This window comes from Belonocnema kinseyi, chromosome 1 (assembly GCF_010883055.1).
Source record: "Belonocnema kinseyi isolate 2016_QV_RU_SX_M_011 chromosome 1, B_treatae_v1, whole genome shotgun sequence".
NCBI lineage: Eukaryota > Metazoa > Arthropoda > Insecta > Hymenoptera > Cynipidae > Belonocnema > Belonocnema kinseyi.
In genome coordinates this window covers 128,952,767-129,010,165 of record NC_046657.1, presented here as the reverse complement: position 1 = coordinate 129,010,165, position 57,399 = coordinate 128,952,767, and the positions used below count along the sequence as shown (strand labels likewise).

The 57,399-nt window shown below is 30.2% G+C and overlaps 1 protein-coding gene across 1 annotated transcript; it reads right to left on the bottom strand.

The window, feature by feature from the left end:
- Positions 1-14,319: 14,319 nt before the first annotated feature.
- Positions 14,320-38,380, bottom strand: LOC117170359 (epidermal growth factor receptor-like). The gene is made up of 10 exons (XM_033357102.1): positions 38,292-38,380; positions 36,913-36,957; positions 33,490-33,825; positions 30,110-30,494; positions 27,985-28,661; positions 27,609-27,738; positions 22,740-23,050; positions 20,911-21,212; positions 19,602-20,832; positions 14,320-14,765 (listed from the first exon to the last, which is right to left on the bottom strand). Exons 1-10 carry the CDS (start codon positions 38,356-38,358, stop codon positions 14,626-14,628), a joined length of 3,624 nt encoding a protein of 1,207 aa, XP_033212993.1. The 5' UTR covers positions 38,359-38,380; the 3' UTR covers positions 14,320-14,625.
- Between the last annotated feature and the right edge of the window lie 19,019 nt (positions 38,381-57,399).

Genomic DNA, 57,399 nt, shown 5'->3' with positions numbered 1-57,399 from the left:
CTAACATGTATAATTCTTCACGCTGCCTACTGAAATGCATATAAAATGCAATCAAAACGCACGCCCGCTAAACTCATTACTCGCCACCCCGCGCGCTAACATTGTTTCATCTATCCCCTCCAAACGGCGGCTCACGGCGAATACGCGATCATTACAAAATCGTATGGCTGGCGCGAATCAAGCGCAGTTCAAAAAGTTCCAAAAATTGGGAGCACTGATTCACATACAAGAAAATTTTCGTCGTAAGTCATTAGTCGATAAACGAATTCTTTATGCTCACATTTATCAATAAGTCATTATCAATAATATTCAATTATTAAAAAGGGAATCTTGCATTAGTCCTTTTGAATATCTTTCTTTATTTCAAGAAAATACCCTAAGTATATTTTCAACTTTATAAAGTAAGGGTACCTTTTTACGGAAGTCGAATTTGAATAAACTGATTAATTAATTTGAAACATCGAGTTCGTTTCTAGGTTCTCAGTCAATCAAATTTTCCATAAGTCAACAAAACAGCTAGAAATGAATCCTATGAAAAATATTGATTCCACGATTAATTCAAAACAAATATATTGTTAGGAGTAACGTAGGGTTGTTGCAAAAATGAATGCAAAAATGAATGTTTCTGAAGCCTAACTACTTTTATTTAATTTAAAACAACTAAAGGTCATTGTAAAATTTGAAAATATTAATAACGGCTAATTGGCTGAGCTGTTCTTAATAGCGCTTGGTGAAGACTATTCTTCTAAAAGATTCACTTGATAATAATTAATTACAAAAGTTTATTAATTTTACATCAAAAATTTTTTCAATAAAATTATGTGAATAATTTTTAAGATTTTTAATAACTTTTAAGAGTAGGTTAAAATGGGTTAGGTAAATAATAAATTTTCACTGACAATCAATAAAATTGCATTATATTTACAATTATAAATTGACCAATGATTTTAAATCATAATAATTTAAAGATGGTGTATATTTAATCCAATTTTGCATTAAAATTTCTAAAATAAGTGTACCTTAACAAGTAAGAAGAGAAATGAATAAATATCAATATCGTTTTGTGTTTGCTTTACCAACATATTCTCTAGATCTCTAACTTACCAGCCCGACTTTGCAAGCGGTTGGATTATGAATGGTCCTTGAAGCTGTTCTTTTCAAGTGCGCTCTAAACGAACCCATTTGGGTATCTATAGGTATCTATTGGAGCTCAAGTTCCAAATGACACCAACTTTCATTTGAGCCGTAACATGAGTGAACCCCTAGTTTTTTCTGTGTAATTGAATCATTATTCAATATTGTAAACCTATGCAACGCAATGTTTTCAAGTTTTCCCGGCATAATCGGCGGTAAAATAGTTTTCGCTATCATAATATGTGAAGAGGTTCGAGCACCATGAATTTCCGTAGTTTTTAGATGAGCGCAAGTGCGCGATCATCACAATCTTGCGTGCACGGTGCAGGCACGCCGTGCATATTTTCACGCACGAGTTGCGTTCAGATCAACAAGCAGATGTATCGTCCATGGGGGCGCATATACCAGGCATGCCGTGTAACGGTTCCCCTTCCGTAATTCGTTCAGTTACCCTATTAAATATGTCATAATTTTCTATTTCTAAAATAAAACTTTTAAATTAAATCTTTTTCGTATTTTATTTGATTAAAAATAAACAATTTTAAGACCCTCTTCCCACGCGCCGAGGATACTAACCTATTTAATATTCTCTTGTCAAATGCAAGAACAATATAAATCTCCGTCCAGTCGAAACTTGATAACGAGAGCGATTGGAATGAGTACAGCGCTAGCGAAACAATTCAAATACGATTAAAGTGTAGTCAAAGAAGGGAGTAAACGAAACGGAATTGATCAGAATTGTTTTGTGTGCAAAATATGTATCTATCTATATATATATATATACACTGTACATAATATATTGTGGTAAATATCTCAACATATAATGTAAAGACGGCTCTATACATATTTTGTTAATAAATTATTCAAGACAAATTATAATTTTATTTAATTATTATTTTATTATAATTCTAACAATTATTTTTAAAAATCTGCAACAAACATGGTTTTTAAGTAGAATATATACAGCTCGAATTGTAACCGCCAACGTTTCACTCATCAGAACGTTTTAAATTGTCATCAAATTTTGATACGATTCAATATCATTGGTTTTATGAACGTAATACTTCTACAAAAACAATTCAATTGACATAATTTACCGAATGTTATGTGCGCAATTAATTACTATTCATCTGCTCGAAAATTATAGTCGGCAGATAGAATTCAAATGACTGCAAATTCCGAGGTCAGTTGTTGCAATTCAATGGCATTGCTTTGTTCCCAATCTTCACTTGCTGGAGAGATTTAAATTGTCTCCAATGTTCGCGTTTGCCTCACAACACTATTAAGTTGACTTCAATGTTAATCGTCCAAATCATAATTAAAATCTATACACTTTTTAGTTGAAATTTTGATCAAATTAAATAGAATTGAAATGGGACACAATCCTTTCCCGATAAAAGGTATTAAAACGCATATTTAAAATATGCGATTGATTATACATTAAAAACTGTTCAAATTCTACGACATGTTTATACATATTTATTCAAATCAATTCATTCCTTCTTCCCGGGTATTGCCTATACCAGCGTTTTATAAACTGGGCAGAGCATCCTTCCGTACCGATTAACGTATCTCTTTTGGCTAAAGATTAATCGTTTAATAATAACATTTATATTTCCTGACGGTCTAGTAAATTAGAATCCTTTAACTTGGATATAAGATGCTTTTGTTTATTAAATCGAAAGATAACTACCCTCAGCTAGAGTTTCGTAAAGGGGATCCTGGTAAAGAGTGGCATCCCTCTATCTAACTTTAAAATTATCCTCTCCCTTCCCTTTTACTATTGTGCCCACTTCTGTGGATTTCCCCCGCTACCTAATTAACAACCTATCATAGTTCAAAAACACTTTATGAAGCTGTTCAGACACGTTTTCAATCCACCACATTTTATCCGTTCCTTTTGATACCTAATTTGCGTCCATGTTTGTCCGTTTATCAGTTCCTCTGCATCTCTAAACAAAATAAGTGCAATGTCTCGAAATATGTTAAAACCGGCCGTAAGAATGTGATTATTGGATTGAAGCTACAGGCCGATGTAAATTTTGAACCTATTGTCAAAATTGTTACTAGTAAACAACAAGGATTCACTTTCGGGTTGCCAACATGGGCGAAATTCATGCAACAGATCTTTTGAAGAAAATGCGATTCTTTTCGACTGTATACCTAGACCTGTTGCAGAATTTGAAAACAATTAAAATAATTGTGAAGCAAAGAAGCAAAAAGTGTATGCACCCGCTGTTACAATAAATAAAAAAAAACACTTATTGGTTTGAAGAATGTTCTTTTGTATGCAGACGAGTATGTTAGTATGCTGAAAGCCTTGTGTGGCTTAATCGAAAAATGCGTGATTGAAATTGTAACGTTACTAACTGATCATTGCATTTCCGAAAAGTTACCCGAACCATCTGAGCAATTTATGTTTAACGTCATGAACAAAGAGAAAAATAATGATTGAAAAGTTGTTATTTATGCACAACTGTCATCGAAATTTTAAGACTATTTTCTCGACATTGTATATCATGAAATTTGTGGCGTTTTATTAACTCACTTGAGTTCTCGTTATAATCATTTTCCTTTGAAATTTTTCTTCGTATTGTTACGTCTCAGATGAGATCCACTTACCTTGCTATAAAATAATTATAGCTAAACTTAGGCTACTTCCTCTTTTTTTTATTATAATTGTGTTTAAAATTAGAAAGCATGGATTGAGGAACAAGCAAAGCGAAAGGTTGATATAATCAACCTTATTAAACTTATCTTAACCCTTCAAGACGTGGGTATATATAGGCAGAAATCTAATCATTGGAGGAAAAATAATCCCTTGGTGAACCCTTTTCTGGCATTGATTTATGGCATGATGACACAGATCTTGGAATATTGCGTAGGTGGGAGGCTACGCCCGTTGCGGCACCGCAAGCAAGCGCCGCGCCGCAAGTCACCGAGAGCGAAAAGTTGATTCAACTTAACTTTTCGCGCCGCAACTATCTCGCGTGTTCTCGCGTCGAATGTCAGAGGACCAATCAGAACGTTTCATCACATAACCTAGTACAATCACACGTTTGTGGCATCGTCGACACTGAGTTCGAGTGATTTCGTTTTGCATATGTCTGGAATTTTTTTGGTGGTGTAGTGTATTATGTAAGAAACATTTAAAAGCATTTAAAATTAAAGAAAAAAACTGCAAAAGAGCAAATTGCGGGTGAGAGGGATCCATTGTAGAGGCGAAAAATATTGGACTGTCAAATCACGACGAGAAAACAGTTGATTTGTTAGTAAGCTTTGATTGGCTGCCGCAACAGCGCTACTCGCGACCACTGTAGACGGCTATTCCTTGCGCTACGATGCCGCATCGCATCGCCGAGTCTTGCGGCGCCGCAACGAGCTATTTGCGGTGATTGTAGAACAGGCTTTATAACGCCAATGACCGCGCATTCACATGATTCACATTGGTATTAATTGATATTTCTTAGATTCTGACATAGAATGTATAATATGATTCAGAATGAAAATATTAAATGTTTATGACACTAATAATTAATAATGATTGATCATGGTGATTAATAATAAAATATCAATTTATGAATAACTGAGTCTTCGGATATATAATATAAAATGGTTTATGTATCTATGGTCAGTATGGTAGGATGTTTCGGATAACCCTTTACTAATCGATAAGTGTTCCTTATAGAATATGTTCGAAGAATACTTTTATGGTAACGATAATTTATAGGTTCTGAGTATTTTATATAATTGATATTGACAATTGATTATTATTATAAATAAGTAAATATTATGTATATATAACGGTCACAGGCCGTTACATTATAATAAATATGTCTATTTAATCGTATTTCAACATGTGTCTACTCATTATCCTTCGCTTACTAAATATGCAGTAGCCTTAAGATAGTTATATATTTTTGAAAAAAGTATAACTTCGTAGGTAAGGAAACCTACCATTACTGCGACAGTTACGAAAAACTAACCCACATGAACACAAATTTAAAATGGTGAATTGGAATTTTTTGTACAAAAGCCGTTCTAATAAGTGGCCAATACATTATTTAGTCAATTGGAATATAAAATACATTATTAATTTTATAATTAATTAATATAAATGGATGTGTTTGAAGCTAGACCGATCGCCCATTTATGTGGGACACAAAAGAAGCTAATACTGGGACAAGAAAATCCAATGGGAATGTCTTTACGACATCCTATGTCCATGTCGTTAAGGTGTCTTTACGATATCGCAAATAAATCGTATGATCTGACGATGTCTTTACGATATTGCAGAAACTGAAATGACATGGACATAGGATGTCGTAAAGATGTAGTAAAGATGTCGTAACGATGTCGTAAAGACGTCGCCAAATTTTGTGCCCACGGGGTTATCTTTATTGGTTACAAGTCGAAATGTTTGGGTAAAAATTCGTTTGATTTTTTAATGAGCAGCTCAATTAATTTTTAGAAAACAACAACGAATATTTTTAAAAAACTTTTGAAGCCTCAATCTAAACAGTTTAATTTTCAACTACCCAGTTGCATTTCTGTTTAAGAAAGATGAAATTTATAATTTTCTACAAAACAGTTGCATTTTTTACAGAACGGGATGACTTTTTAACAAAACTATTTAATTTTCAAACAAATAATTATTTTTTCAAAGATAATAAATAAATTTTTAACCTAATAATTAAATTGTTGATAAAAAATTATCGTATTTGTCTTAGCACTTTCTCCAATTTATGTATTAATTTTAATTAAGATGAATTTTCAATTAAAAATATAACAGTAGACTTTTAAACCAAAAATAATGAATTTTCATGCCAAAAAGACGAGTTTTCTTCAAAGCAGTTATATTTAAAATTTTTAATTGATATTCATAATAATAATATTAATCTACAATATTAAATTCTAATGCATACTTACTAATTTTTATTTAAAAATTAAATTCATAGGTTACTATTAAATTATTTACCGATTGCGATCTGAAATACTTGAATACGCCACCTGGTGACAGAATCGGAATGCCCAGAGCGTAGGTAAATTTTGACGGCAAGTATAGGCGAATGTACGAAAATAATTTTTCTAAATGTTTACAGTGTTTTTACAGTGAAAACAGGATAAAAATAAAAAGTGATAAATAAAAAGTTACAAATAAAATAAATCAAATTTTATCAATGGAGTTTTCGCCACGAAAATCGAAGAGCAAAGTGTTTTGTTGTCTGTTTGGATGCTCTTTTACACTGCTGGAAAGCAAGAAACTGTTCGGTTTTTCTGAAATGTAAATAAACTTCTATATAAAAAAAATATATGAAAAATCTTAAAGTACATTTACAGCATTTACTGATAGTATGGCTCAAGAAATAAAACAGAATAAAGTAAAAAATGCACGAAATTCAAACTGATTTTCACGCTTGATCCACTGTAAATAAAAAAGTTATAATCATCGTCAAGTATTTATCGTTTTTATTCTTCAATGATTTTTCAGCATTCCGAGTGAAAATAATCAAAGCAGGTTCTAAATAAAAATATTATTTTATGTACAAATATATCAACATAACCTCAATTCTGAAAAAAGTTACTGCTGATTTGTCATTTCAAGTTGATATGAATTAAATTTTGCATGGAAATGTCGATAGTTAATATTACATTTTAAATGTTTACGCGGGGAAACAATTGAAGAATTTATTATTCAGACAACAAGAGTTTTTAAATTCGAAGTTTGCAAACAAAATGGAATAATAGAAACTGAAGTTGCATTTTCCACCTCTTTTCCGCAAAATAAAAGGTGTTCTGCATGTAAAATTCTTTCTCCTTCTACGAAGTTTCTACATGCCGGTGTATATTTTGTGAAATCACAAATTTGAGATATTGTTACTTTCATTTTTAAGGTTTGAGACTAATTTTCAATGTTTTTAGATGAGTCTTATGAGAAGTCAACCTACTGTCGCCGACCATATTGCTTTTGCCGCTAGTGGTGCCCTCAAGATTTCAGATCCCAATACCTAAGCGGCAGTTGGCAAAATTTGAGGTTAGAATTGGAGGCTGCAATAATGTACTTTGAATAACTTTTCTAGAATAAATAATCAATTGAAGGGCAAGGGTGGAGCTTAAAAACAATAATAATATGCTACTAACACAATACTGCGAAATTTAATTTAAAACACAACGAAAGTTACCTTCTCAGTAGTAATTGGAAACGCACGTTGAAGTGTCCGAAACACAATTGGGCAAATGCGGAGCATTAAAATATTAATAACCTATTGAATAAAATCGCTACAAAAGTTATGAATTTTATTCTTAAATGTATCAAAAATCTGCAAAAACATTACTTTTCCATTAGTGTACGAAATTTCATTAATACAAGGCTATACAGGTTATGCGGAAAGTTTTAAAATACAAAAAAATAGCGAGTTTCGCAGCGGTTCATTCACAGACTTTGAGGAGTATTTTTTATTATTTTTTACTAAATGTATAACTTGTCAGAACAAAAATAAATAGTAGTAATAAATTGATAAGAACTTCAAAAATAGTAGAAAATTTTTACTTTTGTTATTTATGGTCGGTTTACCCTAACAAAAAATCTTCTATACTCTATTCCCCGAGAGAATAATCAACAGGCGGATCAACTTACGTCAACTTTGCGCAGCCATGGAAGCTTTCTTAAATAAACTTTATACGCATGCTCCCTGAACTTCATCAAAAATTGAGTGCCTGCTTCAATATTGGTCACTTTACCCATGCAACTCTTTCGTTGACAGTATCCCCGCCCAAATACGTGAAGATGCGCGTCTGCAGATTATTCTCCCAGGGAATAGAGTATGTCGATCTGTTTCAGCTTCAGGATGCAATCAATTTTGCACGCCTCTAAGAAAAACTTATTTCTGACAGAAGGTTGAGTCAAAAAGGACTTCTAAACGCTTTCCAGGGACTTATTTAATTGACATCTATTCCGCTTCCCAGTCAGTTGCGTAGACATTTCACCAGCGATTCAACAAAAATAGCAAAGGCAGGGCTGTTGCGTTATAACCCTCATAAATCACCCTTGAAACAAGTGTTCGAGAATAGCGAAAGTAGGATTTAGATTGCACACCCTTAAGACATCTGTAAACAAGTGTTCGAGAGGGGTGAGTGTGGTGCCCACCACCATGGCGAGGGTTACGGCGTCATAGTGCGGCGAGGGGGCAAAGTAAAAGTGGAGGGGGTAGTCTGTCCATAGTGGCCCTATACTACTAGCAGTCTACTTTTCTGCATAACTGCACGGAGAGAAATTTCGAGAGCTTATTTCACGGAACTGCTCCTTGATTTTATTACGCTTTGGCGCGAGAACTAAGATCTTGGAACCATTGCTTTTAAAGCAACGGTCTTTTCTTTAAAAGCAAGGGTTCCGAGACTTTAGTTCTCGCGCTAAAGCGTGGTAAAATCAAGGAGCAGTTACGTGAATTACTCTCGAAATTTCTCTCCGTGTACACAGAGTATATTTTCTTTAATTGGTTACAAATTTATACTAGACTATGAACGCGAATAACTGTACAGAAACTAAATCTACGACTATGGAAGTAGAATCATTTGAAAGATTATTAAATTTCGCATTGATTCAGCATACCTTGAAATTTTTCAATGAACGAGTCAACATCTTAAGCTCAACTCTATGCCAACATTATAGGACTGTTCATAAAAATTTGGGAAATCGTAAAATCAAGACTCAATCGTGATCATTAAATCTAAATCAAGAGCACGATTAAATATTATGTAATTGCTGACTTCATAACAAATATTTACTCCGTACTCGTGCAATATTAAATAACAAATAACAAAATATTGAATTGCACTTTTTTATTTAGAAGAGAAATAATTTCTTTGTTAAGTGTAAGCCGATATTTTATAAAAGTATCTTCTGTGGGTTTAAATACTCGACACTTTCATTCAGGCAAATCGTTCTTCGACAATATCTTCGCCCAAGGCCGTAGCCAAAAAAATTTCGGGCAGGGGGGGATACACAACCTTTTCTTCGCCCAAATACGTTAAGATGATCGATCGTAGGTTATCTCTCGGGGAATAGAGTATAAAAGTTAAATTTTCTAATAGAATCGAAAAATTTTCCGGACTTAAAATGAGATGCTCAGTTCGACTAAACGGTAAAAAACGTTCTAGAAAATTCTCATTGATCTGATTTTAAGAAAGAAATTGAATAATTTGATTAAGATTAAAATATACAGTAATGTGAAATTGCAGCTTATTAAAAATAATACTTTTTTTGGTAAAGATGGTGGTAAATAAGTACCGAACAAGCCTACCATTAATTTTTTATACTCTTTTTGCGATTCCAGAAATATCGTTGATAGAAAATCAGTATAGAAATAAAATACGGTTGAAATAGAGTTAAAATCGGACATAGCGCGCCCGGATACAGTCATTTCGAGGATTGACGCGCTGCAGTAAGGCATCAACAGGGGCGTTGCGGTAAGGCGCCGTACGCTAACAGCCTACCATGAATTTCTTATGATCTTTTGGCTGTTCAAGAAAAATCATTGTAATAAAATCAGTATAGAAGTAAAATACTATTAAGGTATAGAATGAATTGATAAAAAAAATGGAGAAACTGCAAACGAATGATTGCAAATTATTTCAAGGAATTTTCGAGGATTCCACACATTTTCAGGAATTTTATTGGATTCTACAAGTCTTTAATGATTTCATTCAAATAAATCGACGGACCTCAAAAATCTCCTAATTTTAAAGCTTTTGACAAAATTTTAAAGGATTTCTATACAGAGAATGAAATTTTAAGGAATTTCACGAGACGAAAGAATTTGATTGAATCTCCACTTATTTAAAAGATTTCTCGTGATTTGAGCCTTGTTTTTGAGATAACTTTAATAAATAAATAAGATTTAGTTTACATTTTAAGGGATTTTCAATGGTTTCTAACAGCGGTCCCTAACGCAACGTTGGCCTCCCTCTCACGCACGTATGCGGCGATCCTAATTGGCCGAGATTAATCAGTTCATAACTCAAAAACTAATACTTACATACATTTTTGCCAAAGGAAGATTCCGTTTATTTTTTGTTTGTTTATGCAGCCATGCAAGTCCGGACACTTCGTTTTGGGACACCCTGTTTTGAAATATTTCGTTATAAAAAAAAGATTTTATTTTGAATTTAACTGGCACTATGAGTAAATAATACCCCAACCATTTTTTGAGCTCTAATTAACCGTAATAAATTCGAGAAAATGTACGACGAATCGACTTTTACCAGTTATGGAGATCATTAAATGAAGGTAAAGTGGGTGAGTATAGAGCGGCAAACGTCACTATACGTTAAGCACCCGCTCAAAGTTAGACCTTGTAAAACTGTGGGGTATTTATTACCCGCTGTGCCGTCGGTGAGAAAAAAGTGATTTTCAACCAAAATTTGTGCCATTGATATTAGTTATTTTCGTTCAATTTCCAAAGTAAATCATCTAAAGTGAAATAATTTTTTTTTCATTATTTTGAACGCTTACAATCGAATAAATACCCGTGAGAAAATAAAAGGTTTTTACGAATGTGTCTGTCTGTATGTCTGTCCGTCTGTATGTATGTCTGTCTGTGAACACGATAACTTTTGAAAAAATGAAGCTATCAGATTGCCCTTTGGTACACTCGTTTAGTGTCCTAAACTAAAGGTCAAGTTCGTAAGCCAGCCATTTTGGATAAAAATTCAAAGAGTGGGCACATTTTGAATATTTTTGAAACCACTTTTTTCAAAATTCAAAAATTCTCTGTACGGTTATTCATAGTATTAAAAAATTCGAACAATTTATCCTGATGACTTTTTTCAAAAAATCAAAAATTACCAGAGTTATAGCATTTACAAAATTTCAAAAAACACGAAAATGAACATTTATGCCAAATAACGCGCGATATGAAAAAAAGTCAAGAGAAGAAAAATGTTGCTTTTTGAATGCCCTATAAGATTATCATAATAACTCTTTGAATTTTCTTCAAAAATCAAAAATTGAAATTTTTACAGCATACAAAATAATGAAAAATCCAAAAATGACATTTTTCCGCCAAACTATGCAAAATACGGTAAAAGATAAATAAATCAAAATTGTGCGTTTGAAAAAGATCTACAAATTTCTTATCAAACATTTTTTTATAGGATGCGTAGTTTTGCCTTTAATCACGAAAAACGTCATTAACAGTAAGAAAATGTGCCCGCTGCGTGGGCACTCTCTTACCACAACGTTTGTCTTTTAATTTCTTTTTCGTCTCGTGTGCGGGGTTTCAACAAATTTAACTTTCCATGTTTTTGATGCTATTTTTTTATGATTTAAACTAAAAACAGCTCTATCAAAAAATTATTCGTGTTCGTTAAAGCCAAAGAAGCTTTAACAAAAGAGAATTCACTATCACCAAATTACTATTGTCGATTCTTTTAACTTTAGTTTCAAAAAGTTTGTGCAGAAAGATCGAGCGCGTAACGCGAGGTAAATTCATTATCGAGCGCGAGAACCAACAGTCGCGCGCCCTAGACGCGCTCTAATTTGCGAGCCGCGCGCGCAGCGCGCGATGATTATATACCCGCGAGGCGGGCAGATTTTTTATTAACTATTTTTTTGCATTCAAATAAAAATAAATTGATTTGAACATGGAAAAATATGGTGTTTTATCTGACAATTAAATTGAGTATTCATTTTGCAAAATAAATACCTTTCTTGGAAGCATCAATAATGCATTAATTTTTGCTAAAAGTATGGCATCTCAAGAGTATAAAAATACATTATTAGGTAAAAATACTAAAGATTACGTGAGTAATGAATTTTTAAGTAAACAAAACTCACTTTTCGTCGTTTTTTTCAAATTTTTTTTACACTAATTTAAATTAAACTAATGACATGTACGAACACGTGGGGTCATTAACACCCGTTGTGCCATTTACGTAATATAAAGGAGTCGTGCCATTTAAGTCTTAAATATAAAAGAAGGTCTTAAAAGAATAACTTCATCTAGAATCTATTTTTATATTTACCGAAATGAATAAAATTGAATTAAAGAAAATATAAGAGATAAAAGTTCTCGATGCCAATCAGGAGCAATAGCCTAAATTAATAAATGAATTACACAAATATTCTATTAAAAATAATCGTCTCGCTCTAAGATAGCGACTTTTTGGTTCCAACTAGTAAACGACACGGGGTGTCGTTGACTAATTCTAACATGGATATAATTATCAATGAACGACACAGTAAAATCTCGCAAAATAGCATATTTAAATTAATTTGGACCTTGAATTACAATAATTTATGATCTCACGATAATAAATATTCATACTTAACTTCCACATTTATTTAATATATATTTTTAAAACTTACTTTTCGGTGCGTATCTCCTTACAAATTTAGTAAAAATGTTCAGCCCATCATGGCGCTCTGCAGGTGGCGGAAAGAATGATTTATTTAACCCTTCGAATACACACTGGGTCATATTGACCCTGTAACCGACTTTGACGAAACATAGAGCTCAGGCATTTGAATCAATTCTGCCTTATAAGTATATAGTCCGATTACCCGACTACAGTTTTATACAGTTTCTGTAACGTGTTGAGTAATCAGTCGTCATTGAGAAGCGATTGCAATTGAAGCTTAATTAGTATTTGATGTAACTTGGAGATATTAAAGATGAAATAAAAAATCATGAATATAGAAAACTTTAAATAATTTGTTTGTTATAAAAAAGAGAACAAAATTGCTGATTATATTTTCCTTGGAGTAAACACTTTTCATTAATTTTTTTAATACGGATAAAAATATTAATTATGAAATCACCTTTCAGTTGAAAAAAATATGGATACTCTTCTGGTTCATGGGATATTGCCATTTTCGTAAAACAATGTGCGATTTATTAATATATTTAAATGTTTCCTTTGAAATGAAACCATTTTTTTATTCAATAGCAAAAAGTGAAAATTTTTTCTTTGAAAGTACCATTTTTGAGAAATACTTGTATTTATTCCGAAATACCTAGAATCCATGAAGTATAAAAAATTCATTGAAATTGTCAAAAACAAATAAAAATTATTCAGGGTGATTGACCGTGATTCGTCAATTGGTTCTCATTGAGCTTTAACAATTTGCACAAACCAATTTTTAATTTTAATTCATGGAAGATAATAAATAACTTGTTATTTTAGACAATTTTTGTAAAAAAATTATCCACAGCAGGTATTTATGATAAAATAAATGAAGTTTTTTCTACTGAATCTTCCAAAAATTCTACAAAAATGTCACTGACCAGATTAAGTCATCCAATTACAATTAATAATTGTAAAAAAAATTAATTAACTTTCAGAGGATAAAACTTAGTTTTATTTCTAAAGTAATGTAATGTTTTATATAAATTTCGATTACCTTAGGTATTTTGAAGAAATAATTTTCTATATATCTATTAGTTAACAAATGCAAATTTCGACTATTTCTGAAGACAAAAACTTTTTTTACGTAACCAAGTGTTAATAACAAATTTGTAAATCTTTTTCTTTTAGTAACTTCGATAACGATCCATTATTGTCATTGTCATTAACAATTTTATAGACAATAGTTTTTGAAGTGAAACTTTTTTGGACGGGAGTAAATTAAACAAAAATAGTCGAACACTGGAACCTCGATTTTTGGAATTCAGCTGCCACAACTCGGACCAGTGGCTGCTCTCATCACAAAACTGCGGAGGCTATCAGCTCTGAGAACAAACAAAAACAGTTCGAAAAAAATCGAGGTTCCAGTGTAATAATTATTTTCACAGTAAAGGAATCAATAAGTCTTATAAATAAAGAAAGTAATATGATGGGTAAAAAAGGTCAGAAATAAATCTTCAAAAACTAAAATTTTCATGGAAAATAAGTTTATTCTTAAAAATTCTTTTATCTTAAACCTTAAATCAAACACCCTTTCTGAAAGGAGTTTTTTCAAAATATCATTTTTTGATACAATAATTACAATAATTACAATAACTTATGTACATAAAATTTTAGTTCAAGTTTTGTTACAATGCCTGCCATACTTTGGCCTTTTTTTAAATTTAATTATTTAATGCCCTGAAATACAAAATAAAAAAAGCAATTATATTTTCTAAGCTCTATTATTGCATTGCAATACACACACAATCAATATTTGAGCTTTTATAAAATACCGGCTTACATTTAAACAAAAAAATTGTCACCATTATTTAAAATGAGGATCATTAAACACACTTATTTTAAGTCATGGCGTTTATACATTTGCTTTACTTATCACTGTAAAGTATAATGTAAATGATATAATTAACATTCATATTTTAAAATTGTGGCATTATCAATAAAATCATCTTCCTGTAATAAAAAAGATTACATCTTTTATGGCAGGATATCAGTAAACGTTTGCGTTTCCTTTGAGGTACATTTTACAATACTGAATTCTCGAATTTGCTCGACACTGCACATGCTACAAATCACCACCACGCTTTTTCAACAGTAAGTAGAGACCAGTGGTAGTGGAAAATTGTCATCTAACAAATAATCAATTTCGACGAAATTTCCTCTATCGGGCCAGGCATAGTATTCTGGATTATCCAGTGAATTCTCGCTTAATCGGTTTGGTTCTGGTTCTGGAAGAAACAAAAATATGGATTGTGAAGTTTCATCATTGATTCTTGGCATAAATTTACATGTACACTACCGAAAGGAAATTTGGGTACATTTTCTTTGACTGTTTGAAAATTCTGACTTACTTTCAAAGAACAAAATCTATGCAAAAACTAAATCTACTACTCTGAGAAAACATTTTTACATGTTTTAACATTATATTACGCATAATTGTGCAATTTATAACGTAGGAATTTAAGTTTATTGCGCTATCACATTGTATTTCTACTGGTGTGATTTCGCGAGGGTTCGAGTAGTGAACAAACGATCACAGGAAAATTGAAAGATAAAGTTTGCATCGATTCCAGGTGAAAGATTCATCGGAACAAAAATTAACCTTGTCAGATGAACTTCACATGAATCGAAGATAATTTCCGATTTGTAACCTTGCCTGGATAATCTTTCATCGTATAATCGCTTCGTTTTTATTCGAGGTGTAGAATTGCGACGCCAGCGCTATCCAGCGTCGTTTAACTTCATTAAATTTGAGAGAAATGGGGATTCCAGTCTGTCAGTTACATTTTGCGTCGACGAGCTCAGAATTATTTTCCTAACCTGAGTTGCAGGTCTTACCTGCAGCAATTTTTTACTTTTTTCTGTGATTGTTTTAACTCATGCTCTGCCTTTTTCCCATTGCTGCTAAAGGCGCCGTATGTCAGACGACAGCAACAAAATTTAACTGCATTTTTTCTGTGATATTAATGCATTATAATATCGTACAAAGCTCCAGGACCTGATTGTACGTTATCATATTGTGCATTCTTGCAATATAGAGGTTTTGCGATATCATTATGCGATATATTTTTCTCCGCGTACTTTGTAAGTAGAATTTTTAGATTTTAGATTTGAAAAATTATAACATTTTATGTCGATTCAGCCTGAATTGAAATTATTTTAATTAAGGAATAAATAGTTATTTGTGATACGAGGACCTTCTGTAGCACTTTTTTTCTTTTTGGCCGATTAATGAAATTCACAGGAGGAAAAGTGCCACTCAGGGGCCGAGTGTCGCACAATATTTTGTGTCACACCAGTCGATCATAAGTGCAAATACGTTCCATAGAGTTCTAATCTAAAAATCCGAGAGAGAATTCAATCCTTCAGAATCCACTCTAATCTGCTTTCAATAAAATTCATTCCAACCTACTCCAATCCATTCCAGTGCAATTCATTTCAATCCATCCAACTAATTCCAATCCAATTGAATCCACTCCAATTCAATAAAATGAATTTCAATCTACTCCTGTCCATTCCAATACAATCCATTCCAGTGCAGTTCATTCCAATCCACTTCAATCTAATCCACTCCATCCAATTATTTCCCATTAAATCCAATCCAATACAATACAATTAATTCTAACCCAATCCAATCCAATTTATTCCAATCCACTTCAATCCATCCAATGCATTCTAAGCCAATCGAATACAATTAATTCCAATCCAATTAATTCTAATCCAATCCCATTAATTCCAACCCAATACAATCCATTCCAATTCACTGTAATCCACTTCAGTCCAATCTACTTCAATACAATTCATATTAATCTAATCAATTATAATTCATTCCAATTCACTCCACCCCAATCCAATCCACTGTAATCGAAACCTATCCACTTTGAACCAATCCACTCCGATCAATTTTTATCCATTCATTTTAATCCAATTCAATCCAATTAATTCCAACCCAATCCTGTCCATTTCAATTCGATTCATTCCAATCCAATCAGCTTAAAACTATTTCAAGCCATCCAATTCATTCAAATACAAAACAATCCAATTCATTCAAATACAATCCATTCCAATCCAATAAAATCTAATCCAATTAAATTAATTCTAATCTAATCCAATTAATTCTAATTTGCCCTAAAACCACTTCAATGCGGTCCAATTCACCCCATTTATTCCAATCCAATTCAATAAAATTCATTCGAATGCAATTCATTCCAATACACTCCAATTCACCATAATCTAATTCAATCAAATTCATTACAGTCCAATCCACTCTGATCCAATCCAATTTATTCTAACCCAATCCAAGCCAATTAATTCCAATCCACTCCAATTTCATCTAATTCAATCCAATCGAATCAATTCAATAAAATTTTAGCGCAATTCACTCCACCCCAATCCAATCCCATTTATTCAAATCCACTCCAATTGGATTAAATCCACTCAAATCCAAGTCATTTCATTTTAATCCAATCCCATTATTTTCAACCCAATCCATTCCAATCTACTTCAACCCACTCTAATCCATCCAATTTAATCCAATCCATTCGAATAGAATCCATTCCAATCTAATTCGTTCTGATTTCCAACCCAATACAATCCATTTCAATCCCCGCCACTCCAAACTACTTAAATCCGCTTAAAAGCATTACAGTCCATCTAATTAATTCCAATTCACTCCAATCCACTTCATCCTAATCCAATCAAATTCATTCTAATCCCATTCATATCAATCCATTCCAATGCCATTTATTCTAATATAATTCACTCCAATCAAATCTACTTCAATTCATCGCAATCCATCTAATCCAATCCACTCCTACCCATTCCATTCAATTCATACCAATCCATTCGAATCCAATTAATTGCAATCCACAATAATCCAATCCAATCAAATTCCTTCTATTCCACTCTGATCCAAACCACTATAATAGAATCGAATCCAAAAGCCATTTCGATCTAATTCATTCTAATCCAATCCAATCGAATTAATTCCAATCCACTCTACTTCATATGAATCTAATTCAATCCATTTGAATCCATTCAATCAAATTCCAGTACAATTAATTTCAATCCAATCCACGCTAATCTAATCAAATCCCTTCCAATCCAAGTCATTCCAATCCACTTCACCCCAATCCATAATATTCATTCCTACCCAATCAATTTGAATAAAATTAATTCCAATCTACTTTGATTCACTCTAATCCAGTCCACTCTAATTCAATCTAATCCAATCCACTCTAATTCACTTCACTCCAATCCACTCTAATTCAATCTAATCCAATCCAATTTATTTATATCAAACTTATTTAAATTCACTCCAATACTATCGAATCCAATCTATCCCGATCCGAAATCTGCAAAGGCGTCTGCTGACCCTCCAGTTATAAAATGTGAAAATGGTTTCACTTTTGTCTGACTTTTACAGTCAGTCACCTACTAGGAACCTGCCGGTACTAAGGCTGGGATGTACGTTAACTAGGATTCACTGAGATTGGAACACGGGCATTCAAAAAGATAGACGAAATTTTTTTGCCCAAGGAATAGAAAAGGATAGAGGTGGATAAGTGGAGGATTTATTTAGGTAGAAAGACTGAGGTTCAAGAAGATAGGGCTATCTTATATTTTAGAATATACGGAAATGGATTCTCTTGGATAGAAAAATAGGAATTAAAAAAGATAAATGAACTTTCTTATTGCCCAACGGATAGAAAAGGATAGATGTGGATAAGTAGAGGATTCATTTATATAGAAAGACAAGGCTTCACGAAGATACGACTATCTTATATTTCAGAAGAGATAGAAATGGATTCAATTAGGCAGGAAAATAGGGATTAAAAGCAATAGACGAAATTTAAGATTGCCCAACGGATAAAAAAAGGATAGAGGTAGATAATTGGAGGATTGCTATCGATAGAAAGACTGGGGTGCAAGAAGATAGGACTATCGTACATTTCAGTAAAGATAGAAATGGATTCACTTGGACGGGAAAATAGGGATTAAAAAAGATAAACGAAATTTAAGATTGCCCAACGGATAGAAAAGGATGGAGGTGGATAAGTGGAGGATTCATTTATATAGAGAGACTAGGCTTCACGAAGATAGGACTATCTTATATTTAAGAAAAGATAGAAATGGATTCACTTGAAAAGAAAACTAGTTATTAAAAAAGTTAAAGGAAATCTTAGATTGCCTAAAGGATAGAAAAGGATAGAGGTAGATAAGTTGTGCATTTATTTAGACAGAAAGACTGGAATTCAAGAATATAAGGCTATATTAGATTTTATAAAATATAGAAAAAGATTCAATGAGATAAGAAGATAGGGATTGAAAAAGAAAGACAAGATTTTGGATTGCCTTACGGATAGAAAAAGATAGTCGTGAATAAGCGAAGGATTCATTTGGAAAGAAACACTAGAATAGGGATGGAGAGTGAAAATAAAAGGATACATGTGGATAAGTGGCGGATAGACACGGATAGGAAGATTGTAATTTAAAAGAATAGAGGTGATTGTAGATTGGAAGAAAGATAGAAAATGATCGAAGGGATAGACGTGGGGTCAAGATGGACACATCGGTTCTTTCCATTTCAATATTAAAAGATAGAAAATGATTCAAGCGGATAAAGACTCTATCTAATTACTTCCAGCAGGGCAGTTAGCGCAAAAATACGTCTACACATGCCAAAGTTGGGGTCTCTGCACTCATCGTACCGTAAAGTAAAAATATAAATTTCCATCAGCCTAAGTACTTATGATTACGGTGTAATAAGAAGAACATTTATTTTTAAAACTAAAAGTTTTTTTTACCTGAATAAAAATTTTGAAAATTTCAGTTTAACTCTTTCATAAACCTAGAAAAGTGTTCCTAAAAATTTGGAAAAATCATAAAATCAAGAGTAAAGCCTACTCTTCTAAACCAAGAGTCTTTTGAAGTATCATGCAAAATTTTTTGAGTTTGATCAAAGAAATTCTCTTCTAGTCATTTTTACACGGGACCAACCATTTCTAGAAAGTTAGAAAATAATGTTTTAATTTAAAATGTGAAGTAATAAATTCATTTCTCACCTCCTACTGTCCCAACTTGTGATGCATACGAAGGTAGTCTCATGTATTTGTCGCCTATAATTGCAAGATACCGGCCCGGATCTCTCGCCATTTTAGCAAACTCCTCAGCTAACTCCTTGAAACATGGCCTAGAGTCCGCGTCAAGCATCCAGCATTTGACCATGATCATGTAAATGTCGATTGTGCAAATTGGTGGTTGTGGCAGTCGTTCACCCTTCTCCAATAACTCCGGGACATTTATCGCATCAATGTTCTCATAAGGCCTTCCTCCGTAGGTGAGAACTTCCCAAATAGTAACTCCAAACGCCCAAACGTCCGATTTGTGAGTAAAAACCCGATTTCGAATACATTCCAATGCTAACCATTTGATCGGCATTTTGCCACCAGCGGCTTTGTACTGCTCTTCGTTAATATCTAATAATTTAGCCAGACCAAAGTCTGTTATCTTAACGCAGGTACTGGTTTGTACTAGAACATTTCGGGCCGCGAGATCACGATGAACAAGTCTTCGCTCTTCCAGATAAGCCATACCTTTTGCAATTTGTGTGCACCAATTCAACATCAGTTTTGATCCAATCCTGTCTTTTTTATTACGCACAAAGTCCAGGAGACAACCAAGAGGCATCAACTGCGTGATTAGCATCATTTGCGAAGTCATGCAGACTGCTAAAAGCTGATGAAGATTGGGATGGTCGACAGTGGCCATGATGTAAGCTTCGTCAAGAAACTCTTTTGACGTGTTAATATTAGCACCTTCATGAAGCACTTTGATGGCGACTGGGATTTTTATATGTTCCCCTTCTGGCTCCCACACACCCTTGTAAACATTACCGAAAGCACCAAATCCGAGGATATCACCTATTCTCATTTCTTCTTCTTTGATAATACGAAGTTTAGCAAGATTTGGTTTCAATCCAGTTATTCTCAAAGGTTCGTTGATATCCAAGCCTGCTAAAGCCATCGTCATTTTAACAGTATTCTCTTTATTTTTCATTCGTTTGCATTTAACGTATATCGTAAATCCTATCAATGAGAAGAATACTGAAACGCTCACAACGGTACCAGCCGCTACAAATATATTAAATTCAACTTCTTTGTATAGAGCAGCAGGCGTTAAAGAGCAGAACGGTTCATTGATAAATGAATCGTCTTCTGGAAATATTTTGTAATATTCTGGGGGACATATCTCTGTGCAGTTGAAAGCTGTACTGTTGTCTACTGGATCACCTCCCTGTAAAATATGTAAAAATTATTTCTAAACTAAAGAAATCTGTACGGTCCGAAAAGTCTTTTAAATATCACTACTTACAGGAAATATTTTGAAATTTCGACATCTGTAACATTCATTTTCTCCTGGTCCAAAACACTCACGACATTCTCCGTGACAAGGTAAACACAACTGTGTATCTGGTTCAATGTAATGATCCGATGGGCATTCGTCCTCGCATTGCTCGCCCTTTTTATATTTAACACACTCCTGACACACGTCCTCGTGAAATCCATAGTTTGTACATCTTTTGCAACGTGAGTGACATTTTCGACAAACTGCTTTTCCAGCAAGTGGTTTTAGAAGTCCTTGCTCTTGTGGGCTAATCCATTCGTAAAAATAACCTTTTGAAGCACAATTATATTAATTAATCATTATTATTTTTGACAATCTTTAATTCTCCTGATACAGTCAAAACTCCTTTATCGAAACCGGACCGAAATTAATGAGACTCGTTTGCCGCAACTCGGCGGGGAAAGCAGTTTATCCCTACCTTTCAGCATTTGACTGTTTGTCTCTTTCGCTTTCGCCTTCTCTCGCAGGTTCGCGCTGGCGCGCAGAGTGGCGCAGAGCGATCATATGAACGTGACATGTAAGGTTAGCTGATGAAAACATCGGTTTATTTTTTTTGTGACAATTTTTTTCGCTGCTTAATTAACCGTGAAAAATATCGCGAATATGGAAACTGGAGAGCAAACGAGAAAAAAAGGTACATGTGTGTTTTAATGAGGACAAGAGGATATGACGAGCTTAATCCATATGGAGAACATCGTCGAAACTTCTTTGTACAATGTGTATAAAAAAGTGACTGAGCTTATTGAAAATTCTTAAAACATGTAAAATTTAAGTTTTTAAATGTAAAGTTCTGTAATTTTTCGGCATAATTGACTTTCCACCCTCTCCTGTTATAAACAAGAGTTTTACATAGAATTAAAATAATAACTATTTTTATCAATATTCGTAGTTTCCTATTTATTTTAAGAAGTGGAAGATTGTACAATTTCAATCTTTAATTTTCGTTTTTTCCTGATCTTTTCCTTATCACAATAAAATTTTAATGGAACAAATTGATGTTAGTTCGAAAAAATTTTTCATCTCATTTGTTGACTCATGAGTTTCGATGAATCAAAAAATATATTGATTCCATTTACAATTGTTTCTAGTACATTTGACTATGTTATTACTGAAAAAATTGTAATTTATGCAGAAATATCAATTTATTTTTTTCACAAAGTAATTTTTCTCATTAAATTTGGTAATTTTTGAAAAACACTGTATTTATTCACTTACGAATAAATGCTGATTCATTCGAAAAAATTAATTTTATTAATTAATTGCGCTATGATCATTCGTATAGTCCATATTTAAGTATAAGTTTTTTAAGATTAATTTTATGTTTGCCATGAGCGCATGTAACAAAAAAAATTTCTTTATTTTCAATATCGTTAGAACCAGAGTTTATAAACTTATTAAATCCCAAAATCGAAAATAGCGCATCTCTTTCCTAGTTCAGAAATGACGTACACTAACAACGGACAAAAAGTTCAAACGCCCCTTCTTTTTTCCGTCCCGTAATGATCAGCCTATATCGCCTCGCACTAGAGTCAATTAGTGGGGGTTAGAGGAAAGGAGCGCGGTTGCGCTAGACGAAACCCTGGAATTGCGCTGGATGAGCGTTGCGATAAATGAGTGTTGCGATAGAGGAGTTTTAACTGTATTTCCTTCATGTTCTTTAACAAGAATAATTTGTAGAACAACAAAAACTGTACGAATAATAAAAGTAGAATATAATAGAATGAAATAGGATAGAATAGAATAGACTTTGAGATACAATGATTAATTATCGCGATTATAATTTCAATTAAATTTACCTTCAGGGCATGATTCTGTTTTCTGCAAACAAACTTCGGGTACGTCGCCATTCATTATAGCTTTTTCACAACTGTGGCATCCAAGCGGTCCAATATTATTTTTGGGTCCTACGCAACCACCCACACAGTTACTGTGACAGTTTTTACACAAACCACTGACGTTGTATTTTGATAACGGACATTCCGGAACGCAGAAAGGACCATCTCGTACATGTTTACACTTTTCACAGTGTTCAGAACTTGGTCCTGTGCATGTACCATTACACTCTTCGTGGCATGGTTTGCAAATTTTTGAATCCGCTTGGTAGATACTAAGAAAAATACAATACTATTTAGGCTAATAAGTAAGAAAAATGCAGAAATAAAAAAGCAGTTCTTTTAACGTTTAGATTGCTGGTGCGGATCCGGAGGGGGCACGGTGCCCCCCCCCCCCCAGCCCAGACTCAAATTTTTCAAATAAGATAATTAAAATTTATTATAATAATACTGGAAAGCGATTTTCCTCTTTGCATACGGATATAGTGAAGTCCGAAGACAAATTAATTCTCAGAAGACAATTATTATCCGATAAAAAATTTTTTTTTTAATGAAAGCTAATAAAATTTCGCATCAAACTATCATGACCGATTTTTAAATTTGTCTATTTTGTTTTGTTTATTTGTATCAAAAATGAAACAAAAAATTGACTTGTGATGTATGCCGGTTTTTTTAAAATGATTTGATTCAATCGAAAATACCTAGAAAATTGAAAGCAACTATCCAAAAAAGATGTACAAATGTAAAGAAATTTATTGAATTTTTTATAAATAAGTAAGTGAATGAAAATGGTTTCGTGGGGATTGGCGGCGATTCATCATTTGATTTGCACTAAATTTGAACAACTTATGGACAAAAACAGTTTTTTAGTTGAATTAATAAAATTTAATAAATAATTCTTTATTTAAAAATCAATTTTTATAAACAAATATCCATCAGGTATTTTTTATGGAATACATCAAGTTTCTGCTATGTAATAGATCATACATTACTTGTAAATAAAGCCTAAGTATCATATTTGGTCACCAAATAAAATTTAATTAATTTCCTTAAATTACCTTAAATAACAAATTGACTATTTGGCTATTTTTGAAGGTACAAACTTGATTTTTTCGATGCAATTACCTTTAAATAACTAACTTCTAAATTTTTTAACATTTTGATGACAGTAAACATTTTATTAATGTGAACAATGATTGTTCAATCAAATTTTTATCATAATATAAGATTTGTATAAGTATTTCACAGGTGGGGATATTATTATGAAATCAAACTAATACTAAGAAAAACATTGTCTGTTTTACTGATATCTTCGAAACTGCATGTGATATAATATTATGTAATGTCATAAAGGAATAATTTCCGTTAATCGAAAAAGAAAGTCAAGCACATATTAATTAAGTTTCTTTAATAAATCATAAATTTTTATCAAATAATGACAAGAGATTATTGCCAAATAATTTTAATTATATTCCACACGAAAAAAAATAGTTAACGAATGTATCAGCCCAGAAAAATTTGTTTACCACATTGTTAATAAAAATAAGAATAGTGGATCGTTATCGAACTATCAAAAGAGCTGATTACACAAAAAACAAGTTTAAATGATGAAAAATAGCTAAATAATGCATTGTTTAGTTAAATTTGGTTAAAAAATTATCAAATGTTATCGATTAATAGCAAAACATAATTGCCAAATAACTCGTTGATAATTCCCAGAAAAAAGCGGTATTTTATTTGTAAATACATAAAATGATAAAAATTTGTTTAAACAATTGTCGTTTACAATAATCAATTATTTACTATCATCTAAATGTTCTTAACATTTTTGAAGATAATTATTTACACTTAATTCTATCGAACAAATCAAGTTTGTATCTTCAAAAATAGCCAAATAGTGCATTTGTTATTTAAGGTAATTTAAGCAAATTGATTAACTTTTATTTGATGACCAAATATGATACTTAGGTTTTATTTCCAAGTAATGTATGATCGATTCCACAGCAGAAAGTTGGTTTATTCCATCAAAAATACATGATATGGATATTTGTTTATGAAAATTGCTTTTAAAATAACAAACTATTCATTAACTGTTATTAATTCAACTAAAAAACTAAAACCGGTGTACTTCAAAAGTCAAATTTTTTTTATTTTTATTATTAAATAAACTAAAAATAAACCAAAATTTAAAAATTGACCATGACAGTTCGATACGAAAATTTATTAGCTTTTATTTTTAAAAAAGTTAGAATCGGATAATAATCATTCTTCGCTTCGTTATAAGAAGAAAATGTTTGCCTTTATGATACCAAAATTTAAAGCTGACACCAAGAAATGAAGACATGCGAAAATCAACCAGTGATTGCATAAATTAAAAAAAATAAGACTTAAAAATCAGAATATTGTGTGTTTTAAAATGGAAAAATGACAGAATTATTATTATTATTATTATTATTATTATTTTATTCTAATTCTTTCAATCATGAACTCATTTAGTTTACAATGCGTAATTATAAAATCTTTTACCATCAAATATATCCGTTTTCAGTCTTTATTTTTTAGGGTACATTTTCGATAAAAATAATTTTAAAGTGCAATTTTCAAGACCTACACAATACAAAAATAAAAGCTTTTGAAATTAAATTTAGTTGACAAAGACATTTGAAGTTCATAACTGTAAAATATAAATTAATTAATGATCTTTAAAATTCAACTGTAGTTCGTGTATTTGAAAATAAAAAATACTTGAATTATTTTACAGGGCGATTCTAAATCTCTTAAAATTAAACATTTTACAGATTTTGACGTTAAAAATTGAACTACTTCAATTCAAAAGTATTAGTAGATAATCAAAACCTAAACTTCCGACCGTAACTTTATAAACAATCTGTTGTTTTAGTATAAAATATCCCTTTTTTAACCAATTCAATTTAAACATTTTTATTGAAGAAAAAGAGTTATTTTTTAATAGTCACCAATGTTTGGCTGTTTATTTAAAATTAATAATTACAAAGAACCACAGAATTGTTTTGGGAGTCTATTGGGATTCTAATAGGTATACTTTATGTTTTGGGGTCGCTGAACACCAATCCATTCGCAATGATTGAACCAGCACGTCAAGATTTGCAGTAAAATTCAAAAAATGGTTAAAAACATGGAATTTCTACATACATTTCGTTCCCATACCTGCAAGCCCCAAACCCACAAACCCCAAATCAACAAGCCCGAAACCAACTGGCCCCAAACCCACAAGCTCCATGTCAACAAACCCACAAACCCCAAACCAAAAATATCCAAACCCACAAACTCCAAATCCACAAATCTACAAACTCCGAACCCATTAACCCCAAACCCACCAACTCCGAATTATACCAATTTTTAAATTGATATTATAAGATGTGATGTATTGGGTTTTGTACGTTTGTGGGTTTGGAGTTTGTATGTTTGTGGATAAGGAGCTCGTGAGTGTGGGGTTTGTACGTTTGCGGGTTTGGGGTTTGTGGATAAGGAGCTCGTGAGTGTGGGTTTTGTACGTTTTTGAGTTTGGGGTTTGTAGGTTTGTGGATAAGGAGCTCGTGAGTATGGGTTTTGTACGTTTGTGGGTTTGGGGTTTGTAGGTTTGTGGATAAGAAGCTCGTAAGTGTGGGGTTTGTACGTTTGAGGGTTTGGGGTTTGTAGGTTCTTAGATGACCTTGGGTAGTTGGAGTTTGTGGATTTGGAGCTTGTTGGTTTGGGATTTGTGGGTTTGTTGATATGGAGCTTGTGGGTTAGGGGATTGTTGGTTTGGGGTTTGCGGTTTTGGGGTTTGTTAGTTTCTGGGTTTGAGGCATGTTAATTTGGGGTTTGTAGGTTTGTAGATTTGAGGACGCAATTTATGCAGAAATTCCAGATTTTTAAACATTTTTGGAATTTCATTGCAAATCCTGACGTGCTGGCTCAATTCTGCGAATGGATTCGTGTTCAGCGAACCCAAAAACATAAAGTATACCTATTAGAATCCCAGTAGACTGCCGAACCCATTTTGTGGTCCTGGGTTATAAATAAAATATTAAAGACCAAACAATTCGAAACTGAATTGTTTGAAACAGAAAGCCTTGAATCTTTAAAATTTCAGAAAGCTACATTTAAACTTAGAACGTCACAATGTTAATTTTAATTGTTCTGTTCAAAAAAATTTTATTTGTACGTGAAAATGTTTAATTCTGAAGTGCAAATAACAGATAAAAATTTATTCAATTAGAACAAATGCGAGTAAATTGAGGAAATACTTAGAATTTCTTAAATAAAATTTTGAAGTTTTTCAAGCATTTTTAAAGGTTTAAAAATAATAAAATTTAAGAAGATCTTAAAAGATTTCCAAAAATGTATAAATTATAATGTGAAAGATTTTGAGGCAGATTCTTTTAATAATGCCTAAATTTTGCTGTTTAAAAATAATCTTTTTATGGTTTATGCTTGACTTCGAAAAGTTTATGAATATTTTATACTTGTTAATTAATGATTATACCATGGCAGACAAGACGCATCTTATAAATATAAAAATATGGTTCCCATTTGAACGTTTGCTAATTATATTTATAAAATTCATGATTAATATATTTATGCAATATATAAAAAAATCAAAGCGAAGTAATAACTTTAAAATTAATATTAATCTCCCTCTTGAGAGTGGGAGGGGAAGGCTAATTATTGCTTCCCCCCCTTCTCTGGATCCGCGCCTGTTAGATTGTGGTGTAAAATTACCTTCCATCCGTGATCTCAGTAAGACATTAAATATTAAAAATCAGAATAATTATGAGCAGTCAAATTTGCATTTTTTTGTTGCCTACTTACCCAGGTATTATGCTACAGTTTTCAACACACACATTTCCGAGTTTGAAGTTCTTGCACGTGATACATTGCTCTGGACCAGCGCCCCAACACCCCTCTGAACATTGTTCATCGCAAATTAAACCTTCTTTAACTGAAAAAATAAAATTTTCGTTTTTAGTAATGATTTTGTTTTTTCGTTAAAAGTCAAGTTTTCTTCAAAGAAAATCTCCAGAAATTCCAGTTGAAAAATGTGCATCGAGATAAGTGTCGATGCTCGAATTTCGAGTTTCAAAAACATTCAAAAAATTCACTGACTTGACAAATAATTCACGGACGAATTCTTAATTACAATTTAACAATCGGGCATTAACTACAATATTTCGGATGAGACACTTACTGCATTCGCTTTCAGGTTTGTTGTTCTGTATTAAAATCTCATACTCTGGAGATTTTTTGAGCTTTTTCCAATTTGTACTTTGGGCATAACAGAGGTTTTTATTTTCCAATATGGCGATCGTGCCTGAGGAGATTTTTTTCAAGGACCTGAGATCCATAGAAACCAAGGTAGTTTTTACGATATAAAGCGAAGAGAAATACTCAGTAAGAACTCTACCACCAATTACTTCTAAATTTCTGAAGTATGGAAGAGAAGTAAAGTTTTCATTAGCAGCCTGGATGTTCAAGAAACCAGTGATTTCCTTCAAGGTGCTAAAAACTTCCAATTTTTCCGGATGCATTGCTGTATATCTGGGTCCAAATATAAAATTGGATGATATGTCCTGATAGCCTGAAAAACTTTGATCCAAAATTGTGATCGAGCCCTCAATTATAGTGCAATCTTTGAAGCTGTCGATATTGCCCGAATGAAGTTTGTCAACACCTTGACAGATTTTAGGACAAGGTCCATCGCATGGAACACATTCCCCGTTCAAAGCCTTCTTCTTGGCTGGACACGATCTTACGCAAGCTCCGTTATCTTTTAAAAGATGCTCAGGACATTTTCGTACACAGGTGGCACCATACGCGTATTTTCCATCTGGATTAGTTTCCCAAGAATACGTTGTTGGATTGTATCTGAAAAAACAAACATAATACCACATTTTGATGAATGGCTAGCGGAAACGTAATGGTATTTTTGATCTAGCTGAATTCAAATCTTTGAACGCCCAGGTAAAAATGTCTGCACAGGAACCTTGGAGGATCCTGCACATACGAGGTCTGTTAAAAAAATACGCGGACTGTTTGAATTTCGCGGCTGGAGTTGGTTTCAGGAGAATCCGCTTGGTGTCGCTAAGTTCGTACAGATCAGCTGTTTAAGACGCGGTATTCCAGTCGCAGATATCTTCATTTATTGATAAGCTACACGGTTTTAAGTAAAGAGTGTTTTTTTGTTTGTTTCTCGGATTGTAAAATGGAAAGCCTGAAAGAGCAACGAATTGCTGTGAAATTTTGTGTGAACTCGGGAAATCTGCAACTGAAACATTTTCCATGCTCAGCACGGCCTACGGTGATGTTGCCATGAAGCGTACTGCATGTTTCAAGTGACATGAACGTTTCAAGGGTGGCCGACAGTCGGGCGTCCTTCAACGTCAACTGACGACCCACACGTTGACAGAATCAACACCCTGGTGCGCGAAAATCGACGTCTGACCATTAGGGAGCTTCCCGAAGAGTGTGGGATATCAGTTGGATCTTGTTACGAGATTTCGACCGAAAATTGAAGATGCACCGCGTCACTGCGAAATTTGTGCAACGCTCCAGCTCACTCAGCACTCAGAACTCGTGAGTTTTTGGCCAAACACTCGATTACTGTTCTTCCCCACCCCCCATACTCACCTGACCTTGCTCCTTGTGACTTTTTCTTGTTCCCAAAACTAAAAAAAACCCCTCAAAGGAAGAAGATTTGAGACGATTTCGGAGATTAAGGCAAATGCGACGAAGGAGCTGAAAGCCATCACAAAAAAAGCATACCAGGACTGTTTCAACAAGTGGAAACACCGTTAGGATAAGTGTGTGCGTTGGGGAGGAGAGTATTTTGAAGGAGACCCAGACGTGTAACTTCCAAATAAAGTACTTTTTTTATGACCTCAAGCCGCTTAATTTTTGAACAGACCTCGTATCCTAAAAGCTCTTGGCAAGCGAAGTGCTTGGAATTCAGATAAAATTTGAAAAAAACTACGCAATTAGATTGTGCCACAGGAAAAAAGTATCTAAAATTTATCTGAACTTTATAAACGAAGACTTAAGTTAGAAATATGTAAACAATATAGTCCAAATGTAAATACAGTGAAACTCTTTAACAGCCCTCCCTTCTATAGCCCTTTCGAGAATTGAGGCCGCGCCGCATGTAGGCGTAACAGGAGCTGCGCGGGATATGCGGCTGTCACTTAGGCGAGCACTCAAGCATGAACAAACAAAAGCGGAGCGGGCTATAATGAGTTAGTTCCCACCCACCGTCAGCCCTACAATTGGCGCTATAGAAGAGTTTCACTTTAATATAAAAAAGATAAAATACTACTCACTTTTGCATAGGTGGACATTCCTGCGTGCAGACGCCATTATCAAAAAAGTTCTTGCAAGCAAGACAGTCGCTCTGTTTCGGTCCACGACAACCGCCTGCGCAAAATAGATGGCAACATTCTCGGGGATTTGATCCGAAGCATCTACCCTGCCAGCACTGTGGCGAACAGTTCATTTTTGAAAATTTTTGACAGTTTTCTGGTCCTTCTCCCCAACAGCCCTGCTCGCAGCTTTTGTCGCATTCGGAACATGCTCTCGCAGGCGAAGTAAAATTGTAAACATATTCATACTTTGCCCCCGATCCCGTGATTATCTCGTCCCAATTAATGGTCTTAATGTGACAAAGATTATAGTTGTTTACAATACCGACGCTGCCATTCAAAATATCTGTGAAGTATAAGATCAATTATAGACTGCACCATGCCCCTCGACAATCTAAATTTTAATTGTTTTTTATTGTTATATCATTGAGGAAGAAGAAAAAAAGCAAGATTTTTTAAACCCTCAAGTGCTAAAACGGGTCCCTGAGACCCGGGCGTTTTTTTTCAGCAGAGTTTTTTTTTCAAAAATTGTTCTCTTTTTTAGAAAAATATTTATTATACTAAATTAATTTTCATATATATTTTTACAATATAAATTTGTTCGAGAATGAGCTACAACTAAAAAAATTGAGTTTAATCTATTTAAACCGCAGATATTTGAGTCTGAAGTTTGCTGGGGTCTGCTGGGCACACTCTAGGTAAAAAGACTTATGAATTTATTGCCGCTTTTTATTCTCGTTCTGACGAGTCATACATTTAGTAAAAATAATAAAAAATACTCCAAATCTGTGAATAAACCGCTGCAAAATTAGCAATTTCTGTTGATTTCAAAACGTCCCGCATAACTTGTATAGTCCTGTATTGTTTAAATTTTCTAAAATAATAGAAAAAGTAATATTTTTAGACATTTTTGATACGTTTAAGAATAAAATTTATCACTTTTTTACTTAAATTTCGCAGTATTGTCTTAGTGGCCAATTCTAACATCAAATTTTTTCAACTGCTTAGGCAGGTAAGTAATTTAATAGTGAATGTTGAAAATTTAATTATTTTTTTACAAAAATTAATCTTTTTGTTTTAAAATTAAATATTTTTGTTCAAAAGTCATCCCGTTCGGTAAAAAATTCAATTGTTTTGTAGAAAATTCGTCTTTTTGACTTGAAAATTCAACAGCTTGTTTGCAATCTTTTCTCTTTCTTTAATGGCAAATCTTTTTTTATTAATATTTCAATTATTTTATTGAAAATTCTTGTTATTGGTTCGAAAATTTATCTTTTTAATTATAAATTTCATTTTTCTTGAGCAGAAATGCAACTTTTTGGTTGAAAATTAATGTTTAGGTTGAGGCTTTAACAGTTTAATTTAAAATTCGTTTTTTTTTCAAATCATTCAACTGCTTCCAATTTGTTATTAAAATCTTTTTTGGATGAAATATCAACTTTTATATTTTTTGATAAGAATTCACCTTTTTGGTTAACCTGATGCTTCAATTTTCTAAAAAATTGTTGAAGTTTAAAATCAAAAACGCTAATTTCCTACTAAAAAAGAAATTCTTATCAAAAAATATAATAGTTCATATTTTAACCAAAAAATGTTTTAATTATAAATTAAAAACACTTGAATTCGTTAAAAAAAAAAAACAATTTTCACCCAAAACAATTTTCACCCAAACCGTTCGAATTATAACAACAAAAAATGCCTATCGAAAGAGATAAATTTGCAACCAAGAAAGACTTTTCAATAGAAAAATAAAAAACCAAATTGTTGAATTTTCTATCAAAATAATATGATTTTCAAACCCAAAAATATGAATTTTCTAAGAAAGAGTTAATTTTCAATTAAACGTATTAATTTCCGACCAAAGTATTGAATTTTTAAGCCAAAAACAAGGGATTTCTACAAACCAGTTATATTTCTAACTCTAAAATATAAATATTCATCAAAAAATTTCAATTACAACCAAACAGTGAAATTTTTAAGCAAAATATAAATTTTGTACAAAGTAGTACAACTTTTAACCGAGTAGTGGATGTTTGAATAAAAAAAAGTGAATTTTTATTAAAAAGATAAAATAGTTGATATTTTAAGTGAAAAATTTTTTAATTACAAATTAAAAGCAGTTGAACTTTCAGGTCGAAAAGACGAATTTTCTATAAAACTAATGCATTTTTTACCGAACGGCATGAATTTTTAACAGAACAATTTAATTTTTAAAAATAAATGTACTAATTTTAATTAAGATGAATTCTAAATCAAAAATATAATTGTAGACTTTAATAAAAAAAATGAATTGTCATTCCAAAAAGACAAGTTTTATTCAAAACAGTTATATTTTCAACTCGAAAATATAAATTTTTTACATCAAAGTTAATTTACAACCCAACAGTTGAATTTTCAAGTTAATCGATAATATTAACCTTATTAATATTCATAATATTCAATATTAATCTATAATATTTATAATATTCAACATAAATCTCTGATATTAAATTTTAATGCATACTTCTCATTTTTATCGAAAAATTAAATTTGTAAGTTACTATTAAATTAGAAAATTTTAGGTTAGTATTGGAGGTTGCAGTAAAGTACTTTGAGCAACTTTTTTCGAATGAATAATCAATTAAAGGACAAGCGTGGAGCTTATAAACTATATTTTTAATATTAATTTAATTCAATAATATCTTCAGTTATTCTTTTAAGCAAAATCTTAACATGCTGGTATGAATTTTATTAAAAAAAGAAAGAAAAATAAATATCTTATGATTTATAACAATCTATTCTTGCTTTTTAGTGTATTCTATAATTAAAGGGTGCGCGGTCTAAACCTGTTAACTAAAATTTCCGAAATTTTACACGGCGAAGGAAAATTGTTGTTATTTTTCCAATTTCCAATATTTGAAAAAAATTTTTTTGTTCATTTAGTAGAGAAAAATAATACACGTTACTTTTATAACAATTGAATCAAAATTGAAAGATATACGACAATTGAAAGCTATTCACATGTAATCTACAAGGGGTCCAGCGGCCTAAACCTGTTATCTGCAGTGTTTTACGGCGCGTTTTCTATATTTTTGCACGTGCTCGCATTTTTATGCGTAAGCAGTTAACACGCCGTAAGCAGTTAACAGGTTTAGACCACAGACCTATTCTCTGGATACCAAAACGCGATTTTCGAAAATTCAATTAAAGAAAGAACTCAAAGAAATTTGGCCGTTTCGCTTGCGGGATATCAACTGCAAATAAAAAATGTTCTCGAAAATACAAAAAATCATTTTTTTCTAAATGTCAGTTAACAGGTTTAGACCGCAGATCCTTCAATTAATCCTGTTCTCTGATCTTACCTCTGAGTGCCGGCATTTCCAGGTTGTACATTTGAGACATTGTAACAAATAGAGAGTACTTGGTCTCAACGTACTGCAATTTAAACACGTCTCTGCCGCGAATGATCTGCAACCTTGGCAGAACGATTCTGCGCACATCGACATGGCTAATAAGGACATAGCCGGTGACTTCTCGGATATGTTGGAGGAAACTGAGGTCGTGGGTTTCGCTGTGGAGCCATGTAATTTCCAAATTACCATCAACATAAGTACAGTTGGTGTACCGGTCTCGAAGGTTCCGGTAGTGGTGCTGCTGATTGGAGGGCACAGATAAACGACCATTGGTTCCAATACAAACTGTAACAGAAAATATAATATTTAATTTATTGATTTTCATACATAAATAAAAAAAAGGATTGAACAACCACTGTATGGTTCTACTGGGAGCAACCATCATCTAAAAATGATACGGGCCCCCATTAGAACCGCGGTAAATCACACTTATGACCAAGTCTCACGACTGTGAGATGGATGGTAACATTATATATAATGCCTAGGGATGATATATATTACCTGATTATATATTAAGCATTCTATATGATTCCTAGTCAATTCAGAAAAACCATGTTATTAAATGCGCACTATATACATTGCCTAGGTATTCTATATAATTTCTAGGCATCATATATATTGCCTGGACATTTCAGGCATAGTAGGTATTTGAATATTTATTATATACATTGCATCGGCATTCTATATAATCCATAAAAAATCTATATAATCCCTAGGTATTCCATATATTCCCTGGGCATTATATATAATTCCCAGAAATTTCAGGCAAAATAGTTAATTGAATACTTAACATATACAATGCCTAGACATTCTATATAATCCATAGGCAATATATATAATCACTTGACATTATATATAATCCCTAGGCATTATATATAATGCCCGGCCATTTCAAGCAAAGTATGTAATTGAATACTTATTACATACATTTCCTAGGCATTATGTATAATGCCCGACCATTTAAGCATAGTATGTGATTAAATACGTATTATATACATAGCCTTAGCATTCTATATAATCCCTAGACATTATATATAATTACCGGCCATTGCAGGCAAAGTATTATATGCATTTCGTAGGCTTTCTATATAGTTCCTAGGCATTATATATAATGCCCGGCCATTTTAAGAAAAGTATGTGATTGAATTCTTATTATATACATTGCCTAGACATTCTATATAATGCCCGACACAAGAGTATAATGCCCAGCAGACTCCAGGCAAAGTGTGTAATTCTCTCTGTTGTACAGATTGCTTAGGCATTATATGCAGGGTGAAGCAATTTATGCTATTATGAGAAATTACTTAGATTTTTCTTTGGATATCGAAAAATGTTTCAGACAAAACTTGAAGGGGGCAGAGGGGGTCGACTACTGGTACAAATGACCTTGACGTTGAATTCGATGTTTAAGGTTAGTTGAAGGTCAAAGTGATTTTTTTAAAATGGGAACCCTTACTTTTGACCCCAGATTTAAAAAAAACGGTCAATTTTATGTTCAAAAGTATGTTTTCATAAAGGGCATGGCAATGCCGAATGAAAGTCAAATTTGCGATAATATTTAAATCATGGGTAACGCTAAAAATAGGAAGTTCATGGTTTTGAGAAAGTCGTGATCATAGTAAATTTAGCTTCATCCGACCTTGCCATGACTGATGAAAATTATAATTTTGAAAATCGAATTCATGGTCATTGGTACCAGTAGTTGACACCCTCTGCCCCCTTAAAATTTTTTCTTTAAATATAAAAATGGGATCTCTCTCCATTGTCGAAAAATCATTGAAAATGCATTTGAAATTGGTTTTCTTCTAGTTTTGATTTTGTTCGAATACGAATCAAAACTTATTTTTCAAATATCACTGCCAGATGTCTGGTTTATAAGGTCCCAAAATATCTCATAACGGAAAAATTGGATTTTGCGAATTTTAGGCGCTAATTAAGATTTTGTTGCAGTTTTTTAAAATACAAATTGTGTATAATACATCAAATACTACTTTCTATTGATAATAAGACTAACTCAAGTTAATAAAAATAATTGTTTAAACAATATAGTATTATTTTCAATAATATTGTCTTTAAATAATGCTGGAAAGTTGTGGTTTTTTCTTAAATATCCAACATATCTTCTACTTTTCGTAATTAGTGTGAATTGTTATGGTTTATAAATATCTTTTCCTATGGTAATGCTAGATAGTTGCGGTTTTTTCTAAAATTTCCAACTTATAGTCCATCCATTTAAAAAAACCAAAACAGCATTATTCTAAGCATTATTCTAAGAGATTATAGTGATAAATAATAATAAATTTCTCAAAAAATTATTTATCTTAAATTTAATTCATTATTGGTTTCCTCTAACTGAAAAGTTGATAAGAAGTTTAAGTAATTTACTATAAGTGTTCGTCAATTTATCAAGCTCTTTTTTAAATGTACACAATAACTACATGTGCACAATAACCAGGGATTATATAGAATGCCTAAGTACTAGATATAATAAGTATTTAATTACATACTTTACCAGAAATGTCCGGACATTATATATAATGCCTAGGGATTATATAAAATGCCCAGGCAATGTATATAATAAGTATTCAATTACATGCTTTGCTAAAATGGCTGGGCATCGTATATAATATGAAGGAATTATATAGAATGGCTAGACAATGTGTATAATAAGTATTCAATTACCTACTTTTCCTAAAATGTCCAAGAATTATACATAATACCTAGCGATTATATAGAGTGTCTAGGCAATGTGCATAATAAATATCTAAATAAATACTTTGTCTGAAAAGGCGGGGTATTATATAAAATGCCTAGGCAATGTATATAATAAGTATTCAATTACATGATTTGCTGAAATGACTATAAATATCCCATTAAGTTCTTTGCCTGAAATGGCCGGGCATTATATATAATGCCTAGGGATTATATACAATGCTCAGGCAATGTATATAATAAGTATTCAATTTCATGCTTTGCTGAAATGACCGGACATCATATATGATATCCAGGAATTATATAGGATGGCTAGGCAATGTTTATAATAAGTATTCAATTACCTAATTTTCCTGAAATGTCCAGGGGTTATATATAATGCCTAGCGATTATATAGAACACGTAAGCAATGTACATAATAAATATCCAATTAAATAATTTGCCTAAAATGGCCGGGCGTCATGTATAATGCCTAGAGATAATATAGAATGCCTAGGCAATGTATATAATTAGTATACGCGCGCGTGTGTGTATATGTAATAAGCCATCCAAATTCTTATTTACGTTTTCTTTTGAAAAGATTTAACTTTTTACCTCATCTTAAAGTTGCTATAAAATCTTTCAAATATGAAAGTTTGAGAAAATAGATATTTCACTTACCTCTAACTGGCGCTTTCGACTGCCAAAATTGGTGATCTGCAAGAGCTAGAAAAAAATACATTGTTTTATTAAAAGTTATCATAAAGTATGCTATTAAAAATTTTGTTAAATTAAGGTTAGGATTTAAATGATTAATTAAGCCATTCTGACAAGAAAATTAACCTATTCGTTTTTAATTTTTGAAAAAAATTAACTAATGGGATTTCTTTAAATAATGGAAAAATAATTAAACAATCTTAATAAATATTCAACTAGACCCTTTTAAATAATTTAGAATATTTATTAATATTGGTTCATCAATTTCCGAATATTTAAAAAATTTGGATTTGTTTATTTTTTCGTTTTAAACATTATTAATATTTCTTTAGTGGAATACTTATCAACAATCTTTGATTAATTTTGTATTGTTTAAATAAATTCACTTTGTTTAAGTATTTTTTTTAAATGTATAAAAATTAAGACTATTGGCCTAGTGGAATATTTAACAATATTGGTTAGTTACATTTTAATTATTTAAACAATTTTCATTTGTCTAAAAAAATGTATTTAAATTTATTTCAGTTTGTCAGAAAAATGTACAGATTTTCTGGAAAAGTCATTGTTTAAACAAATGTAGGTTGTTGAAAATAAATAATAATTTATTAATTATACAATTGGAAAATATTTTAAAATAAATTTTTGTTATTAACGATTATAAACTGCCAGTTAGACAAATTTGTAAAAGACAAATCTTTTTTAAACGAATAGAATTTGCTTACAGAATTAAAAATTAATTAACCAATATTGATCAATGTCCCATAAGACTAACAGTAATAATATTCATTTTAAAAAATCGAAAAAATTAGTTAAACAAATTGAATTTTTGTAAACAATTAAAAATTAATTAACCAATGTTCATAAACATTCCACTAAATAAATAGTGATAAGTTTTAATAAAAAAAGAATTTTTAAAACAAAAATTATTTAAACAAATTCCATTTGTTTAAATAATTGAAAATTAATAAACCATTGTAAATGAATATTCCACTAATCCAATAGTAATAATTTTTAGGGGAAAAACGAATGTTTAAAGAAAAAAAAATGTGGGATATTTAAAATATTTAAAAATCATCTGTAGCTTTATTAGGAATTTTTTTACATTATATATTTCTTTTCCCAGAGTATTTCGTCTTTAAATTAGTAAATTATTTCTTATAGTATCCGAAATCTCCGGGATAGTTGTGAAATTCTATATCGTGGGAAAATTTTCGTGTGAAAAAATCTTGGATCGCAAATTAAAATCAATTTTAATTTAATTATTAAATATTGACAAGTTTTTGAAATAGTTATTATTAGCTCAGTAAACGATGATAAATTATTGATTTCGAGAAGAGACTTACCTGGTGAGAAAATAATTGCGAAGAAAAAAACATTTGCTGCGAGAAGGCTGCGCCGAAACCCAACCATTCTCAATTGGTTCCGAGTTCTGAGGGTACAATTTCTGTCCAAGTATATCTTCATTTATCTATTTCAACGAAACAGTAAGCTCTTGTTTAATTTTAGAACCAAAAATATCATTTATTTTTTAAAGTTTGTAAAAAAAGTACATATTTTCTTGCTTCTCCATTTTAATGTTACAAAAATTGTTTGAAATAGAAAGCGTACCCAGTGGGCACAAAATTTGGCGACTTTTTTACGACATCTTTACGACATCCTATGTCCATGTCCTTTCGGTGTCTTTGAGATATCGTAAAGACATCGTCAGATCATACGACTTATTTAAGATATCGTAAGACATCTTAAAGACATGAACATAGGATGTCGTAAAGTTGTCGTAAAGATGTCGTAACGATGTCGTACATACGTCGCCAAAACTTTGTGCCCACTGGGTAACTGGTGGATGTCACGGCATAATCATGTAACATTTTTTGAAAACACCTTTTGTTGGCTTAAAAATTCTCTAAAATTCTACGGAACATTGTGGTGAGAAGATATTTCCAAATTTGAACCGGAAGTGGGTTTTTATCTCGACAAAGGATGATCAATAATACGAAGATTTAAATCATTATATTAGAATCTGTTGTACTAAATAGTTTTAAAATACAAATAAACTAAATATTTTGTATAAAACTAGACTGAAGTATTTTAAAATACATTTATTTTAAGAAACGATTCTTTTAAATTTAATTTTTCATTTCTCAGGATCTAAATTTTGTTGTAATCCATGGATTTTTACGGATTTAACATCAGTCGATTTTTGATCATTTGTGTCTCAAAAAATATGAACTTTTTTCAAAATTTTGTTTGGTGAGATATAGAGAGCTCCATTAAATCTCGAATTTACTTTCTCATATTGTGTTTTTGTTTTTTTTAGAATCCTTCATACGCTTCATCTATAAATCGTGCTAAAAGAATTATTTGTGGTATTTTTTACTTTATTTTTTTAATTAATTTTGTTCTTTTATCTTACCTCTAAGTTGAGGCATCTCCAGGTTGTATATTTGAGACATTGTAACGAGGAGATAGTACTTGCTCTTAACGTACTGGAATTTGAATATGGATCTGTCGCTAATAATCTGCAACCTTGGCAGAACGATCCTGCGCAAGTCGACATAGTCTAGATGTTGCTTATTGGAAGGCACAGATGAACCATTGGTGCCGATACAAACTGGAACAGAAAATATAATACTTTATTTATTAATTTTCCAACAAAATAAATAAATAAAAAATATATATCGTGTGTTATTTATGTAAATAACACGTTCGTTCCGCAACACTGCTCCGACCCAGGTTGCTGATCAATCTCTCTAGCAATCCCCCCAAGCTAAGAACCGCCATACTATCCTGTCCTGGCATACTTCTCTAAATTATTTAATGTCCATGCATTTTTTCATGCAGGCTCTCGTGTTTCTGTGACTTCTTATGTCTCTTCTAACTAGGGTCTGATTCACACATTTTAACCATTCTTTCCGCGGTCTACCTCTGGGAACGCTGCCATTTACTTTACCTTGATATACTTGTTTCGTTAGTCGTTCATTTGGCATTCTCTCAACATGCTCATATTAATTCTTATTTTCTTGATTTTATAATTATTTATTTTTAATCTTGTTTTTTTACGATTAAATAAAAACTACTGCGCATCTGCATAGGGTCCTATATAGGAGCCTATGTCCTCTTTCGTATTTTCTTTGCTTTTTCCAAAAAGTTAATTTTTCCATTTTTAATCTTGTTTTACGAGTGAAAGAAAATCTACTCGTCCTCGTACGACTAAAGTAAAAACTACGTGTCCTATCAAAAATTATAGCTCCTTTTTGGATGAACAAGTTTTGTCTCATTTTTTTCGCGCCTTATATCGAAAAGTGATTCATTATAAATTTGTAGTTCTTTCCAGGGCGCGCAATTTGCGCATTTTCATTTTTTTTCGTATCTTGCATAGTTTGATCAAAAAATGGAATTTTTGGATTTTTCATTATTTTCGGTACGATCATATTTGGAATGTTCAACTTTTCGACCAAATTAAAAAAAGTTGTTATCATAGTCCTGTAGGACTTTCAAAAAGCAAAGTTCTTCTTCTCTTGACTTTTTTTCATATCATGGGTTGTTTGGCTTAAAATGTTCATTTTAGTTTGCTTTTTTGGATTTTGAAAATGCTCTAACTCTGACAATTTTCTTTTTATAGAAAAAAGTCAAAAGGGTAAATTGTTGAAGTTTTGAAGTACTATGAACAACCGTGCATAGAATTTTTACATCTTGAAAAAATGTGGTTTAAACATTTTTTTGTACGATCAAATTTGGAATTTTCAACTTTTTGACAAAATTGAAAAAGTTGTTATCATAATCTTGTAGGGCTTTCAAAAATCAACGTTTTTCTTCTTCAGAATTTTTTTCGCAACATGCGTTGATTGGCATTAAATTGTTCATTTTAGTGTGTTTTTTTGGATTTTTAAAATACTATAACTCTACTAATTTTTGACTTTTCGAAAAAAGTCATCAGAATAAATTGTTAATTTTTTTTTATATTATGAATAACCGTAAAGAGAATTTTTTAATTTTTAAAAAAGTGGTCTCAAAAATATTCAAAATGTGCCCACTTTTTGAATTTTAATCCAAAATGGCTGGCTAACGAACTCGACCTTTAGGACACTAAACGAGTGTGCGAAAGGGCAATATAATAGATTAATTTTTTCAAAGTATCGTGTTCACAGACAGACAGGCATACATACAAGAAGACACATTCGTAAAAACCTGTTTTTTCGGATTCAGGCGTCTCAAAGCGTGGACATTTGACAAAAACTGGGGGGGGGGGGTGCAAATTTTACACAAATCTAATACCTTCTCTGATGAGAATGTAAAAATTGAATTTTTAACCGGAAAGGATGAATTTTCAACCAAAATTTTGAATATTTAACCAAAAAGTTGCATTTTTTTCCAAAAAGGATGCAATTTCTAATAAAATAGATGATTTTTGAAATAATAACACAAATTTTCAATTAATAAAAAAATAGTTGAATTTTTATCAAAAATATTTTAATTTAACTTTTCAACACCGACATATGAATTTTAAACAAGAAGTGAATTTTATATGAAATAGTTGAATTTTCAACCAAGAAGTTTAATCTTTATCAAAGAAAGATGAAATTTCTAATAAAACATATGAATTTTTAACTAAAAAAAAAAGACAAATTGAAAATTAAATTAAATTTTTACCTAAAAAAGATTTCAGTTGACTTCGAAAAACCAAAAGATGAATGTTAAGCACGTCAATTTAAAAAAAAAAGTTGAATTTTTAACCGGAAAGAATGAATTTTCAACCAAAAAGTTGCATTTTTATCTAAAAAAGATGCAGTTTCTACTAAATTGGATGAATTTTGGAAATAAAAACAAAAATTTTCAACGACAAAAATAGTTGAATTATTAACAAAATAGGAATTTAATTGGAATTTTCAACACCGACATATGAATTGTAAACAAGCAGTTAATTTTCTATGAAATAGTTGAATTTTAAACAAGAAGTAAATTTACTATGAAATAATTGAATTTTCAACCAAGAAGTTTCATTTGTATCAAAGAACGATGAAATTTCTATTAAAATATGAAAAATTTTAATCAAAAAGACAATTTTAAAATAAAGTTGAATTTTTCCTAAAAAAGATTTCAGTTGACTTTGACAAACCAAAATATGAATTTTAAACTCGTCAATTAAAAAAAAAAATGAATTTTCAACCGGAAAGGATGACTTTTCAACCGGAGATGATAACTTTTCAATCAAATTTTTTAACCAAACAGTTGAATTTTTATCTAAGAATGGCCCGTGCAGAAATTTCCCTATCTTTCCCTATCTAAAGCTGGGTTCCGATGGGGTCCCTATCATAATATCTAGTCTAGAAAAAACTGATTGGGGCCACTCTCAAAATATCTAGTCCAGAAAAAAACTGGTTGGGGCCCTTATCAAAATATCTAATCTAGAAAAAACTGGTTGGGGCTCCTATCAGAATATCTAGCCTAGAAAAACGGATGGGTGCCCTATCAGGTTCTAGTACAGAATTTCGGGCCTTGTATAGGTATCGAAAATCTATTTGCATCCTGTTTTTTTTTTAAGGAAAAAATTGCATCCTTAAGAAAAACTGTGAATGTTCAGAAAAAATTACATTTTCTGTCATTCTAAAATGTTGTAAAGCAGTCTACAACGGTAAAAACGAAATATTACAGGAAGACAAATTTCAATCGATTAAAATTATTTATTTAAAAATTATTTTATTGATTCTCCTATTAACTGTTCTTATATTTTACATGTACATGACGTCCTATAATAATAAATATTTAATTAGAAAAAGAGTTTAAAAAAATTTGAACTGTAGCTTATGGGTATGGCTTTTTCATCGACTCTCAACTTGAAGCTTTAGCGTAATGGTTAAGACTCCCGACTTCTAGGCAATAGATTTAGGTATAGATGTATGTGTTCGATACTCCGTAGCATTAGAAATTTTATTTGTAAAATAATGTAATAGAAAGTATCTGGACGTGGCCCTACTAATCGTCGGACGATAAAAGGGCACTCTAGTTAGGGCCTACTCAGAAGTTCTAGCTAGAACCGGGCTAAAACAGCGTTACAGAACTAGTCAGGCCCTCTTCATTTTCCGCGACGAGCACCCGATTAGAAATAGAGAAATCTATCCAGGAAATTTCTACATGGGGATGCAGTTTCTACTAAAATATATGAATTTTTACATTAAAGACAAATTTTCAACAACGAAAACTGTTAAATTGTTACCAAAAAAAGAGTTTAGTTCACTTTTCAACACCAAAATATGAATTTTAAACAAGTTAATTTTCTACGAAATAGTTGAATTAAAAAAAAACTGGTTGAATAGTTTTCCTTGGCCATTAATAATTAAAGACCAGAATCTAAAACTTGTAATACTTTTGAGCCAGAATCTGATATAAACGGAATAAAATAATTTCAAATTAAAATTGAAAAATTATAAATTTATTCTACTTGACAGTTGTTGAAAGTTATAGGAATTCCCTGACTTTTGCAAGAGTTTTTTTTTCAAGTCCCTTACTTTTCACTAAACAATCAAATTCCCTGACTTTTTCAAAATTGCTGTTAGCTAGGTTCATTTTTCACTCAACAGGTTTCATTGGCGCGTAAAGTTAAATTAATAATAAATTTCTGTACAATTAATGTAAGTTATTTGTTTCATTTTCGAATTCCCAAAAATTTCCTACATGAATGAACGACAGTTACGCAATTTAAGTATGGTCCCTAAATACACTTACCTGGTTCAAAAAAAATTTTTTTTTCAGTGTATGATTCAAAATCAATCGATTACTTGCAAAAAGGTTTGGTGATGTTTATTGACTTCCGCAATAGAAAATATATGTGAAAACACTGTGGGTTTCGCAAAAAGAGTTAATTTTTTTTCTAAACCGAGAAAAATCACGAATTTTTACCGTGAGAACCGGGAGTCGAAAATTAAAAAAATAGTGGCCACCCTGACGAACGCAATGAAGATATTTAGAGTTTCACATTTGACCAGACGAGGGAATGCAAGATTTTCATCCGATTGGATTAAATTTTTTCGGGATTTTCTTTCTTTCTTCAGTACAGAAAAGGAACAAGAATTTCCACAAGCAGATTTCAAGTTTGGCGATATTTGGACCATCCTCCCAGGTATGCACCTTCCATGAAAAGACGCTCTTTCTCGATTCATCAGTCAAGCAAAGAAGATGAAAGATCCTCGGGCCTCCTGCTGCATGCAGGTAGAAAGAGTCTCTTGTATTCACTATTCAGTTACATCCTCTGGAATTCAAAAAGGTTCGGGCACACCATCGGCAAAACATTCATGGGTGGAGACTTTGAAGAATCGAGTTTCTTTTCCAAATAGCCAGGTGGAATCCTCTTGGCAGCGTCTAAAATTGACCCATTTTAGAAGCACTGTGTGAAAGAGGAACTGTTTGAAAATATATTCCACATTTAAATGTTGATTTGGAAAAATTACGCTTTAATTAGCCAGAAATTTCAGAAACAATCGAAGAATAGGCTTAACTCGGGACGTGGTTTTCTGCAGTTTTCCTCTCCCTTGGCCAAACGGTCAGACAAATGCGAATACATTTAATCAAAATGGATTCGTCTCACGGTGTATGATCTCATACTAAAGGATACTTTAATGGTTAAATTGTTCATTGATTAAACAAGTACATTATTTATGAAAAAATAATTGTTGCACAGTACAAAAAGTTTTTGGTGTCAAATTAAAATATGTGTAATCTGTTTGTTTCATGCTGAGTTTTTCATATTGAAAATTTCATGTTTAAGAGAAATAATTGTCCATACCATTTATTATTATTATTATGCATAACAATAATATCTTAGAATAATCCTGGAAAGTTACAGTCTTTCATAAAATTTTTCACTTTTTGTCAATTTTTCAATTATATTGAGGTATTATTAATTACACAGAAAAAAAACTCTGCAAAGATTACAGGATTTTTAATTAAAATAGGGACGCTATAAATTTACGGATATTTTCTGTAACATTTACAAACTTTTTGATTAGATTTTTCAATTTAAAGATGTTAATTTGACAGAAAAGTTAAACTAATGTTACAGAAAATATACGTAAATTTATAAAATAACTGACAATTTTTTAAACTCTGCAGAAAATTCTGTAATCATTACAGAAAATCTATGCTGTCCCTATTTTAAATGAAAATCCTGTAACCTTAGCAGCATTTTTCTGCGTGATTCAAGTTAAAAACATAATTATTTTTAAAAGTTATTATTATTTTTGATAATATTCTATTTAAATAATGCTACAAATTAGTGTTGTTAATAACTATTTTCTCTTAGAGTAATGCTAGAAACTTGGGGAGTTCTTCTGAAAATCGAAGTTTTTCTTTGACTTTTTGGTTAGGAAAAAAACTATAAATATCAATAATAATAATAATAATAATTTAAACAAAAAAGCTCTTAGTAACTACTTCAAGGAAAAAATTTCATGCAATATGATCCATATAGAAAATTTGAATAATATTTCAAATATCTGTTTTATTTTATTTGAGAAAAATATTTCACACAAAAAGAAAGAGATTGTTGAAAAAATGAATCTCCCTAATGTTTATTAATTATTTTTTCATCACTTAAAACCAAAGCAGTGTTAAAAATTTAAGAAAAAAGGCAGCTTTCTAAAAATCATCTAAGAAAAGATATTGATAGACAATAATAAATTATTTAAACAATTATACCATTATTAATTATTATGAGAGAATATTATTATATATAATAATAAATTGCTCAAGCAGTTATTTCTGTTAAATTAAATTATTCAATTATTAATAAATATTCCAATCAAAGTATGGTAAACTGAAATTTAGTACATAACCATTTTTTACCCTTTAATATAACTGATCAGAAAAACATTATATTGTATTAAATACATGTTTAGGGGCTCATATAATACAATTAATTTATACATTATTCCATTCATTTGTTATAAACAAATTTTATGAACAAATTAGCAAATAGTCTTATTACCGGTAAAAAAATTTTTTTGCTAGAAGTGCTTCATAATAATTTAGGAATGACATTTAATTACAAAATTAATATAAAAGTTTATAGTAATCGTTGTTATAAACATTTCTTGTGGCAAAATATTAAAATTTGAGATTTTTCCAAAATTTAATTTCCTTTAATCGCCAGAACGACTTGCGGTATTCCGTAAAACAATAAATATTTAATAATATTTAATAAAATATCATAGTTAAAATTTTTATAAATAAATTAGATAAACAAATTCAAAATTATGGCCCTTTCGCATAGAAATTTTTTGGAACTGAAAATTTTTTAAGCTATTGGGCGAATGACTTCGAGTCAGAAAAATATTAGGAAAGTTAACAATAACCACTGTTATTAACATTTGATGTGACAAAATATTTAAACTTTAGGTTTTATCAAATAAAATTTTTTTATGGCCGGAATGGGTAAAGATATTCCTGAAAATAATATATCTTCGACAATATTTAGTAAGATGTAACAATTTAAACCTTGAATTTGAATATTTTGTCACGAGAATTATTTATAACAAAGATTATTGTCAACTTCTCAAATATTGTTGTGACTAGCGGTTATTCGTCCAAAAGCTTCAAATATTTGCAGTGCAAAATATTGTTTTCCTAAGCGAAAGGGCCAAAGATGTTTAATTTCTTTATATAATTTGTTTATAAAAATTAAATTTGTATATTTTATCAAATATTAATAAATATTTATTATTTTAAGGAATACCTGAAGTCGTTTTGGCGATTGAAGGAAATTATAATTTGAAAAATATCAAATTTTAATATTTTACCACAAGAATTGTTTATAACCATGGTTATTATAAATTTTTTATTATTTTTGTAATTAAATGTCACTCCTTCATTAATATGAAGCACTTTTAAAAAAGAAAACATTTTTTCATCAATAATAAGACTATTTGCTAATTTTCTCATACAATTTTTTTATAACAAATAATTGGAAAAGTGTTCGGAGCGTCAAGCTCTTTAGAATTTAATGAACTTTAATTTAAAAAAAAAATTAAAAATCGGGCCAATTTTTAAGGCTCTGGACATTTTTGAACGACAAAAGTGCATTTCCTCCCACTATGCGACGTCATATGTGAGGTTGGCCAATCTTAAAAATACGGAATAAATTCATTTTTATCATTTCTTTTTTGGTAAGCTTTGGTACAAAATAAAAATTCGTTGTACTTTATCAATATTTTCACGTACCAAGAACTGATAGGGGTTTTCAAAGATAAAATTTGAGCGGAAAATGACTTGTTCTAAAAAAAGCAAATTTTTTAGAGTACAAATTAATTTTGAAACCAAAAATGACGAAACAGTGAAATTTTGTTCAAATAGGCCAAATCCCCAACAGTTTGGATAAACTTTGAAAAAAATAGTTGATTCTCAACAAAAAAAAATAATTTTATAGAGAATGTTCTATTTATCAAATTGTTGAATTTTCTATCTAATGGTGGAATTTTTTTACTAAACTGTTGAATATTTCAGTCAACGAGATGGGATTTCTACAAAACAAGCGAATTTTCAACAATAAAGTGAATTTTCAGAAAAAAATAGACTAATTTGCAACCTAAAAAGATAAATTTTCAATAAAAAATGTAATAGCTAACATTTCAACTAAACAATGTTTTTATCATTTGGTTGAAAACTAACTATTTTGTGGAAAATTTATATTTTTGGTTTGAAAATTATATTAATTTGGTAGAAACTTCAACAATTTTCTTTAAGTATTTTTTTATTTTATGAAAAATCTTATTTGGTTGAAAATTCATCTCTTTTGGTAAAAATTTTATCGTTTTTTGGTTACAAGTCGAACTGTTTGGGTGAAAATTCGTTTTTTTATCAATTAATTCAACTGCTTTAAATTTATAATTAAAACTCTTTTCGGTTGAAATATCAATTCTTATGTTTTTTCATAAGAATTAAAAGATGGTGCATTCTGATCGAAAAATATAATAGTTGATATATCAACCAAAGGATATTTTTATTGCAAATTGAAACAGTTGCATTTCTCCTCAGATAAGATGAAATTTAGAATTAATAAGATACATTTTTGAATGAAAAAGACGATTTTTTAAGAAAATAGTTGAAATATTAATAAAACAAGATTTGTAAGTCAAGAAAGAAAAAAAATTTCAACCAAACTGTTAAATTTTTAAGTCAAAAAACGAACTTTCTACCAAACAGCTGATTTTTTTACCGCGTGGGATGACTTTTAACAAAACTGTTTAATTTTTAAGAAAATAATTAATTTTTTAAAGAGAATTATTAAATTTTCAACCAAGTAATAAAAATGTTCACAAAAAAATTGAAATTGTTTGAACAATCTTTCCAATTTATGTATTTATTTTAATTAAAATAAATGTACATAAACTTTCCAGTTAAAGAGACGATATTTCTAAAAAATTGTTAATTTTTTAACCAAATGGCAAAATTTTCAAGCAAAAAAGATGATTTTTCAAACGAAAAATGATAACTTTAATAAAATAGTTAAATTTTCCAAAAATAAGTTTATTTTTTTTATAGATGAATTTCTAACCAAATAGTTTCATTTTCAGCATAGAAAAATGAATTTTTAATGAAATAATCGAATTTTCAAACAAAAAATATTAAAATTGAATCAAATATTTTAATTTTCAAGACAAAAAGATTGTTAAAAAAATATGAATTTTTAACATAATGGTGAAATTTTCAACCATAAAGTTATGAATTCTCAACAAAAAAGCTTGATATTTTACCAAAAAAGATGATTTTCAACAAAAAAAAAACATGAATTTTCTACCAAACAGTTGAATTTATAATTTAAACAATGTACAGGATAAAGTTTCAACTGAAAATGGAATAGATAAATTGTCAGATAAAAAATAATTGTCAACATAAAAAAAAAAATAATTTTTAACAAAGTTTTTAAATTTTCAACCAAAATTATGGATTTTCTATCAAGAAGAATAAGGTTCTACCAAAAGGACGAATTTTGAACAGAATACATGAATTTTCAACCAAATTATTTAATTGTAAAGCTAAACAGACAAATTATTTTTTCAGCTAAAAAGTTTAATTTTCAAGCCAAAAAGATGAATTTTTTTACAAAACATTAGAATTTTTAACGTAAAAGTTAATTTCAAAACAAATAGTTCAATTTTCAACTATAATTATAAATCCTTAATACAATGTTTTTTTTACAAAGTAGTTCAACCTTAAGTCAAATAATATTAATCGATTTTGTAACAAAAAATATGAATTCTTAATTAATCATGTAAAGGTTGATATTTCAAGCAAACAATTGCACTTTTGTCCAAAAAGGATACATTTTTAATCGAGAATTAAATTTCGATCAAGAAAGAAGAATTTTCAACAAAATACATCAATTTTAAGCAAAAAGTTAAACTTTCACGAAGAAAGACAATTTTTTAAACAAAAATGGATAGTTTAATTGTCAGTTACAAACATTTATTTTCAATCAAACATAAAACGAATTTTCATCAAAGTAATTTCATTTTCAAACATAGAGATAAACCTTGAAATAAAAAAATTAATATCTAACAAAATTGCTAAACTTTTACTAAAAAATATGATTTTCTTAAGAATACTCCATTTTAAACAAAGCAATTAAATTTCGAGCCAAATAATAGAATTTTGAACCAAATGAAATGAATTCTGAAACAAAAATACTTATATGACAGTAGTCTTTCTAATAAAAAATGAACTTTCATGAATATAAATTTGATTAATACCAGGCTATAGATATAAATGTTGTGCGGAAAGTTTTGAAATACAAAAAAAAATGGCAAATTTGGCAGCGGTTCATTCACAGATTTTGAGAATTTTTTCTTATTTTTTAATAAATATATAACTTCTCAGAACAAAAATATATACAGTAGAATCTCGATTATCCGAGGTAATGTGAGAAGAAGATACCTCGGATAAGTGAGAACTCGGATAATGCGGAAGAAGTACAAAATTCGGAAGAGTTATCTATTTTTGATATATTTTAAATAGAAAAATAAATATAAACATGGAGCAAATAAAAGTAAACAACTTACGAATGTGAATTTATCTCTATTAATTTATTAATAATTGCAAACTACTGCGCGCATTCAGAATTAGGAATAGCAGTTTCATCCATTTTATTAATGATACTCCGTATAATCCGAGCATACACGTCGGTTAATGCGGAGTGCTTGGGGGAGTCCCGTTGCCTCGGATAACGCGGAGCCTCGGATGATCGAAGACCGGATAATCGCGGTTCTACTGTAGTGGTGAAAAATTCAAAAGAACTTCAAAAATCCTAGAAAATGTTTACTTTTATGATTTACGCTGGAATATAAAAGATATCCAACGATATTTATTATTGTCCCGGTATTAGACATACTTTTTACGTTGTCTCAGTAACGTTTGGTTTACCGTACTTTCTAAGAAGGCCTCGAAGAAGGCTAAACAAAATTCCATAATCACTCTCTTGTCCCCAACCCCTTTCCATTTCACAACAAACATCTATGTGAGGAGAGGGGATAGAACGCAACTATACCTTCCGCCGGAACGTGAGAGCTTTTCTGACCGCGGGAGGGGACTCGAGTGTAACCGGCCAAGGTGCACCTAGTAGAATGTAACAAAGCAAACAGGTGTTGGGTTCTGAAATAGTGCTAAACTAAACTCAAACTAAAGGTATTTGAGTTTAGTGTTATTTTTCGGAAAGAATTTTTGATTTATTTGTTTCTTTAATTGTTATGTTAATGTTATGTTTAATCTTTGAGTTAAATTTATTTATTTCATTTTTTATTTCTTGGAAAACAATTTTTTTCTTGTACTTGCTGTTGCACAGTGAGACAAAAAAAAACTTCTGTGGACAAACTGATTTTCATAAGAAAATTATTATCCGATTTTAACATTTTTTTTTAATGAAAGCTAGTAAAATTTCGCATTGACGTGTCATGATCGATTTTTAAATTTTTGTTTATTTAGTAACAAAAATTATAAAAACAATCTTAGTTTTGAAGTATACCGGTTTTTTAAAAATGCTTTGATTCAATTAAACAGACCTAGAAAATTGAAAGCAACTACCCGAAAAAGATGTCCGATAGCAATGCAAATGTTCAAAAATGTATTGAAATTGTTATAAACAAATAAGTAAATGAAAATGGTTTCGTGGGGATTGGTGGCGATTCGTCACTTTATTCGACATAAATTTCAACAATTTATGGACAAAAAGAGTTTTTGAGTTGAATTAATAAAAGTTAATAAATAGTTTATTATTTTAGGAGCAATTTTTATAAACAAATATCCATATCAGGTATTTTTATTGAATAAATAAAGTTTTTTCTATCGAATCGATCACATATCACTTGGAAATAAAATCTAAGTATCATATTTGGTCCCAAAATAAAAGTTAATAATTGTTCAAACTACCTTAAGTAACAAATGCACTAATCGGCTATTTTTGGAGGTACAAACTTAATTTTTTCGATGCAATGAACTGTAAATAACTAACTTCTAAATGTTTAAGAATATTTTAAAGACAGTAGACAATTTACTGTCGTAAAAACAATTGTTTAAACAAATTTTTATCATTTTATATATTTATAAATAAAAAACCGCTTTTTTACGGAGTTAAAAGCCAGTTATTTAGTAATAATTTTTTGCTGTGAATCGATAACATTTGATAAAAAATTATTTAATTAACGAATGCATTATTTGGCTATTTTTCAGCATTTTAACTTATTTTGTTTTTTTGTGCAATCAACTGTTAATAAAACATTTTTTTAATTTCTTTTTATACTTCGATAAAAATCCACTATTTATATGTTTATTAACAATGTAGTAAATACCATTTTTTGGCTAGGGCATTTGTAAACAAAACTTTTTTTTTGGTGAAATATAATTTAAAATTACTTAGCAATAATTCCTTGCCATAAGTTGATAAAAATTGATGATTTATTTAAAAAAAAAAGAAAATGTTTTACTTAGAATTAGTTTGATTTCATAATAATATCACCGCCTGTGAAATACTTGTAAACATCCATAACAAATATCTGATATGGATATTTGTTTATAAAAATTGCTTTTTAAATAATAAATTATTTATCAAATTTTATTGATTCAACAAAAAACTCTTTTTATCCATAAGTTGTTCAAATTTAGTGGGAATCAAATGATGAATCGTCGCCATTCCCCAAAAAACGATTTTCATTCACTTATTTATTTATAACAAATTAAATCACATTCTTTACATTTGCATTACTATTGGAAATATTTTTTGGGTAGTTGCTTTCAGTTTTCTAGGTATTTTTGATTAAATCAAAGCATTTTTTCTAAACTGGTATACTTCAAAAGACAAATTAAAAAAAATTTTGTTGTTAAAAAAATAACAATGTAAAAATCAGCCATGACAGTCCGATGCGAAATTTTATATGCTTTCATTTTTAAACAAAGTTAGAATCGGATAATAATTGTCTTCTGAAAATCAATTTGTTCACGGAATTTTTTTTTTTATCACAGAAATAAGTATTGGATGTTATTAATTAATTCTATAAATAAATGTACATCGCAGACATATATAGACAGAAAGAAATTGTTTTTTCTTCTAGTTTTGTAGGAAATGTATTACAAATTATGTTTTCTGAAAAAAATGCTGACACTAATGAATGTTTATTTTATAAGTAAATTATATAAACAAATGCACATTGTATGCATTTTTAGGAAAAAAGGAATCAATTTTTCTTAGGTGCAGTTGAAATTATATATTTCTAATATGTTTCCAAAGAAAATTTTGCAATTTTTTATTATTTGTTCATCTTATAAACAAATTATATGAACAAGTGCAACTTGCATTGGTTCATGAAAATTGTTTATGAATTTTATAAATTCAATCGTTACACAAGTGTTCATGTAATAACATTGCCAAAATAATTTCAACAAGACTACAAGAAATAAAATGTTTCTTTCTGCTTATAAACGCTTACAGTTTGTATTTTGTACATAATTTATTTATTAATTTTACGAGTTCCATTTTATCAAACAATTTTGTAAAAGAGTACCATTCGCAATATAATTCAAAATTCTATCAAGACTAGAAGAAACAACGATTTTTCTACATATAAACGCCTAACATTTGCATTTGCTTAAAAAATAAATAAAAATAGAAGAAACAAACACAAATAAAAAATTAGAAGATGATTTTAATCTATGGATTATATTCTATAATAGTCCATGGATTTAATGGATAATTGGATTTTAAACTGAAATTCGAATAGTCAAAATTTCAATTAAAAGAATTAATTCTCAACCAAAGCAAACACGAATTTTCAAAAATATATTTAAACCAAAAAGACGAATTTTCAACAATATAATCAAGTTTTCTACTAAAATAGGGAAATATTCCATCCAAAAAGAAAAATTTTCAACAAAAAAGCCGAATTTACATTCCAAAAGAATGCCTCTGAAATAAAATATAGAATAGTTAAATTTTAATTTTTTTAAATCGATTCTAAATTAAAGAAAAAAACAAAATTTTCAACAATATAATTAAATTTTCTACCAAAATAATTGAATATTTAATAAAAAAAAAAAAAAAAAAAAAAAAAAAAACGAATTTTCAACAAAAAAGCCGAATTTCCAACCAAAAGAATGACTTTTTAATAAAATATATAGTGATTAAATTTTTAGTTTAAAAATCAATTCTTAATAAAAAAAAATGAATTTTTAACAATCGAATTAAATTTTAAGCCAAATAGATGAATTTTCTATTAACATAGTTGAATTTTTACTCCAAAAAGACGAATTTTCATCGAAAAAGCTGAATTTTCAACCAAAAGAATGACTTATGAATAAAATATAGAATAGTTAAATTTTTAGTTTAAAAAATCAATCGCCAATCGAAGAAAAAACGAATGTTCAATAAAGTAATTAAATTTTCTAGCAAAATAGTTCAATATTAAATCCAAAAAGACGAATTTTCACTAGAAACCTGAATTTTTAACTAAAATAATGACCTCTGAATAAAATGTAGAAACTAAAATATTTAGCTTAAAAACTTAATTTTTAATCAAAGAAAAACGAATTTTCAACAATAGAATTAAATTTGTAACCATACAAATAAATTTTCTAACAAGAAATGTAAATGTTTAACCCAAAAAGACGAATTAACAAAAAAAGCATTTTCAAACAAAAGAATGACTTTTTAACAGAATATTGAACAGTTACATTTTCTATTTAAAAAATCAATTCGCAATCAAAGAAAAAAACTAATTTTCAAAAAAATAATTAAATTTTCTACCAAAATAGTTGAATATTCAATCCAAAAAGACGAATTGTCAAGCAAAAAAATGACTTTTTAACCAAATATAAAATAGTTCAAGGTTTATTTTAAAAAAGCAATTCTTATTCAAAGGAAAAATGAATGTTTAACAATATTATTAGATTTTACACAAAAAAATAAATAACATAAATTTTCAACGAAGATTAGTTTTCTACTAAAAAAACGAAATTTTCACAGAATACATGAATTTTCAACTAAAAAGATCCATTTTTCAGCAAAAACTGAAATAATAGATGAATTTTCAGTTACGAACATTAATTTTCAACAACAAGATTATAATTTGAAAAATTTCAATAACTCTAATATTGTCAGATGCACAACCTTATTAATTTCTTAAATATACAATTTGTACAATTTTTATGTGCAATCGTAAAATTAGTGTAATCTTTAAATTTCAATAATTTTAAAAATATATATCAACAGGCATTGTATGTCTAAAAATTATTTAAATAATTGGAAAATCAGTGAAAGGATACAATTTTAAGATTATAGAATAATTTAAATGAGATTAAAATTAAATTTAAAGTCGATTTAACGTTCAATAAACAAATTAATGATAATAATTCCTGAAAATAAACCCAAAAATTTCAACGACCAAATTTAGACAACCCCATAAAATGTTCCTATTGAAATTTGAAAAAAGATAAAAATCAAAAGAAAGGAACATCAACGAAACCACGATTGCTCTCTTCCTGACACTCGGCAATACAAAAATACAAATAAAAAAAAGTACAATTTTGTCCAAATAAAATACAAAATTAAAAAATTGCATTTGTTCCTAGAATATGTACAATTTATTCGTGCAATTACGCAATATTATATATTTTGTACAAAAAGCAGATTGGGTTTTACCTTACAAATAAAAAATATATATTTAAAGCTCGTTTTCCGTTGCGGCTATTCAATTTCTAATTTTTTTTTTAGTAATTCCTTCATTTTGCAACTGTTACAATTGTACAATCTTAAAATTTGTAAAATCGTTCTATTTTGTACAAACATACAATCTGTAAAATTTTTACAAAAAACTAACATTTTTGGAATTTTACTATATTTAAAATTTGTAGAATCTATACACTCTTGTAATTGCACAATTACTACAATTTATAAAATAATTAATTGTGTGCAACAGGACAATATTACAATTTGTAAGGAACTGCTTAAGAATTCAAAAAGATGATTTATAAACTGATAAATATTCTTTAAAAGCCATGGCTGCACGTACAAAAATTTCAGTACGAATAGCAGAATTTTTTCGTTACATTTATCACTTCCTTAGTAAAATCTTTTATAACTTTGTCTCTATTTTAAAATAAGTAAACTATTGTAAACAGCACAAAATATTTTACCTGAAAAAAAAAGATAAAAGGACCATTCAAAACAAAACAAAAATAACAAATAAAAATCCCACCTTGAAACGAGTATCCGGTCAAGCATGGTCACATCATTGAGAAATTTGTTGTGAACGTCATTTCACGGTCTTAGCGACACTTTTCCTCAACACTTCCTTGTCTTCAAAAATTCATTTTAAAAAACACCTCATTCACAATTTCCAGTACCAACAAAGTTTGGAACCACTTGAACCTCGTAACTACCACGATCACAATTTCGAAAATCCCATCTTAAAACACAGCTTCAAATCAATTTCAAATTCCAGAAATTAAATTTAAAAAAAAAACAGGTTTGAATTTAGGCACATCGGCTCCACACTATAATGACTGTCTTTGTTACCGGAGGACTATCCCGGTTCCGTGTTCGAGTCGAACTGAAGGTAGCCCCCCTAAAATGGATTTCAGAGAAGTTCAGCGAGAGAAGGAAATTCTGAAAAGACGAAATCTCGTTTTCTACGCGCAGCGTCTGAAAGAAAGGAAAGTGTGGGCGTAGGACCCCCACTGGTAAGGGTTTAGTGATCGTCCTACCTCAGGTTATAAAAAATTTCAAAAAGCACTTGGGTCCGTTGACTTATTAAATGCCCAAGAATTTATGTTGAGCCGTTCTCGAGAAAATTCTCCAGCAGAGAATTTAAGAGAATTTGGAGCATTTATTGTTTAAACAAATATAAAAATTAGGAAATTTAAATGAAATTAAAATCAAAGTTAAAATCCTATTGAACGTCCAATAATCAAGTTAATGTGCAGAATTCTTGAAAATAAAACCAAGAATCCAACGACAAATTTTGGAAAAACATTATAAAATGTTCCTATTGCAATTTAAAAAAAGATAAAAATTGTCTGAAAGAAGAAAAAAACAAAATTCCTTTTTTTGAAGAAAAAATAAAAAAGTGGAATGTAAAATGAAAAGGCAACTATAAAATATTTATTCAAATAATTTATGGTAATTTTAGAGGTAAATATGGTAAAATAAATAAATAACCCAAAATTCAATTTTAAACATTTTTATAAATTTCCGAAAATTTATAAAACTGTTTGATAATTTATGATAATATTGCTCGTAATTTATGGTAACTCACCATAAATTTCCTGAAATTAAATTTGGAAATGTCTATATTTCCGGAAAATTTCAGTCATTTATGGTAATTGTATAGATAAATATGGTGTTTTACCATAAATTACCCAAAACTAAAAAATTTAGGAAATTTAAATGAGATTAAAATAAAATAGAAAATCCTTTTTAACATCCAATAATGAATTTAATATTCGAAATGGTAAACATTTTTATAAATTTCCTGAAATTTATGATTTTTTGGATAATTTATGTGCATATTACGCATAATTAACGGTCACCTACCACAAATTTCCCGAAATATAAATTAAAAATGTCGATACATTTTTTTACAGGTAAGTATGGTAACTTGCCATAAATTACCCAAAATTAAATTTTAAACATTTTTAGAAAAGTCGACCCCTACATTATCTTGTCTTTTACTTAACAGTTCTCTAGCAAATTTGAAACAGAGCGGTCTCTTATATACTCGGTTGGAGAAAAAGCAAAATAGAAAATTTTCAATTTGGTAGGAATACACTTTCTTAAAATTGTGCTTCGATATGCAGTTACTGGGAAATCCGGAAACGTACGGTAGCGAGACATGGACTTATCAAGAAAAAGATAAGAGTAAAATTAACGCAATTGACATGAGATTCATGCGCATAATAAGCGGGAAATCCCTAATCGAC

Excerpts from the sequence above, each read along its gene's own strand:
- LOC117170359 (XM_033357102.1), bottom strand. The coding sequence starts at position 38,358 with ATGGTTGGGTTTCGGCGCAGCCTTCTCGCAGCAAATGTTTTTTTCTTC. Across the intron at positions 28,662-30,109 it reads GAATGTCCACCTATGCAAAA|ATACAATCCAACAACGTATT; the intron begins GTGAGTAGTATT and ends TTGTTTTTTCAG. Across the intron at positions 21,213-22,739 it reads AACAGAATCATGCCCTGAAG|GTTATTTTTACGAATGGATT; the intron begins GTAAATTTAATT and ends GTGCTTCAAAAG.